At 36.0% G+C, this 72,089-nt stretch overlaps 2 protein-coding genes and 2 pseudogenes across 2 annotated transcripts; 2 read left to right on the plus strand and 2 right to left on the minus strand.

The window, feature by feature from the left end:
* Positions 1–26,209: 26,209 nt before the first annotated feature.
* Positions 26,210–31,088, minus strand: LOC141706251 (uncharacterized; annotated as a pseudogene).
* A 5,206-nt stretch (positions 31,089–36,294) lies between these two features.
* On the plus strand, positions 36,295–37,399 carry LOC141666827 (chlorophyll a-b binding protein CP24 10A, chloroplastic). Its single transcript, XM_074473042.1, has 2 exons — positions 36,295–36,578; positions 36,727–37,399. The coding sequence occupies exons 1-2, from the start codon at positions 36,352–36,354 to the stop codon at positions 37,274–37,276; spliced, it is 777 nt and encodes a 258-aa protein (XP_074329143.1). The 5' UTR covers positions 36,295–36,351; the 3' UTR covers positions 37,277–37,399.
* Positions 37,400–38,025: 626 nt separating this feature from the next.
* On the minus strand, positions 38,026–40,530 carry LOC141666835 (uncharacterized; annotated as a pseudogene).
* Positions 40,531–41,046: 516 nt separating this feature from the next.
* On the plus strand, positions 41,047–43,112 carry LOC141666820 (ubiquinol oxidase, mitochondrial-like). The gene is made up of 4 exons (XM_074473030.1): positions 41,047–41,472; positions 41,875–42,003; positions 42,226–42,714; positions 42,799–43,112. Exons 1-4 carry the CDS (start codon positions 41,113–41,115, stop codon positions 42,856–42,858), a joined length of 1,038 nt encoding a protein of 345 aa, XP_074329131.1. The 5' UTR covers positions 41,047–41,112; the 3' UTR covers positions 42,859–43,112.
* Positions 43,113–72,089: the final 28,977 nt, after the last annotated feature.

Raw genomic sequence — 72,089 nt, forward strand, 5'->3', positions numbered from 1 at the left:
GTCAATTTCTAGGAAACAAGCTTGTATCCTGGTTCATTAAAAAGCAAAATCCAGTTTCTACTTCTACAGCTGAAGCTGAATATATTGCTGCTGGTAGTTGTTGTGCACATATATTATGGATGAAAAATCAATTGCTAGACTATGGCTTGCAAGTTGAGAGGATTACTATTTTCTGTGATAACACAAGTGCAATTGTCATCACTGAAAATCCAGTACAACACTCAAGGACAAAGCACATAGATATCAATTACCATTTCATAAGGGAACATGTAATGAATGGTACTGTGGAGCTACATTTTGTTTCAAGTGAGAAGTAGCTTGCAGATATCTTTACCAAGCCACTGGATGAATCCATATTTTCAAGGTTGGTAAGTGAGTTAGGTATGCTTAATTACTCCTAAATCTATATGAGTTAATTTGCAAGTTGAAATGCAGCCAGAAATTTAATTGATTTCTCAGTCTAGGATGAAATTTTGGCCAAGTCAAAATTTACATCTCGACGGATGATCTTTATCCATCGAATTTGATCATCCGTCGGAATACTATTTGCTAATAAAAATCAATTATTTTTATGGAATATTTTATGACTCGACGGATAACCGTTTATCCTCATCCGTCGAATTGTCTTAATCTTAGCCATTAATTCCCTGTACATTATCCATCGAGTATACTTACAGTTTGTAAGCATAACACGACGGATAATGGGTGGAATTTTTACAGTTTATTTTTAAAACGGCTATTTTAGGCAATTTCTATTGGTTACTTTATTTTACTTTATTATTTTTAACAGTTATTTTTGAGATAGTATAAAAACATATTTCATTTCAATCGCTTTTCTTTTATCATTCTCAATTCAACTGCTCTAATTTCATTCTCTCTCAAAGCACTTACTCTCTTTCTCTTCAAGCTCTTATTCTCTAACAATGGCACCTGTAGTAAAGATTATGTCTCAAACTGGGTTCATTTATGAGAGGAACAATTTCACTGCACTAGTGAACAAGGGTATTCAGTAATCTGGTGACTATCACAAGATGATGGACTTTGTGAAGAATTGCAAGCTCAATTATGCCATGCTGGAATCACCCATAATCTTGTGTGAAGTTGTTGAAGAGATGTGGACCACTGCTACCTACAACTCAACATATAAGATAATCACACTCACCATTAAAGGTAAAGAGTTCTGTATTAATAGTGATGTTATAAAAGCATGTTTCAAAATTCCTGATAACACTGTGACCTCACCACACATTGACACTGATATAATCAATATGCTTAACTCCATGAACTATGCTCTTTCTACTTCTAAGTTAAGTGACATTAGGAGAATGGGTCTTAGGAAAGAATGGAGTTTTATGTGTGATGTTGTGACAAAGGTCTTTTCAGGTAATGTCAGTAATTTTGATTTAGTCAATATCTCAATGCTTAACATGCTATACATGCTAGTTATAGATAAATTCTATAATTTCAGTGATCTTGTCTTGTGTGAGTTAGGCTTTAAATTAGGAAAGTTAAATAAAAGAGGTAAAAACGTGTATTATGCTAGATTCTTTATGATGTTAGCTAGCCACCTCTGTGAAGAGATTGTGCTTGAGAAACCTAACAACAAACTAGATTATTGGGTTCAAGAGAGAAGGCTCATTGCAGATTTGAACAGGGCCAATCATCACAAGGATGTGCCATTGTTCTATTTTCCTGTAATGCAAGCACCTCAGGTAAGTGAGGTAAGTTCATATATCCCTACCACTGTTCCAACCTCCCTAATTTCTTTGAGTTCCAGTGTGGCTATGGCAACTGTGTCAATGACCAAATAGTTGCCTACCCAAGCTACAAAACTGGAAAAAAATTTCAAACCCAAATCAAAGAAAGCCCCCTCTGGCATCTCCCAAAAGATGCCAGTTGAAAAATCCACTAAAACCAAAGAGGGGAGTGTGAAGGAGGGCAAGATAGGTGAGGGAAGGGGTGAACATAAAAGAAACCCCAAGAATAAGGTTGGAGAGTTGAGTGGATCCCAGCCTAGCCACACTGCAGTTTCCCAACAAACTGCAGTGCTTAAAAAGGATAAAAGCTCATTTCTAGTTGCATCCTCCCAAAAGGATATAGTTATTAAACAAAGCTCTCAACCAAGAGCGCATGCCAAGAGGGTTAGGGACACAAGCTCACCCCAAACTTATGGAAGAAATCTAAAACCCTTGGGGATACACAGGGTACACACACAGTGCAAACTGGTACAACAGACACAGTCACTGCACCCTCACAAATTCAGTTTGATGTGGCTCTAATAAAGGTGGAGTCACAGCCACAATCTCTAGTCATAGAAGCACCTCAAACACCAAACTCACCAACAAATTCTCTGGATGTGGATATGATAAATACATCAATTCCTGATTCCCCTTCTTTAACTCTGTTGGGGAAGCCAAAATCTAGTGCAAGTGAGCATCATCTTTTAGATGATTTGTTGGCTCACTTGCCAATTCTTTCAGGAACTGTTGTATCATCTGTGCCCAAAATATTTTCAATCAGCACAGAGTCAACAATAGTTTCTATTCCCAGCTCATTCATTTCTACTCTCTCGACGGATATTGCTCATCCATCGAGTAGTGATTGTATCCCGACGGATAAGCTTGACAGTAATTATTCGTCGGATAGCAAATCCACTCACTCGATGGATATCACTCATCCGTCGAGTATCTCCGCACAGCTTCAAACTTTATTTATTTCAAGTGCAGAAGATTTAGTGGTTGTACAGTCACTCTTAGGATTGAGAGAGAAGAGTGTTTTGAGTGAGAGTCTGGGTTGCTCCCAGGAAAAAGGAGAGGAAATGAGTGAAACTATGCAATCCATTTCTTCAGGATTGGCAAAAGAGAGTGAGAGGAGTCCCACCTTAGTAGGTGAAGGTGAGGGTGTGAGGGTGGGAAGCCAGGGTGAGACCCTGATGCAACAAAAGAGAGAAAATGAGAGAAATGCATGTACTGGAGCTATAAGAATGGATGTCATTGCTAGTGAGTCAATGAATGTCCAGGATGCAGACAGGGAAGGACTATCTCAGCATCCTAAAGCTGTTATAGATTCCACTTCCCTTGATGCTGATGCATTTACTCACCCTGTTCCAGCTTATCAACTTCTAGCTGAACAGGGCAATGACAATGCAGAAAGGATGCTGAATTTGGTGCATACCACACAGTCTATGATGAGAGCTAAGGATGCCATCACAGCTTTGCCTTCTACAGCTAGTGATGTGGACTATGAGACTGGTGGTTCAGCTGATTTCTTTAGTGATGGGAGTGGGGATAGTGAAGATGAGGCAATGGACATAGGGGGAGAAGTAGGCTCAAGTTCAAGATCAGTTATGCCATCATGGGCATTCTCAAAGCACTGTGATGAGCACTACTTCAAGACCACCCTGATCCAACTAATCAATCAGATAAATACTGCTCTTCAAACCACCACTAATGCCAGCATCAAGAAGCTCCTTCAGGCACATCTAGCCTCCCTGCAACTTCAACAAATCCAGGGCTTCCAGCATGCTAGGGATGTAAGCACCATGAAGGGTGATATTGAGGAGATGAAGAAGGCCATTTCAGACAAGCTAGATTCTAAACTTCCAGAGGCTACAATGCTTGACATCAAGAGGCAATTAAGGAAAAATTCTGATCTGTCAACCAAGATAGATGCCTTGGACATAAGAATGTCAGCCATGAAACATCTTTAACAGCCATTCATCTTCATCAAGCTCAACAGATAGATCTACTTCAAAAATTGGTGGCTGCTCAAACCTCCTCCTCTACTCAACTTAATGATAACAAAAAAGGGGAGAAAGGACCAAGTGAGGGGGAGAGGCTTCAGATTCATATCAGTAAAGTAATTGTACCTTCAATTACTATCTCAAAGCCACCAGTTACAGACAGAATTGATCTGATCAATGCAGCAGCAGCCAACATAAGAACAGCTGATAAGGAGAAGTTGAATTTAGTTAACTGGGAGAAGATTGATGAGGAAATACAAAAGAAGTTTGAACTTATCAAGGAGCCAGTTAAGTCAGCCATCCATCACTCTCAAGTCAAGCAAATTAGTGTGAATGAGATGAGCATGAACTATCTGGAAAGAGGACAGCCTTTCTGCATCAAATCTCCAAAGGCTGAAACAATTCTGAAACCAAGGGTAAACTACTCAAAATCATCATTGAAGAACCCTTTGAATACTGTGTATGAGACACCTAAGCCTGATGAAAAGAAGCTTCTGTCAAGATCAATTATTTTCTATAAAGATCCAGCTGATTCAGCTTCAAAAAGAAGAATTGCTAAAATTTTCAGGAATGGGAAAGAAATTTGTGTGGTGGCTGGACATCCTCAATTTGCTCAAGCAAAGAGAGAAGAAAAGGCTAGATTGAAGCAGGAAAAGAAGCAAGCTGCTCTGGATGCTAAAAAGACTAAATAAAATAAAGAGCAAATTGCTATCTTGGCCAAGCTACATGCTGTAAATTCATCACAACAAATTCCTTCTCAGCCATCTGAAGTTATTGAATCAAAGAAGCAAGTTGAACAACAAAAGAAATCTCCAAGAATCAAGGAATTGGCTAAAAGAACGAAAAGGAAACTGGACATGGTTGATAAGGAATTGGAGGATCAGTTTCCCAAGGAATCCACTCCAACCACAACTCAAGCATCAAAACCCTCTGTGGTATTTAAAGATATCAAAGTGGTGGATCCCTACAGGAACATCCATGGTGAACCTATAGTGCCTAAAGATGAACCAGTAGAATGGGAGAACATACCAATTCCTGACTTCTATTTTCCAATCCTTAACAAGCCAAAGAGAACAAAGTCAAGAGCAGTCAAGAAAGTGAAGTTGTCACCTCTCAAATCCAAATCTCTAGTCAAAGCTCAATCTAAAGTCAGTAAGGGAGATTACATGTACTTGTGTGACATCAAAGAATTTTCTGATCTAAATCTCTATCTAGATGAACTAGATGAAGTGAGAGGAATTGATGCATACAGAAACCTACCTGAAAGGTTAGTGTTCAAGTATAAAGGAGGAAAGGAGATTCAGTGGCCACTTCACAGGATCCTTCAAGAAAGCCAAGTTATACTGATTAAAGTTTATTCATCCTTCAAGAAGAACTTTGGGTTCAATATTACTGCAAGAAGATTGGTACTGAAGAAGATTGAAGAACTAAGGAGTGTTAGAGCTAAAGATGCACTCCCAAAGACTCTAATTATCCCCTACACAGGGAGAAGAGTGCATCTAAGGCCCTACTGGCTGTTGGAGTTCATGGATGACAAAGGAGTGAGAAGATTTTTTAGATTAGAAGACCAATTGAGCATCTCCAGCAATGAGACTCTTTTGAAATGCAAGGAAAGTTAAATCTCTCATAATCTGATGAACTGGAATTCCACAAGCAGCTCCAAAATCAGATTAAGGAAAACAACAGAAAGCTTGGAAAAAGATCCAGACCTTCAAGGAACTAGATAAATCTGCTCAGGCTAGAGAAGCATCTTGAAAATGACTGTGAGCAAAAACTTTGTACATTTTGTTATTTGAAGCACTTTTCAGTATTATCTGTTGTTTGTTAAAATTTGTAGTTTTAAGGTGTTTTGTTATCATCAAGTGTCTCTTAATTTATGGCTACAATTCCAGTAGACATAAATTGGGGGAGATTGTTGTGTATATGTTGTGTACTTGATGATTACATGAACAAAACACCTTGGTAGACTTTACTTAGTGAAATTATGTAGCACTCGACGAATAAGGTTTATAGTCCCGACGAATGACTCAATATAGTCCCGACTGATGATGACTTATTATCAATCGAGTGAATAACTTATGTAACAATAAGTCTGTAGCACATTTTTGCATACACATTGTTTAGAATCTGTAGTAGTACTTAAGTCATGATGACTTTAGTTAAATATGCAGAATAGGTTGATTAATTGTACATAGATGATGTCTTGTAATTCTGCATAAGTGAAATAAAGTCAAATGTCTGATTGCTACCCGACGGATGAACAAACAATGAATTCGACGGATAAAGAATTCAAATATCTGTTGACAGTGACAACACAGTCACATGTGTCGAGTGGATGCAAATGGAATGTGGTAGCCTATTCAACTGGGTTTTCGAGAACAAAGAAGCATTGCCATTTCCATGCTATTATGAAGATATTCAAATATGCTAGAATAGAGTAATGAAGTAGCATTGTAATAGACTAGATAGTTTTGTTTTATTATCCTGTCTCATTACTTTATAATCTTGGTGATATATAAACCAAGTAGCAACTAAGGAATAAAAAAATCTGAGAAACAAGTAGAGAAACATTTGTAAGCAGAATCCTTAGCATTTCTCTGTATTCTTAGTTGTTCAATTGTTGTAAGCAGCTGTGAGCATTTTGCACACAAGGTTCTCTCGATATATAATATATATCTCTGGTGGAATCATTCAAATCCACCAGAAAGTTTTTAAAGACTCTTGTTCTTAATTACTTGTATTTTGATTCATTTAAGTAACTATTCCGCATTGTGCTAATCAATTCACACTTATATATATATATATTCGAGTTAGAACATTTTTATTTCAAGAAAAAGTTTCAAGAATTCCATTCAACCCCCCTTCTGTAATTCTTGTCATATTGTTAAGGGACTAACACCTTTGTTTTAAGAAAATACCAGAAGTTGATCTTGCAGCCTCAATCCCAAGAAAGTACTTTAAAGAACCAAGATCCTTAATCAGAAAATGCTTTGACAGATGAGTTTTAACAGTAGCAATAAGAAGAAGGTCATTACGAGTGACCAAGATGTCATCCACATAACAAGGATAGCAACCATAGAGGTCTTTATTCTTAGAATAAACAGACTATGATCAGAATGTGCTTGAAGAAAGCCAAACTGAACAAGAACATTGCAGAATTTCATAAACCACTTCATAGGAGCCTGTCTTAGATCATATAAAGATTTGATCAGTTTGCAGACTAGATTAGGAATGTGTTGCAGGTGAGTAGGAACAACAAACATAACCAGGGGGAATAGACATATAGACTTCCTCCTCAAGATCCCCATGGAGGAAGGCATTCGTTACATCCATTTGAGTAACACTCCAATCAAACACAGCAGCCAAAACCAGTAAAGACCTAACAATTGTCATTTTTGCTACTGGAGCAAAGGTCTCAAAATAATCTAATCCCTCAGTTTGAGTAAAACCCTTAGCTACTAGCCATGCTTTACACCTTTCTACAGTTCCATTAGCCTTATATTTTACCTTAAAAATCCATTTACAGCCTACAACATTCTTGTGAGAAGGTAAATGCACCAAGGTCCATGTATTATGTGCTTCAAGAGCAGCAAGTTCTTTGATCATAGCCTCACACCAAACAGAACTCTTATTGGCTTGTTTAAAAGAAGTGGGTTCTGGAACAGAATCAATATTGGCCAGAAAAGCTCTATAGACTGGTGGCAGTAAGTCATAGGAAAGTTGAAAGCTATAAGGTGAATTACAATGATTAGCATGAGGAATGATATGTCGGGGAAGACCAATATACTCAAGAAATTTAGTAGAAACTTTCTTATGTCTAACTGGTGATAACCAAGATGTCATCCACATAGACAAGGATAACAACCATAGAAGTCTTTATTCTCAGAATAAACAGACTATGATCAAAATGTGCTTGAAGAAAGCCAAACTGAATAAGAACATTGCAGAATTTAATAAACCACTTTCTAGGAGCCTGTCTTAGACCATATAAAGCTTTGATCAGTTTGCAGACTAGATTAGGAATGTGTTGCAGGTGAGTATGAACAACATAACTGAGGGGAATAGATATATAGACTTCCTCCTCAAGATCCCCATGGAGGAAGGCATTCATTACATCCATCTGAGTAACACTACAATCAAACACAACAGCCAAAGCCAGTAAAGACCTAACAATTGTCATTTTTGCTACTGGAGCAACGGTCTCAAAATAATCTAATCCCTCAGTTTGAGTAAAACTCTTAACTACTAGCTGTGCTTTATACCTTTCTACAGTTCCATCAGCCTTATATTTTATCTTAAAAATTCATTTACAGCCTACAACATTCTTGTGAGAAGGTAAAGGCACCAAGGTCCATGTATTATTGGCTTCAAGAGTATCAAGTTCTTTGGCCATAACCTCACACCAAACAGAACTCCTATTGGCTTGTTTAAAAGAAATGGGTTCTGGAACAGAATCAATATTGGCCAGAATAGCTCTATAGACTGGTTGTAGTAAGTCATAGGAAAGTTAAAAGCTATAAGGTGAATTACAATGATTAGCAGGAGGAATGATATGCCTGGGAAGACCAGTATACTCAAAAAATTTAGTAGGAACTTTCTTATGTCTAACTGGTGACAACTGGTATTATAGCAGTAGGACGGTTTTCTTGACTTGAAGATGGGGAATCATCATAAATAGACAAAGTAGGAACACTTTGCTGAGTTGTATTATGTGAAAGTACAATTGGAGTATCTTCAGAATCAGGAATGACAATACTGTCATTTTCAGAAGTAAACAAAGGAATAGCAGAGGAAGGTAGGTTGAGGTTCTGAAAAGGAAGAACATCTTCAACAAAGAATACATATCTGCTTGTAAAGACTCTTCTGGTAGATAAATCCATAATAGAGTATGCTTTTTTTCCAAAGGGATATCCCAAAAACAAACACTTAGATGATCTATTGATAAATTTATCCTTATTTGGACCCAGATTAGTGACATAACAAAGAGTTCCAAATATTCCCAAATGCTCATAGTATGGTTTTTCTTTAAAAAGTACCTCATAAGGTGAAGCACTATTAAGAAGAGTTATGGGAGTTCTATTGAGAAGATATGTCACAGTTAAAAGGCAATCACCCCAAAAGTTGATTGGTAAGAAAGCTTGAGACCTAATAGCTCTAGCAGTATTTAAGAGATATCTATGTTTTCTCTCAACCACCCCATTCTGTTGGGGTGTGTAAGGACTAGTAATTTGGTGAACAATGCCTAGTCTAGCCAATTCAGAGCTCATAGCTTTATCGACAAATTCTAACCCATTGTCAGACCTTAAGGTTTTAACTGTAGTTGTAAAATGATTCTGAACATAACTAAAGAAAGAACACATAAGATGAATCACCTGACATTTATCAACAAACAAATATGTCCATGTAGCTCTAGATTTTGCTTCCACAATAGTGAGAAAATAAGAACAGTTACCATGAGTCTTATGTTTATAAGGACCCCACACATTAACATGTATCAAATCAAAAAGATTAGAATATTCTGTTTGACTATCAGGAAAGACAGACCTTGTATGTCTAGCTACATGGCAGATATCATAATGTTGAGTCTGAAAACCAGAAGTGAACATTTGAGAAGGTAAAAATTGTATAAAAGACTGAGAGGGATGCCCGAGTCTGGAATGCCATGTAGAGAATTATTTACTCTTATGTGCAGTAGAGTTACATATAGAGGAGATTGAGATTGCGGGTACCAAATCTGACTTAAGTACAATCCACCATGATGTTTACCAATCTCTTTGAGTCTTCAAAACAAGGTCCTGTATATAACACTGATTTTGATCAAACATGACTGAACACTTATTTGTCTGTGTGAACTTTGTAATGGAGAGAAGATTGTAAGAAAAAAAGGAACACACAAGATGTTATCAAGTTGTAAATTGTTAGCCAAAGTAATATGACCAACATGAGTGACTTGAGCTGTTTGACCATTTGGGAGGTGCAAAGCAGAATTCACTGAATGTACATTACTGAGAAGATACATATATGGAGTGATATGATCAGTAGCACCAGAATCAATTATCCATAGTTGTGAGTCTGGTGTAGTGCTTGAGTGTAAATAACCAACAAAATGATTATGAATACCTGCCGTATAGGCAGTTTTGGCAGCAGACCATGAAGCAGAAGAGGAAGCCTGATTAAGTTCCTTAAAGCTAGCTTGAATCATCTGCATAAGTTGTTGACACTGAGAATCAGAAAAACCAGAGGAAGAGGAAGCTTCAGGTGATATATTTTGTTGTCCTGGAGACTGAGAGGACTGTTTAAATGACACTTTAGTAGGTGTCACATTGACAATTGTGACATTATGAGCTTGAAACTGTCCTTTAGCTTGTTGATTGCGAGGTTTAGGTTTCGGTTTACTAAACATCTTGTGCCATTCTGGATAACCGTGAAGACAGAAGCATTTGTCTTTGTTATGCCTAGAAGTTTGACAAAAGTCACAAAACAGGTTTGTATTATCTGTCTTTTTAACAGACTTGGAATTTCTATTACCATATTCATTGTACTGTTTAACAGCCATAGCTGCATTTTTCAGGAGGCATTACAGATAAGGTCCTATCTCTCTGTTATTCCTCTTGTAGAAGTATACCATAAGCTTCACTCAAAGAAGGTGGGGGTGTGAACATCAAGATATGTCCCCGAATCACCGTAAATTAGTCATTTAAACCCATCAAAAACTGAAACAACATGATAGTCTTTGTATAGTTCATCAGTTTGGTATTAATTCCACAGGTTCACTTAACACATACACACTTAGGCAATTCAGAAAGAGTTTCAAGTTAATCATACGGAGATATAAACTTTGTAAAGTAAGCAGTGACGGATAAAGTTCCTTGACTCAGATAGGAAATTTATTTGCACAAATTAAACAGTTTAGGCACATTAGTATGAGAGAATCGAGTAGCAAGATCCTTCTAAATCTCAAATGCAGATTCCATATACATAATACTCTTCCTAATCTCAGGTGAAACAGTGTTTAAGATCCATGAGGTAACAATATCATTACATCTATTCCAGTAAATCAATGAAGTAGATGTAGAGACAGGTTTAGGCAAGGTACCGTCAACAAATCCTAGCTCAAACTTTGATGATAAGGCAATTTTCATCGATTTACTCCATTGATTATAATTGTGATCGGACAAAGTAACAGTCACAAGAATCATACCTGGATGATCTTGTTAGGAATATATGTATTAGTTTGATGATAAGTTAAACAAAACACTTAAGTAGAAATCTAGTATTTGTAGCCTCAACGGATAAGACCACTTTAGCTATCCGTTGATGGAGTAGATTTACTTAGAAATAAGTTTAGTATTGTAGCACATTTCAGTCTCTGCATTTGAGCTATAATTCTTAGAAGTTGTGGGAAATTATATGTCATGTTGACTACTAGTGGATAGGCAAATAGGAGGGTTAATTGTAAATATTACATGCCTTGTAATTTTGTATAAATGAAGTAGTATCAACTGATAGATTAAAGGCCTTCAACGGATGATAAACAAAGCTTCAACGGATGTCTCTAAAGCTTCAATGGATAATATCCATCAATGGATGAGTGCATCAACGGATAAAACTTCAACTGTTAAAGCATCAACGGATAAAGCCATCAACGGATGAAAGCTTCAACGGATGCTCAGTTCCATAACAGTCGATAGTGACAATTCATAAGCTGACAGAGGCACATGGGTTGACAGAGACAATTGGAATGTGGTAGCCTCTTGGAGGAATCAAGAAAATGCAGCATTTCCATTCTGGTGCAAACAAGGAAGTATTCAAAGATTCACAGATTATCTTAGATTGCATTGGATAGAGAAATGAAGAAGAAACATGTGAAGAACTATTTTATAATTGTAATTTATCTTTGTCTTCACTTGTAAACTTGGTGATATATAAACCAAGTTGCAGCTAGTAATTAGATGTGAATTTTCCAGAGCTGTTTAGAAAAACATAGAAAGAAAATCATCTAGTTTGTACTAGGAAGCAGCTGTGAACAATTCTTTGTATCACAGATTTTCTGAAATACACATCTCTGGTGGAACAACAAATCCACCAGAAAAGTTTTTAAAGCCTTTGTGTTCTTTACATTTGTGTCTTGAATATACATCTGTCTGCACCGCTCAAAGCAATTCACACACATATGTTCATCATACACTTAGCTTTTGAAACTTCTCAAAACTTGAAAAGTTTTGAGATTTACATTCAACCCCCCTTCTGTAAATCTCATTGTTAGTTCCTTGGGAATAACAATTGGTATCAGAGCGAGCTCTTGACATACAACGAGTTTAAAGATCTATTCTACTAACATAATGAGTAAGAAGGATATTGGAGTGAAGATTCCAATCCTGGAAAGAGATAATTATCATCACTGGAAAATGAAGATGCATCTACATCTTCTCTCTCAAGATGAAAGCTACATCAACTGCATTGAGAATGGTCCTCACATCCCTCACAAAGTGGCCACAGCTGCCACTGCCACAGTTGCTGTTGGACAGTCTATTACCAAGACAAAAGCAGAATGGACTGATGAAGATATTGAAGAGGTTCACAAGGACAAGAAGGCCATGAACATTCTGTTTAATGGCCTAGACAAAGATATGTTTGATAATGTCATAAACAGCCAAACTGTTAAGGAAATTTGGGATACTGTACAACTTATCTGTGAAGGTACTGAAAAAGTTAGAGAAACAAAATGCAGCTTCTCATTCAACAATATGAATATTTTCATTCTAAAGAAGGAGAATCATTGAATGATACCTTCAATAGATTTCAGAAACTGTTGAATGGATTGAAGCTGTATGGCAGAGTGTACCAAGTCAAGGATTCCAACTTAAAATTTCTGAGGTCTCTACCAAAGGAATGGAAGCCTATGACTGTTTCATTAAGGAATTCTCAAGATTATAAGGACTTCACACTTGAAAGATTATATGGAATTTTGAAGACCTATGAACTTGAGATGGAGCAAGATGAGCTGTTGGAGAAGGGAAAGAGAAAAGGTGGATCAGTTGCACTTGTAGCTGAAAATGAGAGAACTGAAGCCAGGAATGAAGAAAAGACAATGCCAAGTCTCAAAATTGGCACAAGCAAATCAGAATCAAGCAAGGGAAAGGAGCAAGCAGCTGAGGTTGAAGACAATTCCAGTCAAGATGACTCTGATGATGTTGATGAACATCTGGCTTTTCTGTCCAGAAGGTTTGCAAAGATGAAATTCAAGAAAAATACTAGAGCCACTAAGCCAAACAAGAACATGGTGTACAAATCTAAGTTCAAGTGTTATAACTGTGGCACAAGTGGACACTTTGCAAGTGAGTGCAGAAAGCCAACTTCTGAAAAGAAGAAATTTGAGCAAGTGGATTACAAAAAGAAATATTTCGAATTGCTCAAACAAAAGGAAAGGGCTTTTTTGACTCAGGAAAATGACTGGGCAGCTGATGGAGCCAATGAAGATGATGATACGGAGTATGTCAACTTAGCCCTGATGGCTAATTCTGATGAAAATGAAACTAGTTCATCAAGCAACCAGGTAATCACTACTGACCTCTCTCAGCTTTCTAAAAATGAATGCAATAAAGCTATAAATGATATGTCCAATGAATTATATCATTTACGTGTTTCCCTTAAATCACTGGCTAAAGAGAACACGAGAATTAAAGAGAATAATCTGTTTTTAAGTGATAGGAATGCTGTGTTAGAGGGTAAGGTAATTGAGCTTGAAAAGATTAAAATCAAATGCTTATCTGTTGAGAGTGAACTAGAAGAGTCTGTTAAGAAAGTAGAAGTTCTTTCTAAACAACTAGAACGTGAGCAAGAGGTAATCAAGGCCTGGAAAACATCTAGGGATGTTAGTGCTCAAATTGTCAAGGTTCAAGGAATTAAATCACTTTGTAAGAATGCCTGGAAGAAAAACAAAAAGGAAATGGAATTAATTGATGGACTATCAACGGATGTGGAATCAACGGATGATGAGAGTCATCCGTTGAAGGAAGAAAAGGAGCATCCGTTGAAGGCTTATCAATTGAAAAAGGCAAATGATTCTAAAAGGGATAATTTGAAAAATATCAGTAAGAAGTTTGGTTCAACTTCCAAGAACTTTGTCAAAGAAGAAGCTAGCACATCCAAAGATGCCAGTAAGGTGAATATAGGACACATGACTTTAGATCAGTTGAAAAATAGGCTTAAGTTGGTTGAGGATAAAAAGGAAACTAAAAGAAAATCTAATAGAAATGGGAAGGTAGGGATTAACAAACACAACAACTACACACCTGATAAGTATGCTCCTAAAAAAAGTTGTGTGCATTCTAGTAGTGTTAATCATTTATCTGCTAACTGTAAATCTGTTAAGAATGCTTCCATGCCTTTAACTCCTTCCATGCCTAACATGTCTATGTCACCACTGTATGCTATGCATGTTATGTCTCAACAGAATCCACATGCACATTTTGCAAACATGCCATATGTTAATAATCCTTATTTTGCTGCATTTAGTATGCCTCAAATGCCATACAACATGCCTATGTGAAATAATATGTTTGCACAATCTATGCCTTATCAAATTCAACCAAATGTGCTAAATGATTCTGTGACTAACCCTATACTTCAACCAACTACATCCGAGACCAAGGTTGACTCAAAGTTACCTAAGTCAAAAGGTGCAGGAAGTATGAAGTCTAGGAAAAATACTAACAAGGCTGGACCCAAGGAAACTTGGGTACCAAAATCAACTTGATTTGATTTTGTTGTGTGCAGGAAAAAAGAAGGAATCTATGGTACTTGGACAGTGGTTGTTCAAGGCACATGACAGGAGATTTCACCCTGCTCACAGAGTTCAAGGAGAGAGTTGGCCCTAGCATAACCTTTGGAGATGACAGCAAAGGGTTCACTATGGGATATGGCTTGATTTCAAAGGAAAATATCATCATTGATGAAGTTGCATTAGTTGATGGTCTCAAATACAATTTATTGAGCATCAGTCAACTATGTGACAGAGGGAATATTGTTTCCTTCAATTCTGAAGCCTATGTTGTTACTAGTAAGAAGGACAACAAAGTGGTTCTAACTGGAGTTAGAAAAGGGAATGTGTACTTGGTTGACTTCAACTCTACAGATGCAGAATCAATTACTTGTCTTTTCAGCAAAGCAAGTCAAGATGAAAGTTGGCTATGGCACAAGAAGCTATCCCATTTGAATTTTAAGACAATGAATGATCTAGTTAAAAAGGACTTAGTTAGATGAATGCCTCTAGTAGAATTCTCAAGGGATGGACTGTGTGATGCTTGTCAGAAAGGAAAGCAAAAGAGAGCATCATTCAGTAAGAAGCTTGAATCATCAATTGATGAACCATTACAACTGCTACATATGGATCTTTTTGGACCAGTCAATGTATTGTCAATTTCAAGGAAAAGATATTGCCTAGTGATTGTAGATGATTTCTCAAAGTTTTCATGGACCTATTTTCTTGGATCAAAGGATGAAGCTAATGAAATCATTATCAATCATATCAAGCAAGTCAACAACCATCCAGATTTCAAAGTAAGGAACATCAGGAGTGACAATGGAACTGAGTTCAGGAATTCTACCATGAGGTTGTTCTGTGAAGAAAATGGGATCATGCATGAGTTCTCAGCTCCAAGGACTCCACAACAGAATGGTGTGGTGGAAAGGAAGAACTATTCACTAATTGAAGCTGCAAAACAATGCTTAAAGAGTCAAAACTCCCAACATATTTTTGGGCTGAGGCTGTTAACTGTGCATGTTACACTCAGAATATTTCTCTAATCAATCAGGCAAAAGGCATGACTCCCTATCAATTGTTCAAGAGAAGAAAACCAACCTTAAACTTCCTTCATGTCTTTGGTTGCAAATGCTACATTCTAAGGAACCAACCTGATCACAAAGGCAAGTTTGATGCAAAGGATGATGAAGGGATATTTGTTGTTTATTCTGGGGGAAAATCATATAGGGTCTACAATCTAAGAACCAACATTATTATGGAATCTGTGCATGTTGTGTTTGATGATAAAAAGATTGATGGACTAACAGATGAGGGACATCATGAAGGACTCAAATTTGACAACATTGAGAGATATTGTGATGATAGTGAAGATGAGAATGATGAAGAAGACACTTCAAAAAGGATTCAAAATTTGCCTTTGGATAATGCACAAAATGTTGCATCAGTTGAAAGTCATAACTCAGCATCCGTTGACAGAAGTAATGCAGCATCCGTTGAAAGATAAAGTGCATCATCCGTTGAAGTACATAATGGAGCATTCGTTGATCATAGTTCATCAACGGATAATCAAATTACATCATCAGTTGATAGAACTCCCAGTTCCTTGCAAAGGACCAACAACTCAGGGGGAGTTTCAACTAATCAACACTCTATCTCACATCATGATAACAATGAGGCCACCTCATCTAGAGCTAATCTACCACCTCAAAGGAAATGGACCAAGAATCATCCCTTTGAACTAATCATTGGTGATGCAACATCTAAGGTGCAAACTAGAAGGGCTGCTCAAGATGAATGTCTATACAGTAGTTTCCTATCACAGGAGGAACCTAAGAGAGTGGAAGAAGCTCTATTGGATCCAGATTGGATTTTAGCTATGCAAGAGGAGCTAAATCAATTTGAGAGAAACAAAGTATGGAAGCTGGTACCCAAACAAAAGAACAAGAGTTCTATTGACACAAAGTGGGTATTCAGAAATAAGATGGATAAAAATGGCATTGTCATAAGGAATAAAGCTAGATTGGTTGTCAAGGGCTACTCTCAACAAGAGGGAATAGATTTTGATGAGACATTTGCTCCTGTTGCAAGACTTGAAGCCATCAGAATTTTTCTAGCCTATGCAGCCCATGCCAATTTCAAAGTCTATCAAATGGATGTCAAGAGTGCATTTCTGAATGGAGAATTGGAGGAAGAAGTTTATGTGAGCCAACCTCCAAGGTTTGAAGATCCAAATTTTCCAGACCATGTGTATTATCTGTTGAAAGCACTCTATGGACTAAAGTAAGCACCTAGAGCCTGGTATGAGACCTTGTCAAAATTTCTCCTAGATAATTACTTCACAAGAGGTACTGTTGACAAAACTCTTTTCTTTAGAAATGTTAATGGCTCTACAATACTTGTTCAAATTTATGTAGATGATATTATATTTGGTTCTACAGATGATAAACTTTGTAAAAAGTTTGCTAAGTTAATGCAAAGTAAATATGAAATGAGCATGATGGGAGAGCTAACTTATTTTCTTGGCTTACAAGTTAAACAAGTTAGTGGTAGAATTTTCATTAGTCAAACTAAATATATTTATGATCTTTTAAAGAAGTTTGACTTAATGGAATGTTCATCTGCAAAAACTCCCATGGCCACTGCCACTAAGCTTGAATTAAACAAGGCTGAAAAGTCTGTGGACATTACAAGCTATAGAGGCATGGTTGGTTCACTTCTATATTTAACTGCCAGTAGACCTGATATAATGTTTTCTACATGTCTTTGTGCTAGATTTCAAGTTGATCCTAGAGAATCTCACTTAGTTGCTATTAAAAGAATTTTCAAATATCTCAAAGTGACTCCAAATCTAGGAATTTGGTACCCTAGAGAGTCTGGTTTTGATCTAATTGGCTACTCAGATGCAGATTATGCAGGTTGCAAAATAGACAGGAAAAGTACAACTGGCACCTGTCAATTTCTAGGGAATAAGCTTGTGTCATGGTTCAGTAAGAAGCAAAATTATGTTTCTACATCAACAGCTGAGGCCGAGTACATTGTTGCTGGTAGCTGCTGTGCACAGATATTATGGATGAGGAATCAACTATTTGACTATGGGCTAAATGTTGACAAAATTCCAATATTCTGTGACAACACAAGTGCCATTGCCATTACTGAAAATCCAGTGCAACATTCAAGAACCAAGCACATTGACATCAAGTACCACTTCATAAGGGAACATGTGATGAATGGTACAGTGGAACTTCATTTTGTTCCAATTAAAAAATAAATTGCAGACATATTTACCAAGCCACTTGATGAATCAACATTCACAAGATTGGTAAGTGAGCTAGGTATGCTTAATTATTCCTAAATTCATGTCCTAATTGTAATTTGTAATGTAGCTTGAAATTAATTTGTTGCAAGAATAAAGTTGGGTTTAAGTAAAGTTTATTCTATCAATGGATATTCTCTATCCGTTGAAAGTCAAAATTGTTCTATCAACAGATGTTCATTATCCGTTGAAAGACAAATATATTTCTGGTAATTTTATCCTTCAACGGATAAAACTGTGTTAATCTTCAATGGATAACTGTTTACCTCATCCGTTGAAGTGTCACATCAGTCGTTTTGAGTGAGTCACGGCCGTTGATTCTATATTCTTAACCGTTAATACATATATATATATACAGTTGTATGTATTTGTATTAAAGGCGGTTTTTAGAATACATACAGTTTTTCTTTTATTCTCAAACGGCTGTAATTCACTTAAAAATATTGTTTAATCATTCTTTTTATGTTTTAATTTGAGAAAGTATAAAAGCCCCTTTGAGTTCTTATTTTCACTTTACGCTTTCTTGCAATTTTCAAAAGCTTTTACTCTCTTTCTCTCCCAAAACTCTCAACTTTTCTCTGCAATTTCTACCCACAACAATGGCACCAGTAGTAAAGATAATGTCCCAATCTGGGTTTGTCTATGAGAAAAACAATTTCGTAGCTTTGGTGGAAAAGAATGAAGCCCACTCAGATTATAACAAGATGATGGACTTCATCAAAAATTGCAAATTGAGCTATGCAATGCTGGAAGCCCCAATGATTTACTGTGAGGTAGTTGAGGAAATTTGGACAACTGTTGAGTTCAACCCCACTGATATGACCATCTCTTTCTCTCTCAAAGGTAAGGATTATTGTATTAACTGTGATGATATACAGTCCTGTTTTAAATTACCTGAAAATAATGCCATGACACCACACACTGATAATGATGTATCTAGCATGTTAGATTCCATTGGTTATTCCTTTGATTTTACTAGTTTAGGTAGTATTAAGAGAAAAGGCCTTAGGAAAGAATGGAGTTTTCTCAGTGATGCCTTTATCAAGGTTTTCTCTGGGAAAATTAGTAATTTTGATGCAATAACTTCATCTCTTGTTAATATGCTCTATATGCTGGTTTCTGATAGGTACTACAATTTTAGCAACTATGTTATGCTAGAATTGGGTACTAGGTTAGGTAACAAGGCTAATAGACCTCATAACATCTACTATGCTAGATTCTTTATGTTATTGGCTAACCATGTTGCTGAAGGTTTGGTCATAAATAATGAGAGTAATAAACTCAAATGATGGGCACAAGAGAAGAGGGTCCTTGCAGACCTTTTAAGGATTAACCTCAACAGTAAGGTGCCATTGGTATACTTACCAATCATGGATGCACCTCAGGTAAGTGAGGTAAATACTTCTTCAACTCCTACTACTTCCAACCCCATCATTTCTTTGCCTTCAAGTGTGGCCATGGAATCTGTGTTAATACCCCAACAGGTTTCTACCAAGGCCACCAAACCTAAAGTTTCAAAATCCAAGTCAAAGAAAGCCACCTTTGTTGTATCTCAAAAGACAACAGTTGTAACACCTACCACAAACCTTGAGGGGAGTGAACAGGGTGTTAATGGTGAGGGGAGGGGTGAACATCAAGAAAAACCTCAGAATAAGGTAGGAGAGGTGAGTGGTACCCAAGCTAGCCAAGCCACAGTTTCTCAAAAGACTGTGGTGGTTGAAAAGGATTCAAACTCATCCCTAGTTGCATCCTCCCAAAAGGGTTCAGCTATTGAAAATAGTCCCCAACTAGGGACACTAAACAAAAGAGGGAGGGACACTGAAGCCACACACTCACCTGTAAAATCCTTCACAAGAAGAAAGAAGGTCAAAACCCTAATTTTAACACAGGGTGCACACACTGCACAGATACAACTACCTGTATATATGTCTTCTCAAATTCAGCTTGATGTGACTCCAACAAATGTGGAGTCACACCCCATTCTCTCAAAATTGACACACACCAACCACCAAATTCTCCATCACCATCTCTGGATGTGGACATGATTTTCACATCAATTCCTGATTCTCCCTCTTTACAACTCAGGGAGGAGCCCCACTCAAATACTGGTGATCATCATCTTTTAGATGATTTGTTGGATCATCAGCCAATTCTTTCAGACTTAGTTGAAGAATCTGTGTCACCTAAATTAAAATCAATCCACACAGATTCAACAATTATGTCACTTTTAATTTCTACTTCTTTTCCTTCTTCAACGGATATCCCTCATCCGTTGACAAATGGTTGTTCTTCAACGGATAAGCTTAACAGCAATTATCCGTTGATACCATCAGTTTCAACTTGAACGGATATTCCTTATCCGTTGATGGTCTCTACACAAACAACTGAATTAACTCCAAGTATAGAACACATGGTTATTGTACAATCACTTCTAGGGTTGAGGGAAGGGAGTGAAAACTTGAGTAAGAGGCTGGGTTGCTCCTAGGCAAAAGGAGAGCTTGAGAGTCTAAATATGCATGCTATTTCTTCCAGGATGACAAAAGAAAGTGAGAGGAGTACCACCTTAGTAGGTGAAGGTGAGAGTGTGAGGAGTGTGAGCCAGGGGGAGCCCCTGATGCAAGAAAAGAGAGAAATTGAGAGAAAAGCAGGTACAGGAGGTATAAGGGTGGATCCAGTCATTGCTAGTGAGTCAATGATTGTGGATGATGCTGAAAAGGAAAGACAATTTCAGCAATATTACAAAGCTGTAATTGATAATATTTCCTTGGATGCTGACACTTTTACTCATCCCGTGTCAGCCTATCAACTGTTGGCTACTCAGGGCAATGAGGAGGCAGAAAAGACTTTAAACCTAGTACATACTTCAGAATCTCTACAAAGGGATAAAGTTGCTGTCAATGTAGTGCCTTCTACAGCTGGTGAGCCATCTGAGGAATTTGGAGTAAATTCTTATGATGATGACTCTGCTTCTTTTGATGGAAGCATGAACTTAGGGGGAGATGAAGGCCCAAGTTCTATTCCAGAGTTACCTGAATGGGCATTGACAAAGGAGTCTACACCAGGGCATTTCAATGTATCCTTAGTCAAACAAGTCCTGGCTATCCAAAAGGCAATTCAGGAAACTTCAAATGCTGGTACCAAGGCTATTCTTCAATCCCACTTAGATTCTCTACATCTCATGAAGCTACAACAATTAAGACAGAATCTAAGTGTGGATGAACTCAAGAAGGATATAGCTGACTTGAAGTCCTACAATACTGAGAAGCTGGATTCAATCATGCCCTTTGGTACCAGGCAGGAACTGTTACTGAGACTGAGAAAAGAATCAAATGCTGAAAAGAAGATGGCCAAATTGGAGGAAAGAGTTCAAGTTATTGAAAACTCTATGGTCACCATTCTTCACAATCAACAGTCTCAGACTAGTCTTCTAATGCAACTGGCTAAAGCACAGGGCTTGACCCATCTCCTTGATGATAACAAAAAGGGGAGAATAAAGGGGAAGGGGAAGGGGAGCCATCTACACACATTCAAATATCTAAAGTGCTAGTTCCTGCCATCACTACTTCTCCAACACTTCAAATCAAAGGAAAGCTTGATGGAATTGATTTAATCCAGCTAGCAGCAGCTGAGATGAAGGTGAAAGAGCAAAGGAGAAAAAATGATGAAAGGATGCAACAAGTGTTTGGCTCTACAACTACAAAATCCTTATCTGTGAAGCATAGCACAAAAGTTGAGCCAATCATTATGGAGCACAAGCCAGTAAAGAGGAATTAGGTTGGAGAAACTTCTTTCAGGAACCTGAAGCCCATGGTACTCAAGCCAACCACTAGATTCAACAAGGACTCTACAAAGAATCCTCTAAGCTTTGCTCAACTAAAAGAAGTGGATTTTCCTCTTCCAAAGCCTGATGAAGACAAAGTTTTGGGTGGTAACATCATAAAGCACAAAGAGACCAAGGATGTAATGGAAAGAATGAATATGGCTATCATCTATAGAGGGGGAAAGAGCATCTGTGTGATACAAGGACACCTCAAATTCTCAATAGCCAAGAGGGAAGAGACCAAGAGGCTAAAGGAAGAAGCTAAAAAGCTGAAGGCTGACAAAAGAGCACAAGCAAAGCTTGAAAAATAGCTAAAGTCAAGTCAAATTGAAGAAAAGAAGAAGATTGAAGACAAGAGTGAAGGAGACAAGACTGAAAGCATAAATGTGGATATGGGGAATATGGTTGGTGAGAGTGTGGAGGAAAGAAGTGAGGAAAGAAAGGAATGGCAGAAAGGGAACAGGAAGAAGGCCAATGCAAAAAGGAAGAGTGGAGATGACACTGAGGAAACCCAATCAAAATCTAAATCACTACCTTCTATTCCTGAACCTGTTGTGGCTGATCCCAGTATAAATATCCATGGTGAAACAATCATCCCTAAAGAGGAACCTATTGATTGGGACACCATCAAATTGCCTACCTTCTTAACTACCTCTCCACTACCAAAGAAACTGAAAAGAAAATCCAAATCAACACCTCCTCTAACCTCAAGTAAATTCACTCAGAAACATAAACCTAAGCCTAAGCCACAAGCCTCAAAGGATGATTATGTTCACATTTGTGACATAAAAGAACATACAGATATTGAACTCTTCCTGGATGAGCTGGAGGAAGTAAGGGGAATAAATGCCTATAGACAGCTACCAGAAAGACTAGTGTTCAAGTATAAAGGAAGTGTGGAAAGGACTTGGCATCTTCAAAGAATTCTAAGTGAGGGCTATTCTACCTTGATTAGAGTCTACTCAGCTATCAAAAGGGATACTGGTTTTACCAGGACTGCCAAAACTGAGATTCTCAACAAGATTGCCAACATAAGGAAGAATTGGTGGGAGTCAAATTCCTTGCCTAGAACATTACTCATCCCTGCGCATGGAATTACAATTCATAAATCACCTCATTGGTTGATGGAGTTCAGAGACAATAAAGGAGTCAGAAGATTTTTCAGACTTGAAGACCATCTTAAAATTGCCAGTAATGAAATTCTCAAGGACATGCAATCTAAGTTGGATATCAGTGAAGAAGATGAAGCTGAATTCTACAGACAACTCCAACTCCAAGTAGAGGAAAATGACAGGAGGCTAGGGAAGAAAACAAGGGAACAAAGGAAAAGAAAATGATTTGCTCAGACTAAATGAGCACCCTTGGAAACACTGTAAATCTTCAATTCTATCTCAGTACATACACTTTTGCAATAATTTTGAATTTCTACTTGGTTTCAACTCATATATTTGTTAAGTGTTTTGTTATCATCAAGTTAACCCTGAATTTATGCCTATAATTCTAGTAGACATAAATAGGGGGAGATTGTTAGGAATATATGTATTAGTTTGATGATAAGTTAAACAAAACACTTAAGTAGAAATCTAGTGTTTGTAGCCTCAACGGATAAAATCACTTTAGCTATCCGTTGATGGAGTAGCTTACTTAGAAATAAGTTTAGTATTGTAGCACATTTTAGTCTCTGCATTTGAGTTATAATTCTTAGAAGTTGTGGGAAATTATAAGTCATGTTGACTATTAGTGGATATGCAAATAGGAGGGCTAATTGTAAATATTACATGCCTTGTAATTTTGTATAAATGAAGTAGTATCAACTGATAGATTAAAGGCCTTCAACGGATGAGAAACAAAGCTTCAACGGATGTCTCTAAAACTTCAACGGATAACATCCTTCAACGGATGAGTGCATCAACAAATAAAACTTCAACTGTTAAAGCATCAACGGATAAAGCCATCAACGGATGAAAGCTTCAACGGATGCTCAGTTCCATAGCAGTCGATAGTGACAATTCATAAGTTGACAGAGGCACATGGGTTGACAGAGACAATTGGAATGTGGTAGCCTCTTGGAGGAATCAAGAAAATGCAGCATTTCCATTTTGGTGCAAACAAGGAAGTATTCAAAGATTCACAGATTATCTTAGATTGCATTGGATAGAGAAATGAAGAAGAAACATGTGAAGAACTATTTTATAATTGTAATTTATCTTTGTCTTCACTTGTAAACTTGGTGATATATAAACCAAGTTGCAGCTAGTAATTAGATGTGAATTTTCCAGAGCTGTTTAGAAAAACATAGAAAGAAAATCATCTAGTTTGTACTAGGAAGCAGCTGTGAACAATTCTTTGTATCACATATTTTCTGAAATACACATCTCTGGTGGAACAACAAATCCACCAGAAAAGTTTTTAAAGCCTTTGTGTTCTTTACATTTGTGTCTTAAATATACATATGTTTGCACCTGCTCAAAGCAATTCACACACATCTGTTCATCATACACTTAGCTTTTGAAACTGCTCAAAACTTGAAAAAGTTTTGAGATTTACATTCAACCCCCCCCCCCTTCTGTAAATCTTATTGTTAGTTTCTTGGGAATAACAGATCTGATGAAGATAGATGATATGGATGGTTACAATCAATGACAACAGCACTTGAAGAACCAGTATTACTAGCAGCAGCATTAGCATAAGTCGTCATTTGCACAAATCGGTATCTCAACCCCTAGAAATTAGTCTTCAATCAAAACAATCTCTCAGAAATTAGCTTTATTTAAGTGAAATCTATTTATGTTATCAAGTAATTTATAAGCACAAAAAGAGAAATGTAAGTTTGAGGAGAGAGATGAGATTGAGAGAGATTTCAGATCGAAAGAGAGATTTGAGAATGAATCAATCAAAGAAGATGACGAAGATGCGGAAGATGTGGAAGAACATAAAGATGATTACGGATCGCTCTAATACCATGATAATTTCATATAGATTCATCTTCTAGATTGACATTAGAAGAAAATGATTGTAGTAAGCTAAAAGATGGTATCTATTTTACTCATAGTTTGTTACAGAAATCAGAATGTGTAAAATGAAAAACTAGATCTATATTCTCCTGAATTGAGACTATTTATATCACGAACTAGCACCACACAATACTAACTAATTTTCCCGCTCATTCTGAATCTGATGTGAACCTTTGCTGAGCTGTATTTTGCTGTATATTAACACAAATCTGTGTATATGATTCTGCATGCTGGCAGGATATAATATATACTGTGAGAACATATTTAGTAATGTAAATAATTGACTGAGTAATCATACAGGGTATTTGAATTATGTGAAGAGCTCTCTGCTACTGCTATTGCCAAGAATTTACGCTAGTTTATATGAGCTTCTGTAAAGTTTTACCTAATGCCAGTAGAAGTAAGCTCTTTATCTTCAAATTAAGTGAAAAATGCAACTCTTTCAACTTTATAATTCAAGTGATATATACATATCGCAAAATAAAATTATAATCTGAAATGATAAAAATTCATACCTGTAGGTTGCAATTAAAACACAAATCAACCAAAAGCGGGATGTTATTTGTGCGCTTCTGAAACATCACAGCACGGAAGCATGCGTATTCAAATTAAACAGATGAAATCTAAGCAAGTGCAGCAAGAAATCCAGGGCAATTTTAAATTCAGTACAGCCAATATCATGAAGGTAGTAATTGTATCTGCTGACAAGTCAAGGCAAAGCAAGTCATCTATGTTTGTGAACAACATAATAGAAGGATCCTGTTTTTCAAAGTATAGCAAGAACAACTTATGGAAAACAAGAATAGGACCCTGTTCTTACAAAAGCAAGTCCACTGACATGGCAGTAATGTATGTCACAGATTACAGCATAATCACCCATATGAAATAACTCTTGCAAAAATAAAATTGCAAGTTTTATGTGTCGGTGTCTAGCCTTGGAAGGGAATCTCATCAAGAAGATTTACTGTTATTCCCACTTTCAACTACGGCCTTTTATTCCATCTTTGACAAAGAAACTTAAGTATCCTGGTGTACAAATTAAGTCAAAACACTCCACAGAGTTGCTTCAGCCACTACTTGCACACTTCTCAAACTCCAGACAGTATTGTTGTTTTTTTTATATAGGCTGCTTGTTTTTTTATTAATTCCCATACCGCTGACAATTATCCAAAATTTAAACAATTTTCAATCTTCTAAGTTATATTATTTCATAGAACAAATTTTAAGTGCATTTCAAGACTAAAGTTTCAGTGCATTTGTAAACAATTCTCAATAACCAAAGAGAGGGTGAGCTTAGAGTTCTAATTTAGAGTTTTAACATCTAACAGAATAAAATTTAAATAACTTAGTAATTAAATAATAAACAATAATAAGAGAGAGGGAGAGCTTAGTTGTTTAGAAAAATGAAGAAGTGATCCAAAGTAGTACCAAATAATTACGCGAAACAAAATAGGCACCAAACTAAAGTTACGAACTTACAGGGTAAAAAAAGTGAGGTTTTAAACTCAACGTATCAAGTATCATGAAGGGGGTAAAAACAACTGCTTCAAAGACAGCAACCAAGAAAGTTTGTCTATGTTAATATCAAATAGACAATATACATATTGAGATTTTGACAATTGTAAATACACGTTTATTTAAAATTAAGTATCTAACCTCTAAATAACTATGTCAAGTACTTCTTTCACAAAGCAATAATAGAAGGATCCTGTTTTTCTGATGCAAGCAAGTCCCGTAACATGACGGTGGTAGATGCATCTTTTGAGAAGCAACGGGCGCGCATCTGATCAATGAGTACACTGGCTTCATTGTACTTCTTATTGTGAAAGCAACCACGGATAAGTGTGTTGTAGGTGACATCATCTGGCAGGCAATCATTGGCTTCCATTTTCACACAGAGTTCATTTGCTTCGTCGAGTAAGCCTTCTTGACAAAAACAGTGAATCATCATTGTGTATTTCTTAACATCACGTCGCAAATTTTTTGAAGGAAGGCTCTTAAAAATATTTTTTGCCTTTCCAAAATTTCCATTCTTGCACAATTCATCAATCAGGATACCGTAAGTGCGAATATATGAGGAGGAAGCCCCTTGGATTGCATCAGATGAAAAAATGACATTGCTTCATCCATGTCTCGTTCTTAAATAGTTCTAACATGGTATTGCATGTCACCAGATTTATTTTAAGACCCTTGTTCAGCATCATCTTCTCCTTATAAAAATTCCGTGCTTCCACATGTCTGCCCCTGATAAAATAACCTTGCAAAATAGTGTTGTATGTCGCAATAGTTGGTGTCAAACCTTCACGTGGCAATTGCTGGAAGAGATCTATTGCTCTGTCCACTTTCAGTTCTTGCAATAACCATTGATCAGGATATTATAGCTAAGAATATTAGGTAGTATACCCCTTGTCTTCAAGGTTTGGTCCACTGTCAAAGTGTCAATGCTTCGTCAACTTCTCCCCTCAAGCAGTATCCATCCATGAGTGAATTGTAAGTGATTACATCAGGATACTGGCCTCTTTGAATCATGAACTCGATCACATATTCTGCATCTGTAATCATTCCTTCTTTGCCATGTGCATCAACCAAAATGCAGATAATAAATAACTTGGTGTGTGATTAACCACAAACTAACACTGGAGCCGTGGACACTCATCTTTAGATGTGACTTTTGTAAGCTCCAATACAGCTCCTTCCAATTTCTTCCCCAAAATTCTGATATGCAAGACGGTAGATATACGTTTTATAAGCCGAAAACAATGGAAACTTGAATGAGATAATCCGTCACTGCTGGATCAAAGTCCTCGTGTCCACGTCACCATACTTTTTTAAATAAGTCTCCACAGGACAGTTGCTCCAAAGAAGCAACTCCATATCATTCTCATGATTCAGTCGCCTGCAAAATGTTAAAAATAAGAACCAATCCACCGATTCCCTCATTTCTCCGAGCAGATTCATTTAGAGTGGAGCTGGCATATGAAGGCGATTGATGTCGAAGGGCCTACAAGCAGAAGAGAGAAATTAGATATCAGAGGAGATGACATCTACAATACAAACCAATATAGAGGTGGCTCTATTGCTTGTTCAATAGTATTTTTCCGGGAAAGGTTTGTCAAATACACTTCTGGCTTTCACAAAGGTTCTGTTGTGCTGGCCTTTACAAGCATACAGTTAAGGTAGCAGCATCATATCATTACATAATTAATAAATGTTAACAAGTCACCTAACAACCATGTTTGTTTCAACAGCATCAGAAAGAAGCTCAAAATTAATAAATGTTAACAAGTCACCTAACAACCATGCGTATAGGTAGTCATTTCAGCAAGAAGCTCAAAAGCATCATCAACTAGCTTATCCACCCTATGCGGTTAAAAATGACTCATTACGATAATATAATTTTTTTTGTGCTTTAACTTTTTCTCGCTTATTGATGCAAAACCTAGTAATAAAAATCTTTAGTAGCATGCTTCCACAATTGTCCATCGTCATAAATTATTAATAAGTATTATATAATTTTTTTTTCTAAAGGCCAAGATATATAATATTGATCAGAACAGGTACAAGCTCAGAGAGCTTTCCCTAGAACTGGGACAAAAGGAGCCATAAGGCTCTTCCTGTCTAAGACTATAACTAGTAGTAAGAACGACGAAGACTAGCTGGACAAACAAAAAGATAACTAGAAATTACAACGGACTTCATGCTTCTAAAAAACATTTCCTGCAAAATGAAGCTTGGTGACCAGATCCCAGAATGTATTCCTAGATCCCAGAATGTATTCTTCCATGGCTGCCTCATGAATTGGTATCACGCACGACGGGGCCATCGGAAGGACTGGTGTGCACTGCATAGTGTCATGTCACAGAATAAAATTAAGTACCTTCGTACTTGGAAGTTCACAAAACTGTTTGATCCAAAGTAGTACAAAATGACCTAGATTCCATATAACAAAATAGTCACTAGACTTAAGTAACGATATCAAGAACTTTCCAGGTAAAGAGAAAGTGGTTTAAAATTAAATGCATCAATAATTATGAAAGTGGTAAATATATCTGCTAAGAAGACATCTTGCAAGTTGTCTTTGTAAATTTTAAAAATACAATTAACAGTTCGAGGCTTTGACAATAAACTCTCACGGGGCAATTGTTGAAAAAGATCTACTGCTCTATCCACTCTCAGCTTCTTAGAAAAACCATTAATCAAGATTTTATGGCTATGAGCATCCGTTCTCAAAGATATAATATATATAGAAACAGATGCAGAACATAAATCTTTTTATATAATTCTGAATGTTGCAGGATATGATATATTATAGAAATAGATGTGCACTGCTAGTCTGCTACACATTAAAAGAGCAAGTTTTCAGTTAAGTAAATATATGGCTGAGTAGCCAAACTGGGTAGTCAAATAATGAAAAGAGCCCTCTGAATCAGCTATTGACAATCATACATGCTAACTTATTTTATCTTCTGTAAGTTTTTACCTAATGCAAGTAGAAGTTAACTCTTTATTTTCAAATTAAGGTGGAAGCATAAAACCCCTTTTGATATCATAATTCAAGTGATAAATACATATCGTAAAAAAACCTTATAATCTGACAGGATGAAAATTCTTACCCGTAGACTGTAATCAAAACACATAACAATAAAAGCGGTATGTTGATTGTGTGCTCATACAACATTAAAGCAGGGAAGCATGCGTCTTCAAATTAAACAAATGAACTCTAAATAACTACGAAAAGAAATCCAGGGCAATTTGAATTCAGTACATCATATATCATGAAGGTGGTAAATGTATCCCAGTGTACACATCGAGTGAAGAGTCAAGAGACTCCAAAGAGTAGCTTCAGCCATCATGTGCAGTTCTCCAACTATAGGAAGTATTTTTTTATATAGGCTATACATGCTGCTTGTTTCATGGATTCCCATACTGGTGTTATTTTTGTTTATAATTTATACAATATTCATCTTTTAAATTATATCATCTCATAAATAAAATTTCAGGACATTGATAATCTATTCTCCTGAGACTTTAACCATAACAAAAAGAGGGTGAGCTTAGTATTTTCCAAAAATTGAATAAATTGATCAAAAATAGCCATTGTACTAAAGTAACTATATTAAGAACTTTCAAAAATGCAGAATTGATCCAAATTAGTACAAAATGATTACGTATAACAGAAAAGCCACTGAACAAGAGTAAATAGATACTTAATTAAATTCAACATCTAACCTCCAAATAACTATGTCAAGTACTTCTTACGCAAAACAATAATAGCAGGATCCTGTTTTTCTAATGCAAGCAAGCCCAGTAACTACGCGGTGGTAGATGCATCTGCTTTGAAGCGACGGGCACACATCTGATCTAAGAGTACACTGGATTCATTGTACTTCTTACTGCGAAAGCAACCACGGATAAGTGCGTTGGGTAACATCATCTGGCAAACAATCATTGCCTTCCATTTTCACAAATAGTTCATTTGCTTCATCGAGTAAACCTTATTGACAAAATCCTTGGATCATCATATTGTATTTCCTGACATTAGGTCGCAAATCTTTTGAAGGAAGGCTCTCAAAAATATTTTTTGCCTTCTCAAAATTTCCATTCTTGCACAATCCATTAATCAGGATATTGTAAGTGTGAATATGGGGTGGTAGCCCATTGCATTGCGTCAGACGAAAAAATGACATTGCTTCATCCTTGTATCGATGCTTAAAAAGTCCATCTAACATGATATTGCATGTCACCATGTCTAATTTAAGACCCTTGTTTAGCATCATCTTCTCCTTAAAAAAATTCCGTGCTTCCACATGTCTGCCCGTGATAAAATAACCTTGCAATATAGTATTGTAAGTCTCGATAGTGGGTGGCAAACCTTCATGGGGCAATTGTTGAAAGAGATCTATTGCTCTGTCCACTTTCAACTTCTTGCAATAACCATTGATTAGAATATTATAGGTACAGATATTGGGAACTACTCCCCTGGTCTTCATGGTTTGGAGCACTGCTAAAGCCTCATCAACTTCGGTAAACAAATCAGGAAGAAAACCGCGCTTGATGATTGCAGCCAACAAAGAAAAGGCATAATCGACACGATTCAAATGACAAAAACAGTTAATGACAGTATTAAAGGTAACAACATTAAGGGGAATGGTTTCAAGACACATAACCCTAAAGACGGAGAGTGCTACGGAGTGGTGTTTCATTCTAAGCAGGGCAGCTAAAAGCTGATTAAAGTCAATAGCATTAGGCAGAGGTTTTGTGTGGAGCATTTGATCAAACACAACAAGAGCATCGTTGAGCTTGTCGAAACCAACCTTGGATTTGTGGAGGAGTAAACGTTGAAGTTTGGCATGAGCTGGATTGGAGGAATAAGGAAAATCATCATTTCCAATTTCTTCGTCTCTCTTCTCGAGTTATTTGTATTTTTTCTCAAACTAAATACTTCCCGAGCGCTTGACTTTAACTTTTGTGTCACGTACTTTCAAATTATTTTTTTTAAGATATAGAAAAATTATTTTTTCTTAAATTATTCTTTTCTGAACTAATATTTAATATATATTTTTAATTTGGAAAAAGAAAATTTCAAAAATAATAATTTTTACTATATTTTTAAAACTCCTAAAAATTGTTAAGCGCAACAGGAGTTAAAAATTACCAATCAATAACTCTGGGAATGACTTGTTTATTCCTTCTGAAGTACAGTACATAAATAGAGAGAAAACAACTAGAATTTAGGAACCACTACGACTAGAATAAAGGAAACAAACTACTGGACTATCTCCACTAAGAATTAATACTAAAGAACATGACTCTTATTTGACTAAGTCTTATCATTCCCTTCCTTGAACTAGACTGCATTTGCAGCTAGTTAATTTCCGAAAGATCACAAACCCCAAGCTTCTTTCTCAGCTCCCGAAATTACTCCAATTTCAGCGGTTTGGTTAGGATGTCTGCTAACTGATGCCTTGTACCACAAAACTGAAGCTGCACAATTCCATCATTAACAAGCTCCCTTAAGAAATGGTAGCGCACATCAATGTGTTTGTTCCTGCCATGCATCACCGGGTTCTTCGACAACTTAATTGTTGAGCTATTGTCACAAAATATGACAGTAGTTTCATTGCCTCTGTAGCCTAGCTTTCTCAGCACCCTTTGCATCCATATTGCCTGACAACTACTTCCTGCAGCTGCTACAAATTCGGCTTCCGTTGTGCTCAAAGTTACTATTGGTTGTTTTCGAGATGACCAAGCTACTGCAGCCCCACTTAACATAAAAACATAACCTGACGTACTTCTTCTGTCCTCCACCGATCCAGCATAATCACTGCTCAATAAGCTGACCGCATACATAATGTCCGGCCTCGTAACGGTCAGGTACATTAAGCTTCCAATCAGCTGCTGGAAAAATGAGTCATCCATCTCAATACCATTTTCATCTTTAGAGATTTTAAAGCCTGGAACCATTGGATTTTCAACAAAATTGTTATACTCCATCCCAAATCTTCTCAATACTTCCATCACATACTTTGTTTGACTAATGAATATACCACCATTAAGTTGAACTACCTCAATCCCAAGAAAGTACCTCATCTTACCCAAGTCTGACATATCAAATTCCTTCATCATAGATTCTTTGAATTTAACCATCATTTTTTCATCATTTCCGGTAAATATCAAATCATCAACATACAAACTAATTATCAAGTATTTACCTTGTTCGACTTTGGTAAACAAAGTTTGCTCACTGTCCTCCTTCTCAAAGCCTTCCTTTCTGAAGTATGATTCAATTCGGCTGAACCATGCCCGCGGCGCCTGTTTGAGTCCGTACAAAACTTTGTTAAGCTTATATACCTTATGTTCCTCATTCTTTATTTCGTAACCCCTTGGCTGCTCCACATACACACTCTCAGCTAACTTTTCATGAAGAAAGGCTGACTTCACGTCCAACTGAAATACTGACCAACCTCTTTGTACAGCAAGTGCCAAAATCATTCGAACCGTGTCCATACGAGCTACAGGAGCGTATACTTCTTTGTATTCAATTCCGTATTCCTGAGCATACCCTTTGGCGACCAGACGAGCCTTACATTTTTCTACTTCTCCAAGCTCATTCAATTTAGTTTTGTACACCCATTTGACTCCTATTTTTTTCGCTCCTTTCGGCAATTCCATGAGATCCCACATTCTATTCTTCTCAATTGATTTTATTTCTACATCCATGGATGTCCTCCATTTCTCTTCTGTTACTGCTTCGTCAAATGAAGTAGGATCAGAATGAACAACATGAGCAAACAAAACTAAGTGAGTTTGTTCCTCTTCCTCTTCATCAGAAAGACATTCACCGGGAATATAATCATTCATCCACCTTGATGCTCTTCTATTTCGGGGTTCTATTTCCGGAGAAGTTTCTTCACTACCATCATCTGCATTTTCCTCTCCTGTGTCATTACTGGAATCATCCCTCTCTTCACTTTTCTCATCTTCCCAGTCCAAATCAAACATGTTATCTTCTTTAGAGCTCTTTTCCCAAATCCATTGCCCATCTTCTTCAAAGACAACATCCCGACTGATAATAATCTTCTTGGAGGTGGGATCATATAGTCGGTGTGCCTTTGTCTCTTCACTTGCACCAAAAAAGACACAACAACGACTCTTTGCTTCAAGCTTTGTCCGTCGAGCATCTAGTACATGAGCATGTGTTAAATAGCCAAAGACTCTCAAGCGCTCGACCGAAGGCTTCACCCCACACCAAGCTTCTTCTGGCGTCATTTATTTCACTGATGATGTAGGACATCTATTAAGAATATAGATTGCCCAGTTTACCGCTTCTGCCCAGAACTTTCTTGGAACATTTTTCTCAATCAATAAGCTCCTCACCATATTCATTACAGTTCTATTCTTCCGCTCGGCAACTCCGTTCTGCTGCGGTGTGTATGCAGCAGTTAATTGTCTCTTGATCCCATTCATTTCACAATATTCCTTGAACTCATCTGATGTAAATTCACCTCCACGATCTGTTCTTAGACATTTAATAGGCAAGTTCTTTTCTTTTTCAACAAGAGCTTTAAACAGCTTGAATATAGTGAAAACATCTGACTTATAAGCAAGAAAATACACCCATGCCTTCCTACTATAGTCATCAATGAAACAAATGAAATACCTCTTGTTGCCTTCCGAAGATGGAGAAATTGGGCCGCAAATATCAGTATGAACCAGTTCCAACTTTGTCGACGCTCTCCATGTACTTCTTTTTGGATTATATCTCAATGATGCTTCCCTTTCAAACAATCAGTGCACACAATTTCACCTCAGAGAAACTGGGCAAACCAATCACCATGTCTTTTGTTTGCAAAGTCTTCAACCCTTTGTAACTGAGATGACCGAATCTTCGGTGCCAGAGGTGAGCCGCGTCTTCAGTGGTTGTTTGGAAACACTCTTCCTTATTTTCTTCTTTGATTGGTTGAGTTTTTGAGACCAACACAAACATTCAGTTCGCCGTCATTTTGGTTTGAAATACCAAACCCTTTATGTGGTGATAAATCCGACACTCATTTGACTGCATTAGTACAGCCAAACCCTTTTCTTGCAGCTGTCCAACACTAAGAAGATTATTCTTCAAGCCGGGCACATAATACACATCCCGTACAAGATGATTCACTCCCTTGATAGTCAATCGAACACTTCCTTTTCCAACAACGTTCATACTTGCATAATTCCCCAATCTAACCACCTTGTTAAACCCTTCTTCCAACTCACAGAAAAGTGATGAATCGCCACACATGTGGTTGCTACATCCAGAGTCAATATACCATACAACATCCCGGTCGCTTCCACGCGTGTCCACATACGCCATTAGTACCATCTCTTCGGATTCCTCTAAACCAGCATAATTTTCTTGACACTCATATTGAAAGTGTCCAAGCTTATGACACTTGTAACATTCGACTATCTCCAAGGTTGACGACCCCTGCCTCTGCCTTGTCCTCGACCTCCTCGAAAAGCAGCTCTTCTCTGTCCTCTTCCACGATAGTTCTCTTCATGAGTTATCTTCAAGGCATGTTCATCTTCTCCACCTGTTTTGAATTTTTGCTCATGAACCGGCAGAGAACTTTGCAAGGCATCCACAGATAGCTGATCTATGTCCTTGGCTTCCTCAATGGAACAAACAATATAATTCCACTTATCCACAGATAGCTGATCTATGTCCTTGGCTTCCTCAATGGAACAAACAATATAATTCCACTTATCAGTAAGTGTCCTTACAATCTTCTCGACGATCTTGACATCACCCATATCTTTCCCATAATTCCTCATGTCATTTGCAACCGTCATTACTCGACCGAAGTAATCAGTGATCGATTCTCCCTGCTTCATTGCTAAGACCTCAAAATCACGGCGTAGACGATTAAGTTGATCCCTCTTTACTCGAGCATTGCCTTGACACTTCAACTTCATGGAATCCCATAGTTGTTTGGATGTCTCCTTCTGCGTGATCGTCTTCAGAATTGACTTGTCAATTGACTGAAACAAGTCATTCTTAGCCTTCAAACCCTTTAGCTTCATCTCCTCCAGGCTCGTTATTTGCGCTGTCGTCATCCCTTCCCTACTCTTCGGCTCTGTGTAGCCTAATTCCACAGCAACCCAGTACTCTTTGGAGCGAAGGAGATTCTGCATGACCATGCTCCAATGATCGTAGTCGCCGTCAAACTTCGGAATGGAGGCTGCTGCAAAGTTTGCTTCCGAACCCATCTTTCAAGTGTTTCCTCACTTTTCAAATCTCTCACGTCATTCGCTCTGATACCAGATGTTACGTGCAACATGAGTTAACAAATAGCAAATAATAACTCTGGGAATGACTTGTTTATTCCTTCTGAAGTACAGTACATAAATAGAGAGAAAACAACTAGAATTTAGGAACCACTACGACTAGAATAAAGGAAACAAACTACTGAACTATCTCCACTAACAAACAATACTAAAGACCAAGACTCTTATTTGACTAAGTCTTATAAAAAATACATAAAAAAAAAAATCAAACAACTTGTATAATGGACTTAATTTAAAAAAAATAAGATTGGATCTTAAATTTTTACAAAAACAATTCTTTTATAAATATTAAAAAAGTTTAAAAATTAAGTTACTCGATAAGTGATACTAATAAATAACTTTCCTAAATGGCTCTCTTTTTCAACCAACTTGTATTTTTTTACAAAGTATTTTTTCATGAAATGTGTGTAATGTTTTTATTTCAGGGTTTTTTAAAAAATTAATTATTATCTCATACAACCCCACTCAGCGCCACGTGGCATCCATGTCCCTGCCAACACACTCGGTAAAACTAATTTTTAGTTTGACTTTGGCAAACGGACTAAATTCCTAGCATAGTTGGCGATTATGAGTCAAATTTGCAATAACTAACTAATTTGAGTGCAGCAACAAAAATAATATTCGGGAAACAAGAGCGAAACTTGGGTAATACAGGTGTATGGTGACATACTGTGTTGTGAAAGATGAATGAGATGCTATGATTGGTCCAGAATCTATCCATGAGAGTGGTTTTTATCTGTTTTCTAGATTTCACTTACCCCACCTGCCTCCTCTAAAATCAATCCTTTTGATTTCATCTCTTATCTTCTCAGATATAAACTCCTCTAGTGTGTTTTGTAGTTGAGACTCAGAGGGAGAAAAATAAGAGGAATGGCTGCTACATCTGCTGCTGCTGCTTTACTAAATGGTTTGGGTTCATCTTTCTTGAGTGGTGGCAAGAGGAGCCAGAGTTTATTGGCTGCAACCACTGGTGCTAGAGTTGGTGTTTCTGTGGCTCCTAAAAGCCTAACTGTGGCTGCTGCTGCTGCTAAGAAGTCTTGGATCCCTGCTGTTAAAGGTGGCGGCAACTTGGTTGACCCTGAGTGGCTCGATGGCTCGTAAGCTCTCTCCATCATTTCTCTTTCTTTATCCAAAAAACTTAAACTTGTGTTATTTTTGGTGGAATCTAAATTGTTACATGATGATATTATGAATGCATATGGCAGAAACTTCAATGATTGAGTTTGTAAATGTTATGAACTACAGGCTCCCGGGTGACTTTGGCTTTGACCCACTTGGACTTGGTAAGGATCCAGCATTCTTGAAGTGGTACAGAGAAGCTGAGCTAATCCACGGGCGATGGGCGATGGCAGCAGTTCTTGGAATCTTTGTTGGCCAGGCTTACAGTGGCATCCCATGGTTTGAAGCTGGTGCAGACCCTGGTGCCATTGCACCTTTCTCTTTTGGCACACTTCTTGGCACCCAACTCATTCTCATGGGATGGGTTGAGAGCAAAAGATGGGTCGATTTCTTCAACCCTGAATCACAGTCTGTAGAATGGGCAACTCCATGGTCCAAGACTGCTGAGAACTTTGCAAATGCTACAGGTGAACAAGGATACCCTGGTGGCAAATTCTTTGACCCTTTGGGATTTGCGGGAACAATTCAAAATGGTGTTTACATTCCTGACACTGAAAAACTCGAAAGATTGAAGCTTGCAGAGATTAAGCATTCTAGACTTGCTATGTTGGCTATGTTAATTTTCTATTTTGAGGCAGGTCAAGGAAAGACACCCCTCGGAGCTCTTGGATTGTAAGGGATCTTACTATAAAAACAATATGTAAAAATTAAGTGGATTTAGAGAAACCTACAAAGCTGAATCCATAGTTGTCAAGCTTTGATTCGGCGTACAATTAAATTCAAATTCTTTAGGTGTCAATTTTTATGCTGTCTCTTAATAAATCACTGCCAGGGAAATGGAACACATGCAAAGCTTATTTTGATGAGCTATAGAGGTCAGTTGGTCACTGATATCTTTCTTGTGCCAACGAGGAAACCAAACCCCTGAAACGATTAAACAATTCATGTTAAGCAAGTTCAATGCAATGCTATCTTTGGTGCTATTGCTATATTATAGCACCAAATGCAAAAAAACTCAACTCCAAAGATGTGTCATAGATGTTATGCATATATGCATCCTTGTCACGTCATCTATTACTACAAATTGAGGGTAAAAGTTAAATAATTATTGTCTTGTACATCTTAAAATATCAAAACAATATTAAATTAAGTAAAAGTTAAAAGATTTATGGAAATTTGAAACTACTTATGCAACTAGAATCGAAGAGCAAGTTTTATTTTAAAACCAAAATGCACTTTTTGATGCTATATTATAGCAATAATTATAACTATTTTGCATCTAGCATTGGACTTACTTATGATTTAAAATGTAGTCATTGCATCCACATAAATACCAGCAGTAGAAGTTTATTTGCAGACACCAATTGCTTCGCAGATATTCGAAACATCCAGGCATTAAACCAGGACATTTATATTGTCTTAGTGGTTTTGTACAGTTACTGAGCGTGAGCACCCTTAACAACAAAATATGAATTGCAATATAAGATAATTAACAACCCCTTACATGGCTTGTAATGTTGCTCTAGTATCGAAACACAGGCACATGTTTTGTCTACAGGGATAATAATTCAGGAATCAAATAGTGCTAAGGAAATTGGATCATTCATTTCAACTATTGTCACAAGGACAGTTGTTTACTAACCCATTGCCATCAAGAATTCACCTTCACATACAACTTCACCTCCTAAATATGCCTTTCCCTCCATCTTTGCTATGCCAAAGCGCTTTTGCAGCTTAATGAGTGTCATATTTATAACCAAGGTGTATCCTGCAATTACTGGCTTCTGAAACCTCACTTTGTCGATTCCAGCAATGAAGAAATTTTCACAAGAGCCTTCTACTTCTGGTTGCAACATAACCACACCACCAACTTAGGCCAAAGCCTAGAAAAACAGCAACTTGCAGTTTTCGCGATTATCTATAGGGGATCAAATCAAATGCTTGCATATAAGAAACCATGAGTCAGAACTTTTTTTTAGTACCATAACTTGTGTAAAATTTGTAAGTACGGTCAACAAAAGAAACTGATTCATCTAAAATATGTCCACTATATCCAGAATACTCTAAATTGAATATGTCTATCAAGGAACCATATGCTGCTTTTTTTTTGGTTGGTAATACTGTCTCCAGGTAAACAAATTAAATGTTCCCACTCCCGAGTTTCCTAATTTACCAGCCATTTCTTTCATTTCTTAGCATTGAGATGAATATATAGAGAACAGTAGCAACCATCAAACTGATGAAAGGATAACTGCAAGATAAAAATACCAGAAGATCTGTTTACAGGTACCATTTAGATATTTAATGAGACAATTAGTAAATCCTAAAACACAATGAGAAAGAATAATATAAACCTTTTAGTACCCAGATGATATTTAATCAATAGTTACATATCATATCAGCATTGCAAGAGATAGAAAGGTATAATCTTGAAAAGGCAGTTCAATTAACATGAACAGCTAATCAACCCAACCATCCATTTGCATAACCCCAAGAAACAAGAAATGCAATAAATCTGTAGAATGTACACACATTTATAATTAAACAGGATATGGCTTCATATACGTACACTAATGCACATTTCAACGCCTATACAACGAGCTATCACTTGTAAACTGCATGGTTACCTCAACCATGAGGACACCGGGCATAATTGGTCTTTCTGGAAAATGGCCAGAAAAAATGTTAATAATTTATTGTCACAGTCTTGATGGCAACAGCAGAAGCTTCGGGATTATATTCTATCACTCTATCCACCAGAAGAAATGGATATCTATTTATATACTTATTTAGAATCAATTTTTTTTTTAATGAAAGATCACTGAATGATGGTCAACATAATTAACTTAGCTTCAAAACTTATAAAAAATGTACTAAAAGGAAGGTTGAAAAATCACTGACCAGTGAGGTAAAATCTCACGAATCTGGTTGATATCCTTGACAGTTGGAAATGCTTGGTACCCTGATAAACAAAATGAAGTCAACAAGATAAATAAGTGATTAGCTCTGGATAAGCAACAGCATGAATTAAAAATCAGTGAAATAATGGCTTCTAACAGGGAAAGATATCTAGAGGTCGAGTCAGAACACATACTCCAGCAAATAAACTTAAAAAAGTTAAAAATAAAGAAACAAGTTGAAATGCAGACTCAATGCAGTGAACTGAAAACAATTACAACTTTATTTAACTGTTAAGATAGATAATTGAAGAGGTTTCATCTAAATTCATACTCAAGCAGATGAATTATCCAAAAAAATTAAAAAACAAGAAATTACAACTCTTTAAATGTAGTAATTGATAGAATTTAGGTCGAAATGCAGACTCTACACAGCGAACTGAAAAAGATACAACTTTGAACTCTTAAGAAACAAATTAGTTAAGGAGTTGAGTAAAATTGCACAATCAACAAGGTGAATCGAAAAAGATCAAAACTTTTAACATCTTTTAACAAATGAAAGTGTCAGACATCAAAATCACCGAGCACATTATATTGAAAAACATTACAACTTTTAACTCTTAACAGTATGTAATCCAAGGGTTTGAACCAAAATGCAAAGACAGCAAAGTGCATTGTAAAAAAGATTACAACTTTCAGCTATAAAGTATCAGATAAGTGGTTGAGTTAAAATCACTGAACTCATTGAACTGAAGAAAGATGACCACTTATAACTCTTAAACAGTAAATAATTAAAAGGTTTGAACCAAAATGCAAAACCAACAAAGTGCATTGTAAAAAGATTACAACTTTCAACAATTAAGCATCAAATAATTGAAGGGGTTGATTAAATAACATACTTAATTCAATGGGAACATTAGCATTATCTTCTTGCTTTCCAGTTGAAGTACAATTTGTAATAAAATTTTGATGGGTCATTTTTGATTGGGTAGATAATGAAGGAGATGTAGAAATGATACTCTTACATTGAAATGATACATTGTTGATGGTGAGATGAGAAAGAGATGTAGAAGAAGCGGCCATTGAAATTAATAAACTTGTAAATAAGGCAGTGGTGTTAATATTAATATTATAATAAGAAAAGTTGAAGAAAACTATAATTAAAATTAGTGCACGTGTGGTAAAGAGAATTATGTTTAAATGATTAAATTACATTTTTAATATATTCCACATAATTACTGTGGAAAGATACAATATTTCTGATAAAAGAAAATGTACCTTGACACAATGCACAAGCATTTCCAAGTTCCAGCTGATCTCTGCATGTCCTAAATAAGAATTTAAGTGGACTTTGATCAGCTTTTGATTGGATAAGAATCCTAAAATACATTAAGCGAAGATAACTGACAACCATCAGATTATATTTTATCTTGACCTGGTTCAGCCATGCATAAGTTCCTAGATTAACGAATGGTATATCACATTCAGACAAATTGTATGCTTCAAATCTGTTTCAATTTACATGCATGAATTTGCATAAGTCCTCTGTCATTCTTTAGTCGGAATACTGACATTATATCTTTTCAATCGTAATCTTCTATTTAAAAAAGAAAAAATGAATCACATAGTAGCTACCTCTGTTATCCGAAGGCTGATCAACAGCCAAAAGTGTAACCAGTTGCACCTATCATCCTGGCCTATATGTGCATTCCGGCTTTATGATGATATGGCAATAAAGAGGAGCCAGAGGAGAGGAATCATTGGCAGAGGAGCTCATGTTTTTGGGACAAGAATGATGAGTGGAGCAGGGGAAAAGAACGCAGTGAAGGGGAAAGGTAAGAATGTAAATAATGATTTGAAGGAGAATAACAAGGATGGAATCGGCTCCCAGGTCAGTGTTGCGAGTTATTGGGGAGTTACACGGCCTAGAGTTAAGAGGGAGGATGGAAGTGACTGGCCATGGAACTGTTTCATGGTAAGAAATAATCTGGTTTGAGTACCTCATGAGACTCAAATGATCAACATTTCTTGTTACAAAGAGAAAATGATGTCTCATGAAACTCAAACTTCTATGCCTCTTCTTGCAAAGAATCATGAGACATCTTTCTTGGTAACAAGATATTGATGATTCGCGTCTCATGAGCTTGAAATATGACTTATAAAATTATGTAACCAGTTACTTAACTCGTGCCCTACTTAATTAGCGTTCTGAAATTGTTAGGGAAATACTGCAATACATCATTAATGTTGTTCTGATATATACTCAGTTTCTAGTTTATAATTTATACTTTATAACTAATGTTAATCTTTTGGTATTATAGTTGTTCTTGTTAATGCATGTTCCGATTAATACTTATACTCTGTTTCTTTTTGGAAGCCCTGGGAAACTTATCAAGCAGACGTGTCCATAGATCTAAACAAACACCATAAACCAAAGGTACTTCTTGATAAGGTGGCTTTCAGGACTGTGAAACTTCTGAGACTTCCGACGGATATTCTGTTCAAGGTATATAAATTTGTATAAATGATTTATCTTAAAGAAATTATAAAATTACCAAATTATATCAAGCATTTGCATTTATACAACCTGTTTAACACACAATTGATAAAACATCAAGCTTTTCCAAAAACTTATAGGTATTACCTATTATGTTAGAGCTATCCCCGGTGTATTGGGAGCTTGCTTAAAATCAATTATTTCCTAAAATTGTGTGAAACAATGTCACAGAGACGATATGGTTGTCGAGCTATGATGCTAGAAACTGTGGCAGCTGTCCCTGGCATGGTTGGAGGGATGCTTTTACACCTAAAGTCTCTAAGAAAATTTCAGCATAGTGGAGGTTGGATCAAGGCATTGCTGGAAGAAGCAGAAAACGAAAGGATGCATTTAATGACAATGGTGGAGCTTGTGCAGCCTAAATGGCACGAGAGGCTTCTGGTTTTAGCTGTGCAGGGAGTTTTCTTCAATGCGTTTTTTGTCCTTTATATAATGTCGCCAAAGCTGGCGCATAGAATTGTTGGATACTTGGAAGAAGAGGCAATACATTCGTATACAGAGTACTTGAAAGATATAGATAGAGGTCTAATAAAAAATGTTCCAGCTCCAGCTATATCCATTGATTACTGGAAATTACCTAAAGATGCTAAACTTAGAGATGTCATCCTAGTTATCCGCGCAGACGAGGCTCATCATCGAGATGTAAACCATTTTGCATCTGTAAGTTTAGATCTGCCCTTTCATATTGATTTCTTCTTATGTAGTCTTCTCCTGATTATAACTTTTCTTTTTTCCTAATAACAGGATATTCATGTTCAAGGAAAGGAACTGAGGGATGCACCAGCTCCTCTTGGCTACCACTAAGGAAATTAACTAGATATATACAACAGCAAACTTACTGCATATAATACTGTATACATCAATTTTTTTTATTAAAGATTTGTATAGAACTTGGAATTCACCTTTGGTACAAGGCATTATAAGAACTCCTCTGTACAAGACTGGATTTTATGTAATAGGTTTGAATGATTCACAGTACTACCGCCCTTGAAAGCATTAAACTCTCCCCACAGTACCATATCATCGTCGCCACTAAATTAATCTAAATTCGTCGTGCACAAAACCTAAAGCTTTCCTTATCTCCTTTGGAATATCAAGGAACCATTTATATGGCCTTGAACAATATTACCATCTAACAAAAGTGTGTCAAATTGGATAACCCTCTCCAACCAGATTCTAAAGCATATTCTAGAAAAAATGACAAAAATATCTTTTTTTTTTAAACTTTGTGACAAGAATATTATTTTTTTAAATTTTTGGCCAAAAATATTTATCTAATACGCATTTTAAGATTTGGTATTATTAATACGCATTTTATAATTGGGTAACTTGTGTAAAAAAATTACAAAGAAAATTTTTTTAAAAAAATTTGGATACACACGGGAGATGCGTATCATGACTTTTCAATACATGATACGCATGTAGGAATGCTTATCATGATTCTGCTCTTTTTTTTTCTTTTTTTAAATAATACTCATTTGTTAAATGTGTAATAGTCTTACCCATTTTTCAAATGCGTATTAGAAATGTATTTTTGACCATATTTTTCAAAAACGGGTATTCTGGTTACATTTTCTAAAAAAAATAAATTTTGGCCGTCACCCTTTTTGGATCTATTTTTAAGACTTTTTTGTAACCGCTGATAGAGTATTATACAAACCCTTTGCTGAATAAGCTAAACATGTATTCTGTAATTTGTATAGGTATAACGCCATAACCTAAACATATGGTGTAATCTGTATTCTCAATATCAATAAAAAAATTCTCTTCTGCCTATTTGTGTCTTTTCTTTACGTTTATTATAATATTTCTTACTTCCGTTATAATAAATAAACTAGTATCAAGAGTTCAGTTCTTATTCTAAAGTTTAAATTTTGGTACGGGAAAAAAGATATTTGGAGCTGTCATGGCTGCTGGGGGCGCGCCCGGAGTTTCGGAGACGCGATCTTCGGAGCTCGTCCTTCTTATTTCTAGATGATGATCCGACTCATTTTGTTAGGTCACACACACTGTAGAAGGGGGTTGAATATAGTGTTTATCACAATCAAATCGAATTAAAAAACACAAGTAACAGAAAACAAGCTTTATTAAACTCTGTTACAATATGGAACTGTACTCTCTCAGTGATGAACAAATTATCACGAGAGCTGTTAGGGTTACAATAAAATAATAACTTCGATTATGATAACACATATAGTGTAAACCCTATGTCTGTGTTTATATACTACACAGTTACAAGATAATCGCTAATTGATATGGAATATAATTCTGCTTCCTAAAATATATCAACTAGTTATCTTTTCTTTCAAGTATTCTATTCTTCATAGAATTCCTTCTTCATGCATATCTCTTCTTGCGTTTGTCTTGATCTTCTTTCCTTTCAATCAGCCGCCTTCCTTATCTGAAAGTCTCCTTAAGTCCTGATATTATCTCCTGATAAATATCTCCTGATAACTTAAGTTCTGACTTCAGTATAAGTGCTGGTTTCCAGTTAAGTATTGATTTGTCCTGTTTAAGTAAGATCTGAAAACTAAACACAAATCATATTAGACATGACATTATCAAATATATCTAACAATCTCCCCCAACTTGTAAATTAGCATAATATACAAGTTTAACTGATATTTGATGATGTCAAAAACATTAAGTACAAATGCATGAGAATTTGACTAGATAACTACAACTTACAGTCTTTGTAGCTTTACCATCTTTAACTTCTGATAACAGCTTCAGTCTGTATACACATCAGAATTTGAGCAGTTGTAGATCTTGACTTGGCTTCAATTACTGATCTCTTTGATAATGACTTCACAAAAAGTTGGAACCGTTAAAATTCCACTATTTGATAAAGAAAATTATATTATGTGGAAGAAGAAGATGCTCTTATTTTTACAAGTTGCAAAACCCAAATATCTGAACTTCTTAAAGAAGGGTCCAAAAACTCCGATGGTTATTGAACCAGAGGTGATAGTAGATGATGTTGTGATTACCAAAGCTAGAACCTATCCAAAAGAGCCTGAGGATTTTTCTCCTGCTGAAAAAGAAGAAGCCTCCTTGCATGCCAGCCTTCAGTTAATTTTAGTTGATTCCCTCGATCCCTTGATGAACAGACATGTGATGAACTATAAAAATTCCAAACACATCTGGAAAACTATTGAGGTGATTAATGAAGGTACAGAGGAAGTTAGAGAGAACAAGTTGGAGATCCTAACCTCTAAGTATGAAAATTTTAAATCCAATCCAGGAGAATTAGGCATAAACTCCCCTCCTCGTGTCTGTGCTAAAGGTAGGAATCCCAAGCTTAAGTACAAGTCCAACTACAACAAATTCCAGAAAGGTGGATCTTCATCCTCTAACACCAGCAGTGGTGGATACAAAACAGGGATGGTTGATCGGAGCACCATTAGATGCTATAACTGCAATGAGTTGGGACACTTTGCCACGGAATGCAGGAAGCCAAAGCAAGTAAGGAAGAACTCTTATGATTCAAATCAGAAGAGTAACTCTGAAAGGGCTTACCTGGCAAAGGGAAGAAGCTGGGATGATACTGATAGTGAAGATGAAGAAGATGAGAATCTTGCTCTTATGGCTATTGATGGAAAAGCTTCATCGTCAAGAAAAGAGGTAAAATTTACCGATGCTGAATTAGTTTATCATCTAGGAGGTTCCTTAGATTGTGCTCGTCGTGATAATGAACTGTTAAGTCAGCAGATCAAAGACCTTGAGAAAGAGGTCAATGAATTAAGACTTGTGCACATTAATCAAGACAAGTTAAAAGAACAAGTATCTTTTCTAGAAAATAGAGTTAACTGTTATAGACAACTCGAAACTATTCTCAAAGACAAGATCACCGGTCTTGAGACTAAGGTTAGAGCCTACTTCAATTCTTGTTCGAAGGCTAAAGAGTTCTACAGTAAGCAAGCTGTTAATCAAACATCTGGAGTAGGTTATGATTATAATGCTGCTATTGGAGAATTAGGCATAAACTCCCCTCCTCATGTCTGTGCTAAAGGTAGGGAAGTACCACATGTGCTTAAGGGTGTTGATGAACCCCTCTATAAAAGATCAATTGCTGAACCATTTGATACGACCTCCTCTATTATTCAAGAAGAAATGCGTGCTGAAGATCTTGCTAATGAGAAGGTTGTTTCCAAGGCAAGTGTGTCGAAAGTTCCAGTCAAAGTTGTGAAAGCAACTGAGACTAACTCAGACACACATGAGTTGGATAACAAAACTGCCATATCTACCATGCATAATTTGCTTGTTGTTAATCCCTCTCATAAAGCATGTAGTGTTGCTAATTGTATGTCTTGTGCTTTTAATTTGATGTATGCTTATTTTAATGGTAAGCATGTTTCTAGTGATAAGACTACTCCTCGTCAGCATGTGAATAATAGGAAGCATGATAGGTCTAAGACTGCTAGTCCTTCTAAGGCTAGAAAGGAGATATTTGTGCCTAAGCCTAAACAGAAATTTGTTAAGGCTGTTTACAGGGTCAAATGTTCAGTCATTGAGAAAGTTGAGACCATAAAGTTAAGAATGTTGTTTTGCCTGACAAAGGTCAATTCTACAAGTATGCCGGGCCCAACCAAGTTTGGATTCCGAAGAAGGTCTAATCCATTTGAAGTGCAGGGCAGTAAACAGGTGGAACTGGTAGTGTGGATTCTTGACAGTGGATCGTCAAGACATATGACCGGAGATAGAGCCCTGCTATCAAATGTGGTTGAGAAAGCTGGCCCACTGGTTACCTTTGGAGATAACAACAAAGGTTTATATGAGGGATATGGCTGTTTGCAAGGTGGAAATGTTATCATTGTAAATTTGTATACTGTCTAGGTTATTATCAGGAAGCAGTATCTAACATATAGCACCAGTGACGAGACTTGAGAATATTACGACATATCAGGCACCTGATGCACATTACACTTGGAATTGGACTCTAGTAAGATGTGTACAAGTGTACTCCTGGTTGGTGAGTCAAAAGAGGAAGTCAATGCACCACAGTTCATGGACTTTGCAGTTGCAGATCTATTGGACTATGCAATCTCTTCTTCACAATCTCACTTCACGTTGGTATAAACTAGTGTACTACTCAAGTAATCGTCAAGAACATGGTATGGCACTCTAACTGAAGTTACAGTTTAATATGAACTAGTAGAGTCGTCATATTAATAACTCTCTGTTAGGTCCCAATGTGTTTGTAGAAGGGGGGTTGAATACAAACGTTACCAAATAATCGAATAAAATGCGGAATAAAAAATGTGAAACAAAATTCAAGTTAAATAAAAATATTATTAAACTTGAAATGTGTTACAACAACTGTATCGATTACAAGGTATTAATCTCAAATCAATTATCACAAATCTAGAATAAATTCGACATGAACTTTTTCTATTTTTGCAATAATTAGAATCAAATGCTAAACGCGATTTGAGATTAAGTTCTAGGGATTTTAATCCGCTAGATTGATACACAAGAACAAGATAAATAATTCTAGTGGTTTGGATTTAACATTAACAAACTAGAAATTGATCTTGAATTTCTGCAGATGAAGAATGTTATATTTCAAAGGCGGCTGCTTTCTTTTGTTCTTGACTTGTGTGTATTTTGATTGAGTTAAAAATGATATGCTGCTTCTCTGCTTCTATTTAATCAATCAGCTGATTCAATTGAATTGGAATGACAATCCTTTAAGCTTGCAAGACTTTCGGTAGGACAATTGAATGAACTAGCAAGACAATCTGAATGAACTAGCATGACAATCAGAATGAACTAGCAAGACAATTATCCTCCTAGAGTAACTTTCGGTATGACAATGGAAAATGGCCTAGCATGACAATCGGTATGACAATCCTGATTGTCATGCTAGTTCATTTTCAATTGTCTTGCTGATTTAATGCTTGAATTTAATCCAATTAAGCTTCTGAAAATTCCTAAAATTCCTAGAATTAATTCAGAATTAATTAATCAATTAATTCAATTAATAAATAAATTATTCTTCGCAGATATAATTTATTTTCTTAATTAAATTAGATGACTTAATTAATTAATAGAGAATTAATTCTAGTCTTGAGCAGCAACCATTCTTCTGCAAATCTTCTGAAAATCACTGAAAATTATGAATCAATTCCACCACTTCAACGTTGACACTCGATGTACTGTCTGGTTCATGAGTGACTAACTTCCGTGACGTTTCTTCATGTCTTGACTCTGACACTTTGATTTTCTTCAGATTAAATCCTTGTAATTTATTGATACCCTGACGAGATCTCTGTCACTTGATTAAATCCATGATCTTGACTTATATCACTGAGGCATGATCAATTTCTTGAACTTCTTCCAGTGAATTAATTCCTCAAGTCTGTAGATGAACCTTGTTTCTGAATCCTTTGACAGATATTATTTTGCGAGATCTCTCTGACGGTCAATCCACTATTTACTTATTACATTCTTATTTGAGTTGAGTTGAATCCTCGAATATACAAATAGGCTATGACATATGACTTACAATCTCCCCCTATTTGTTTGTTAGACAATAACACACAAATACCTAGAGGATAACTCGACTAACAAATAAGAAAAAGATATAAACATACATGCAAAGTAAATAGCAGAAAAGTTCTGGATGAGATTTAACATTTTCCAGATTCCAAGTAGATGTTCCTCTAGACTGAACATATCTTCAAGTAGTTCCATCTTCATTTATACAACCACATTTCCTGTTGAGAAGCCCATATCTCTTGCTTCTCCCCCTATGAGAATCAACTGATTAAAGAAGATCACCTTCGTTTTACCACCTCTCCCGTACAATAGGATCCGCAGATAAAAACCAATGGTACTCCCCTAACAGCTTCTTCCCTTACTAGGAAATCACCTTGTGTTTACCACCTCTCCCGTACAATAGGATCCGTAGTTAGAAACAACAATGGTGTGGAGTAGTGTACATATGATCTTTTTCTTCCTCCCTGCTATTTCTCCCCCTTAGTTGAGGAATCCTCCAAACTATTACTTAAGCTTTTATCTCCCCCTTAAAGAAGGAATGTATGCCGTCGTTTGAAGGAGTTCTCATATTTCACTTGGTTGGAAAAGAAATAACAAGTAGTTTCTTTTTCTTCCTCACTGTGAGTGTGTGATTGTGTTTTAGTGTACCTCACATGTGTTTCACTCTTCTCTCCACTCGTGTTTACACTCATTCTCACAAGTGTATCACTCTTCTCTCATAGCTCCATAATCCAGCTGTACCTGCAAGGAAAATCACCTTAGCCATCCTTAAGGAGGTCACAGGTGGTGCAATGGGAGTTCACAAATCCCCATCCTTGTTAAACTCGTCAGATGAATCTGAGTCATAATCTACAAGTTGCTAGTTTCCCTTTTAGGATTCCAGATTTGAATTCTGGGAAGGTAAACAATGATCCAACAAATTTAGCATAAGGATCAAAGTTCCCTTCTAATGTCTGTGAAGACATTTCCTTGTGACTTATCAGGTAATATCTGAATCATTGTCAACAAGTTGCCGATCTGCACCTATGTCAGATCCACTATCCGCAGATGCATCCAGGGGATTTAAGCCTGGGGAGGTAGACACTGACCACTGACATATGGCTTTTGGATCAGTATCCTCTCCTAACACCTGTAAAGGCAATTGGTCCACTAACGAACCTTGAACAATCGAATCTGACCTTAAAATGGTCGAAACTCTTGTTTCCGTCAACTCATCCTTTGTGTGTGTAACCTCTCCTTGTGCATCAAGAATTGTTTATGTTTGAAGTGGTGACACTACATCGGATACCTTGGCCGACAGGCAAAATTCAATAGACTCACCCTGTTGAGAGAATGAATCTAGTAACTGTTTTTGTGCCTTTTCAACCATTACATCTTTTTGAGAAGATGTATGGGGGTTAGCAGTTGTCTCGGTTTAAATACTACTCATCTATGTAGGAGACAGAGCTACTGGGTTGACTACAGAACCTTCCTTATGTGGTGCACTAGGCACTATCTCCCTCACGCTCATTCATACTACTTTTAGTGGTAAAAGAGTGTTGGTTGGTTCTGTTTTTGTGTTTGTCTTTACAGTCTGGGATAGACGTTGTGGGTTTTCAACCTCATGACTGTTAATGAAAGAAAGTCATTGGAGACTGAACCTGTAACACAGAATATATGGTAATAGAGAGAAAATGATTTACAATAGTGATTTCAAAAGATTTTACATGAAATAAGAAACCACTAATATAGAAAGAAGTTTAATTTTGTTTTTCAATATGAATGAGTTTTTGGATAAAACATTGATCACTTAGGGTAAAGTCTAAGTAATTCTCATTCATGTCAAAAGCTTACAAATATCTGCAACATAATGTTAACAACATATCATTGAATGATACTTGTCAAGTACTTTAGATACTAATTGTTATGTTGCATTAACAATATACCACTGCACATATAAAACAATATGTTTGTGCTTAGTGATAAGATAGTTATTAATATGACGACTCTACTAGTTCATATAAAATTACAACTTCTGTTAGAGTGCCATACCATGTTCTTGACGATTGCTTGAGCAGTATACTAGTTCATACCAACCTGAAGTGAGATTGTGAAGAAGAGATTGCATAGTCCAATAGATCTGCAGCTGCAAAGTCCATGAACTGTGGTGCATTGACTTCCTCTTTTGACTCACCAACCAGGAGTACACTTGTACACATCTTACTAGAGTACAATTCCAAGTGTAATGTGCAGCAGGTGCCTGATATGTCGTAATATTCTCAAGTCTCGTCACTGGTGCTATATGTTAGATACTGCTTCCTGATAATAACCTAGCACAATATACAAAATTACAATGATAACATTCCCAGCTTGCAAACAGCCATATCCCTCAGATAAACCTTTGCTGTTATCTCCAAAGGTAATCAGGGGGCCAGCTTTCTCAATCCTCATTTGATAGCAGGGCTCTATCTCCGGTCATATGTCTTGATGATCCACTGTCAAGAATCCACACTACCGGTTACACCTGTTTAATGCCCTGCACTTCAAATGGATTAGACCTTCTTCGGAACCCAAACTTGGTTGGGCCCGGCATACTTGTAGAACTGTCCTTTGTCAGACAAAACAACATTTTTAATTTTAACGATCTCAACATTCTCAATGACTGAACATTTGACCTTGTAAACAGCCTTAACAAATTTCTGTTTAAGCTTAGGCACAAATGTCTCCTTTCTAGCCTTAGAAGGACTAGCAGTCTTAGACCTATCATGCTTCTTGTTATTCACATGCTGACGAGGAGTAGTCTTATCATTAGACACATACTTACCATTAAAATAAGCATACATCATATTAAAAGCACAAGACATACAATTAGCAACACCACATGCTTTATGAGAGTGATTAACAGCAGGCAATTTATGCATGGTAGACATGGCATTATTGTTATCCAACTCATGTGTGTCTGAGTTAGTCTCAGTTGCTTTCACAACTTTGACTGGAACTTTCGACTCACTTGACTTGGAAACAATCTTCTCATAAGCATGATCCTCAGCACGTATTTCTTCTTGAATAACAGAAGAGGTCGCATCAAATGGTTCAGCAATTGATGCTTTATAGAGGGGTTCATCAACACCCTTAAGCACATGTGGTACTTCCCTCCCTTTAGCACAGACATGGGGAGGGGAGTTTATGCCTAATTCTCCAATAGCAGCATTGTAATCATAACCTATTCCAGATGTTTGATTAACAGCTTGCTTACTGTAGAACTCTTTAGCCTTCGAACAAGAATTGAAGTAGGCTCTAACCTTAGTCTCAAGACCGGTGATCTTGTCTTTGAGAATAGTTTCGAGTTTTCTATAACAGTCAACTCTATTCTCTAGAAAAGATACCTGTTCTTTTAATTTGTCTTGATTAATGTGCACAAGTCTTAATTCATTGACCTCTTTCTCAAGGTCTGTGATCTTTAAACTTAACAGTTCATTATCACGACGTGCACAATCTAAGTTACCTCTTAGATGATAAACCATTTCAGCATCAGAAAGTTTTACCTCTATTCTTGACGATGAAGCTTTTCCATCAATAGCCATAAGAGCAAGATTTCCTTCATCTTCATCTTCACTGTCAGTATCATCCCAGCTTCTTCCCTTTGCCAGATAAGCCCTTTCAGAGTTCTTTCTTACTTGCTTTGGCTTCCTACATTCTGTGGCAAAGTGTCCCAACTCATTGCAGTTATAGCATCTAATGGTGCCCCGATCAACCATCCCTGTTTGGTATCCACCACTGCTGGTGTTAGAGGATGAAGATCCACCTTTCTGGAATTTGTTGTAGTTGGACTTGTACTTCAGCTTGGGATTCCTCTTGAATCTGACATGGGAGAATCTCTTGACAATTTGGGCCATTGACTCGTCTTCCAATTGCTCCAGCTCTTCCAAGGAATAAAAATCATCACTTGATTGATTTGTAGTAGGAGGATCATATTCTGCTACTAACATATTTTCCTCAGCCTTGGAATACTGTACCATTCTCTCCAATTGTTGAGATTGCTGTTGTTGTTGACCTTCAGCTACAAGTGCAGTAGATGTGCTGACCATTCTATCCTTCCCGTAGACTTCCTTCTGTTGAATCTGCTCCAACTCATAAGTTTTTAACACTCCATAGAGCCTGTCCAAAGAAATCTCACTCAGATCTCTAGCTTCTCTAATGGCAGTGATTCTATGTTCAAGATGAGCTGGCAGTGTTAAAAGGAACTTTTTGTTGACCTCCCTGATTGAATAATACTTTCCATTGATGTTCAGGTTGTTGATCAACGCATTGTACCTCTCAAACACTTCAGTAATTCCTTCTCCTGGATTTGATTTGAAATGTTCATATTCAGAGGTTAGGATTTCCAACTTGTTCTCCCTAACTTCCTCTGTGCCTTCATTAATCACCTCAATAGTTTCCCACATGTGTTTGGAATTTTTACAGTTCATCACATGTCTGTTCATCAAGGGATCAAGGGAATCAATTAATATTAATTGAAGGCTGGCATCCAAGGAGGCTTCTTCCTTCTCAGCAGGAGTAAAATCTTCAGGCTCTTTTGGATAGGTTCTAGCTTCAGTAGTCACCACACCATCTATTATTACCTCCGGTTCAATAACCATCGGAGTTTTTATACCCTTCTTTAACAAGTTTGAATATTTGGGATTTGCAACTTGTAAAAATAATAGCATCTTCTTCTTCCACATGATATAATTCTCTTTATCAAATTGTGGAATTTTAACGGTTCCAACTTTATGTGAAGTCATTATGAATTTTTGAATAAATAAAAATTCAAGGAGTTGAAAAATCACAAAAGTCTAGGATCTTGATTTGTTCGTTAATCAGAAGGCTCTGATACCAATTGTTAGGTCCCAATGTGTTTGTAGAAGGGGGGTTGAATACAAACGTTACCAAATAATCGAATAAAATGCGGAATAAAAAATGTGAAACAAAATTCAAGTTAAATAAAAATATTATTAAACTTGAAATGTGTTACAACAACTGTATCGATTACAAGGTATTAATCTCAAATCAATTATCACAAATCTAGAATAAATTCGACATGAACTTTTTCTATTTTTGCAATAATTAGAATCAAATGCTAAACGCGATTTGAGATTAAGTTCTAGGGATTTTAATCCGCTAGATTGATACACAAGAACAAGATAAATAATTCTAGTGGTTTGGATTTAACATTAACAAACTAGAAATTGATCTTGAATTTCTGCAGATGAAGAATGTTATATTTCAAAGGCGGCTGCTTTCTTTTGTTCTTGACTTGTGTGTATTTTGATTGAGTTAAAAATGATATGCTGCTTCTCTGCTTCTATTTAATCAATCAGCTGATTCAATTGAATTGGAATGACAATCCTTTAAGCTTGCAAGACTTTCGGTAGGACAATTGAATGAACTAGCAAGACAATCTGAATGAACTAGCATGACAATCAGAATGAACTAGCAAGACAATTATCCTCCTAGAGTAACTTTCGGTATGACAATGGAAAATGGCCTAGCATGACAATCGGTATGACAATCCTGATTGTCATGCTAGTTCATTTTCAATTGTCTTGCTGATTTAATGCTTGAATTTAATCCAATTAAGCTTCTGAAAATTCCTAAAATTCCTAGAATTAATTCAGAATTAATTAATCAATTAATTCAATTAATAAATAAATTATTCTTCGCAGATATAATTTATTTTCTTAATTAAATTAGATGACTTAATTAATTAATAGAGAATTAATTCTAGTCTTGAGCAGCAACCATTCTTCTGCAAATCTTCTGAAAATCACTGAAAATTATGAATCAATTCCACCACTTCAACGTTGACACTCGATGTACTGTCTGGTTCATGAGTGACTAACTTCCATGACGTTTCTTCATGTCTTGACTCTGACACTTTGATTTTCTTCAGATTAAATCCTTGTAATTTATTGATACCCTGACGAGATCTCTGTCACTTGATTAAATCCATGATCTTGACTTATATCACTGAGGCATGATCAATTTCTTGAACTTCTTCCAGTGAATTAATTCCTCAAGTCTGTAGATGAACCTTGTTTCTGAATCCTTTGACAGATATTATTTTGCGAGATCTCTCTGACGGTCAATCCACTATTTACTTATTACATTCTTATTTGAGTTGAGTTGAATCCTCGAATATACAAATAGGCTATGACATATGACTTACACTCTCTTATTACTAGGCACAAACATATTATTTTATATGTGCAGTGAGTTTTAGGAGAAACTCAAACTTCTTTCAACATTAGTGATTTCTTATTTCATGTAAAATCTTTTGAAATTACTATTGTACATCATTTCTCTCAAAAGATTAAATATATAATTTTCATTCATTATAGATCTTAAGTACATTTTATCTCTATAGTTCCATATGTTCTGTGATACAGGTTCAGTCTCCAATGACTTTCTTTCATTGACAGTCATGAGGTTGAAAACCCACAACATCTATCCCAGACTATAAAGACAAATACAAAAACAGAACCAACCAACACTCTCTTACCACTAAAATGAAGTATGAATGAGTGTGAGGGAGATAGTGCCTTAGTGCACCACATAAGAAAGGTTATGAAGTCAACCCAGTAGCTCTATCTCCTACATAGATGAGTAGTATTTAAACCGAGACAACTGCTAGCCCCCATACATCTTCTCAAAAAGATGTAATGGCTGAAAAGGCACAAAAACAGTTACTAGATTCATCCTCTCAACAGGGTGCGTCTATTGAAATTTGCCTGTCGGCCAGGGTATCCGATGTAGTGTCACCACTTCACACATAAACAATTCTTGATGCACAAGGAAAGGTTTCACACGCAAAGGAAGAGTTGACGGAAACAAGAGTTTCGACCATTTTAAGGTCAGATTTGATTGTTCAAGGTTCTTTAATGGACCAATTGCCTTTACAGGTGTTAGGAGAGGATACTGATCCAAAAGCCATATGTCAGTGGTCAGTGTCTACCTCCCCAGGCTTAAATCCCCTGGATGCATCTGCGGATAGTGGATCTGACATAGGCGCAGATCGGCAACTTGTTGACAATGATTCAGATATTACCTGATGAGTCACAAGAAAATGTCTTCACATACATAGAAGGGAACTTTGATCTTTATGCTAAATTCTTTTGATCATTGTTTACCTTCCTAGAATTCAAATCTGGAACCCTAAAAGGGAAACTAGCAACTTGTAGATTATGACTCAGATTCATCTGACGAGTCTAACGAGGATGGGGATTTGCGAACTCCCATTGCACCACCTGTGACCTCCTTAAGGATGGCTAAGGTGATTTTCCTTGCAGGTACAGCTGAATGTTGGAGCTATGAGAAGAGTGATACACTTGTGAGAATGAGTGTAAACACGAGTGGAGAGAAGAGTGAAACACATGTGAGGTACACTAAACAGAATCACACACTCACAGTGAGGAAGAAATATGAAACTACTTGTTATTTCTTTTCCAACCAAGTGATATATGAGAACTCCTTCAGACAACGGCATACATTCCTTCTCTAAGGGGGAGATAAAAGCTTAAGTAATAGTTTGGAGGATTCCTCAACTAAGGGGGAGAAATAGCAGGGAGGAAGAAAAAGATCCTACATATGTACACTACACCACACCATTGTTGTTTGTAACTATGGATCCTATTGTACGGGAGAGGTGGTAAACACAATGTGATTTCCTAATAAGGGAAGAAGCTGTTTTCTAAAAGGGGAGTACCATTGGTTTTTATCTGCGGATCCTATTGTACGGGAGATGTGGTAAATGAAGGTGATCTTATTTAAGCAGTTAATTCTCATAGGGGGAGCAGCAAGAGAGATATGCGCTTCTCAACAGGAAATGTGGTTGTACAAAAGAAGATGAAACTACTTGAAGATATGTTCAGTCTAGAGGAACATCTATTTGGAATCTGGAAAACGTTAAATGTTATCCAGAACTTTTCTGCTATTTACTTTGTATTTCTGTTTATATCTTTTTCTTATTTGTTAGTTGAGTTATCCTCTAGGTATTTGTTGTTATTGACTAACAAAAAATAGGGAGAGATTGAAAGGCATATGTCATAGCCTATTTGTTTATTCGAGGATTTAACTCAACTCAAATAAGAATGTAATAAGTAAATAGTGAATCTACCGTCAAAGAGATCTCACAAAGTAACATCTGTCAAAGGATTCAAAAACAAGGTTCATCTACAGACTTGAGGAATTACTTCACTCGAAGAAGTTCAAGAAATTGATTAAGCCTCAGTGATACAAATCAAGATTGTGGATTTAATCAAGTGACAGAGATCTCGTCAGGGTATCAGAGAATTACAAGGATTTAATCTGAAGAAAATCAAAGTGTCAAAGTCAAGACATGAAGAAACGTCACAGAAGTTAGTCACTCATGAACCAGACAGTACATCGAGTGTCAACATTGAAGTGGTGGAATTGATTCATAATTCTCAGTGATTTTCAGGAAGATTTTCAGAAGAGTGGTTGCTGCTCAAGATTAGTATTAATTCTCTATTAATTAATTAAGTCATATAATTTAATTAAGAAAATAAATTATATCTACAAAGATTAATTTATTGATTAATTGAATTAATTGATTAATTAATTCTGAATTAATATTAGGACTTTTCAGAATTGATTTTAAATTTATATTCAATATTAATTCAGCATGACAATCAATTGAACTGGTATGACAATCAGATTGTCATACCGAAAGTCATGCCAGTTCAAAAGGATTGTCATACTGAAAGTTCTACCAGCCTTGGAATTGTCTTGCTAGTTCAACAGATTGTTATGCCGATTTTCATGCTAGTACCAAAGATAGTCATACCGAAAGTTCTACTAATTCAACAGATTGTCATGCTAGTTCAATCAATTATCTTGCCGATAGTCTTGCCAGTTCAAGTGGATTCTGTTGATTTATTTAAAGACAGAAGCAGCAGACATTTAGATTATCACAAAACATAACAAGTCAACAAACTCAAGAACAAAAAGAAGCAGACGCCCAAAAACATTTTATCTATCTCTGCTGAATTCAAGATCACAATTTATAGTTATTAAAGTTAAATTCAAACCACTAGAAATCATTATCTTGTTATTGTGTAACTATCTAGTGGATCAAAATCCCTAGAACTTAATCTCAAATTGCGTTTAGCATTTGATTCTTTTTATTGCAAAAATAGAAAAAGTTCATGTTGAATTTATTTTAGATTTGTGATAATTAATTTGAGATTAATCCCTTGTAATCGATACCGTTGTTGTAACACCTTTCAAGTTTAATAATATTTTTATTTAACTTGAATTTTGTTTCAATTTTTTTATTCCGCACTAAATTTGATTATTCGGTATTTTTTGTATTCAACCCCCCCTTCTACAAACACATTGGGACCTAACACATCTTGTCTCCAAAGCATCACATATCTCCTTTGCAGTCTTGCAGTTGATTGCCCTGTTTGACATTACATTATCAATAGCACTATGCAGCAAGTGTCATACCTTAGCATCCTTAGCAATTGATGAGGTATCTTCAGCAGTATAATCACTCTTCTTCTTTGGTACAGACTTTGCTGGTTCACCTGCAACTACAACAGAGAGTTTGGTTGGCTTGTGTGGTCCTTCATTGATTCTGTCAAGGTATTCTAGATCAGTAGCTTCCAGAAACATAGACATCCTCACCTTCCATATGGAATATTCAGATGGTTTCAGTATGGGAACTCTAATAGTCTCATATCGACTATGGATTTGAGTCTTTGGAGGTTCTTCAGTTTTGGTGGGCTTAGTTGGAGTTTTGTTCTTCTTCAGACATGATTGTTTTCGGATCTTAAACTGTTTGCGTGTTAACAGATCTGCTCTGATACCACTTGTTAGGTCACACACACTGTAGAAGGGGGTTGAATACAGTATTTATCACAATCAAATCGAATTAAAAAACACAAGTAACAGAAAATAAGCTTTATTAAACTCTGTTACAATATGAAACTTTCCTCTCTCAATGATGAACAAATTATCACGAGAGCTGCTAGGGTTACAATAAAATAATAACTTCGATTATGATAACACATATAATGTAAACCCTATGTCTGTGTTTATATACTACACATTTACAAGATAATCGCTAATTGATATGGAATGTAATTCTGCTTCCTAAAATATATCAACTAGTTATCTTTTCTTCCAAGTATTCTATTCTTCATAGAAATCCTTCTTCATGCATATCTCTTCTTGCGTTTGTCTTGATCTTCTTTCCTTTCAATCAGTCGCCTTCCTTATCTAAAAGTCTCCTTAAGTCCGGATATTATCTCCTGATAAATATCTCCTGATAACTTAAGTTCTGACAACTTAAGTTCTGACTTCAGTATAAGTGATGATTTTCAGTTAAGTACTGATTTGTCCTGTTTAAGTAAGATCTGAAAACTAAACACAAATCATATTAGACATGACATTATCAAATATATCTAACACATTTCATCGAAGATCAAATAAAATATCCATGACGATTTTATGATATAAATACAACTTAACCTTTTAACTTCTACAAAAAAACACCCTGAAAACATGAAAGATTTTTTTTTAAAAAAAGTGCATTATACGTTAGTGGGAATATCAAGAAACTCCGGAACAACCTTGAACTTTCTATATCAGCGAGCAATAGTGTACAACATATTTCAATAATGATACAAGCAATGTGCACATCTATGCTCGCAGACAGGACCGACCCTTAGATAAGGCGACCAAAGCGGCACCAGGCTCCCGAGAGACACCAAAATTTTAATATATGTATATAGCATAAATAGAAAGAAAAAAATCATGAATATACTATCTCGTGGAAATGATGAAAACACCAAATCTAACCATAGATTTCAACAAAAAAAGGCTTATTCTATATTTTAGATATCATTCGTCTTGTCTTCTATATTTATTGAATCTGTAGGTGTTAGCTATATCTTCCACGTCAGATTTAATTCATGTTTAAACCTAATTCTACACATTACTAGGTACACATACACATTAATACATGCATATATTTATATAATATTTAATACATAAATATTAAAATTATTATTTTATATATAATATTTTTAATTTATATAATATTAAGTGTGAAAATATTGTTCTCTTATTAACAAAATTTATTAATTATTTTTAACAAACAATATATATATATATAATACAATATATATTAGTAACTTTTTATTAAAAATATTTTTGTAATATTTATATGTTATTATATTTTCAGTTGTAATAATTATTAACTTACAATTATATATTTTATTCATGTATTTAATTAAGTATTAACTAAATATATTTTATTATTTAAAGTTTATATATATACATATAAATCTGAAAAATAAGAATAAAACAATATTTTTGAATATAGCTAATGATTATAGCTAATACCACTGAAGTGCATGACCTCATAGGTTCAATAAAATTTTACATAATCCCCGTTTGGCTAACCATTTTAGTTATGATGGTTGGAGATGCTCTGTATTGTTTCCTTGCAGTCCAATCGGGTGGAATTTTTATATTTTAGCATATGTATTTTGTACTCTAGCCTCTAGGTTCATGCTTTCACTTTTACTACTATTTTTTATTGTTTTCATTGATATGTACTCTAAACTATATTATAATAGGGTCCCTATCCACAGCCATAGTTGGATAGGGACCCTATCCAACCAACAAATCAGGACCATTGAAGTAAAAAACGAATGGCTAGGATCCGCTATTGCCGCTATGTTTCATTGCGAGGGCGCAATGAAATATTGCGGGAGTGGCCCACATACTCCATTCCCCTTTTTACCCTTTTCCTATGTTAATTCATTTATCAATGCTTTTTTAACTACATAAATATTAATTTAATAAGATATTATTCTTAATATTTCTGATTAAAAATATAATATTTAAAAAATATTATAAAATATTTTATAATAATATTAAATATTATATTTAATATTTAATATTCAATATTTTAAAAGTATTGAAACATTAAAATAAAATTAATATATTTAAATATTTAATAATATATATTAAAATAATAAAGGAAAATATTTTTGATATTTAAATATTTTAATTATTCAATATTTTTAAAAATAAATGAAAATATTTGAATATTTGAAAATATTAATAATGTTAAACATTAATAATGTCAAATAAACACAAATATTATACCTCCACAATATTTCATTGCGGGCCCGCAATGTTTCATTGCGGTAGTCGTTTTCCCTTACACACAAACACAGAAACTCAGACACAGATACTCGCATATATACGCAGAAACTCAAAAACAGACACTCAAACACGACCATCAGCGACATTGAAGCGATTTGAGACAATTTCAATCACAACCACTCCACTGACCTTCTTGTTCATCAGGTATACAAACGATTTATAGCTATGCACACACTTATACACACGATTACACCAACACACACACGATTATACAATGAGTTTGAGTTTGAGTGCGATTTTATTCGATTACTATTCGATTTTTTTATGTGAATGTGATATTTGTTCGAAATTATGTTGATTATGTGATAATTAGGGTTCGAATTGGGGGTAAATTAGTTAATAATTAGGTTAAATTAGGTTTCGAATTAGGGGTAATTTAGATGGGTTTTGTGTGTATTTTGTAGTTTTTTTTGATTTTAAGCTAATTTTTTATTAATGCCAATGAAGTGTTTGATGAAAGTCCTCTGAGAATTAGTTTGTTTTTTACATTAGTAAGTAGCTGAAGAGTATCATTCTTAAGCTTGAGATTTTTTACATCAGTTGTCTAAACTGTTAAGGTGTGAAGTACAATATTTTAAGATCATTGTTTGAATTCAAGTACAATTTATCTGACAGTAAACTTTGTTTTTTGTTGCATTCTGGATAGAGTTTTTATGTCCACAAATTGTGATAATGCAACTCTACAAGATGGCATTCCACTCATTAGAATGTCATTTATTTATAAGAACATAGTAAGAATTCTTAAACTTGTCATTACCTATATCTTCTGCAGTTGTTGAGACACCAGATTGATACAAAAATATTGTGAATATCTTATTCTAGTATTCTTTGCCATTCCTCACTAATTTCTTTCTTCATGTATATCTAATAAGAGAATCTTTAAAACAAATGTATAACCAGTATTTTAACCAAGAATTGTGGAATCATGCTACATTATCTAATCTTATATCTACTACTCAAGTCATAAGAGTCCATATAAATAATATTATCATTCAGAAGGTGTGGGATTGGTGTTGTTAGTGACAGCATTGAAATTTCTACTCAAGATTCTCAATGCTGGTTCCATGGCTAAAGAAAGAGCCACAGTTTTAGTCCAACTAAAATCAGAATTTTGACATATCGAAAACTGGAGTTTCAAAACACAGAAGTAGCTGAAGAGTATCATTCTTAAGCTGAAAGAATGTTTGTTTTCTTTTTCGTAATTACTGTTTGTTTGGAGTTGTACTGATGTGCTTTCTGGTTTAAAATATTGCAGATACTATGGACATAGAGTGTGGACCTTTTGATCGATCCTTGCTGACTATGCAGGACCGCCATATTAGCAGTCTGATCTGGGAGGGCGGGGACAGGAATACCGTAGATGTTAGACAGCTGACAGCGAGGATGGGTGAGTGGCATATACTTCCAGATCAGCAGGCTCTGTTGGATGCATATGGTTTTGGGGCGTTCGGCAACCCCCGAGTGGTTCGGCAGAATGACATCAGACTCATTACGGCCTTGATTGAGAGGTGGAGGCCAGAGACTAACACATTCCATCTGCTGTGTGGGGAGATGACTATTACTTTGGAGGATGTTTATATGATTCTGGGATTACCGGTTACTGGCCGTCCTCTCACCCAGGGCGAGCTTGAGCACCCGAAGGCGTGGTTCATGAAGAACTGGGAGGATCCGTCTATCTCAGAGCAGGAGCGCAGGGAGTTCTATAAGGATGGGCTGCATTTTAACCAGCTGAGGAACCGGTACGGGGCGAGAGCTGATACCAGAGATATGGATGCTGCTCAGATTGAGGTGCAGTGCAGAGTGCATACACGAGCCTATATGTTATTTATTATTGGAGGCGTGCTTTTCCCTACATCTTCGCGGGATGTGGTGCATCCTCGGTATATGCAGCTGCTGATGGAGGAGTCAGAGATTCGTGATTATGCATGGGGTGCAGCTGTTTTGGCACACTTGTACAGATCACTGACTTTGTCGGCTGATAGGTCTGTTCGCACCTTTAACGGGTGTAGTCTGCTATTAATGTTGTGGGCTTACGAGAGATTGGCACCCGGGAGGCCGGATATTGCGCCTCAGCAGGAGATTCGGTGGCCGAGGGCGTGCGCGTGGGCCGAGCCAGTGAAGGTTAGTAGAGTAAACCCCCACCACCATACAGGTAACTATCGGGGTGATTTGGACAGTTTACAGCTACACTGGGTGACATGGCAGCCGTATGCCAGACTTTACGAGAGAGAGGCTGATCCTGATGATGTTGATGCTACTCATTTCCCGGTGTGCCGTCATATGGCTCTTGGTCGTATCCCGCTGGTAGCATTTGAGATCATTGAGTACCAGTATTCTGATAGGGTACCGAGACAGTTTGGGATGTGCCAGCATATACCAGATGATCCGGTTGGACCACGCTGTTCGGAGGTTGGAGAGACATTCTTCTTTTCAGCGGCCTCACCGTCTTGCTATGCATCAGCAGTATGTTGCCGAGTGGGAGAGTTATGTGGCTACGGGTGGGCTGGAGATTGTTGAGGGCGGGTTTGTATCTTTCGCCGAGTATATGCAGTGGTATAGACGGGTAAGTAAGATGAGGATCGCTCGTTGTGTACCCCCTGAGGGCGATATCATACAGCCCCGTGACTGATACCCTCAACAGATGATGGGTGATGCGGTATGGTATTCTTCACTTGTTTCCAATTGTAGTCTTTACCTGTTTTCCTACAACTATTTAGGTTATTTTCCTGTGAATTATCTTTAATTCCCTATAACTACTTGTAAAATGGATTAAAAATGAAAATAAGGACTTATTTAGGTTATTTTCCCGTGAATTATCGTTAATTCCCTACAACTACTTGTAAAATGGATTAAAAATGAAAATAAGGACTTATTTAGGTTATTTTCCCGTGAATTATCGTTAATTCCCTACAACTACTTGTAAAATGGATTAAAAATGAAAATAAGGACTTATTTAGGTTAAGTTCCCGTGAATTATCGTTAATTCCCTACAACTACTTGTAAAATGGATTAAAAATGAAAATAAGGACTTATTTAGGTTATTTTCCCGTGAATTATCGTTAATTCCCTACAACTACTTGTAAAATGGATTAAAAATGAAAATAAGGACTTATTTAGGTTAAGTTCCCGTGAATTATCGTTAATTCCCTACACCTACTTGTAAAATGGATTAAAAATGAAAATAAGGACTTATTTAGGTTAATTTCCCGTGAATTATCGTTAATTCCCTACAGCTACTTGTAAAATGGATTAAAAATGAAAATAAGGACTTATTTAGGTTAATTTCCCGTGAATTATCGTTAATTCCCTACAACTACTTGTAAAATGGATTAAAAATGAAAATAAGGACTTATTTAGGTTATTTCCGTGAATTATCGTTAATTCCCTACAACTTCTTGTAAAATGGATTAAAAATAAAAATAAGGACTTATTTAGGTTAATTTCCCGTGAATTATCGTTAATTCCCTACAACTACTTGTAAAATGGATTAGAAATGAAAATAAGGACTTATTTAGGTTAATTTCTCGTGGATTATCGTTAATTCCCTACAACTTCTTGTAAAATGGATTAAAAATGAAAATAAGGACTTATTTAGGTTAATTTCCCGTGAATTATCGTTAATTCCCTACAACTACTTGTAAAATGGATTAAAAATGAAAATAAGGACTTATTTAGGTTATTTTCCCGTGAATTATCGTTAATTCCCTACAACTACTTGTAAAATGGATTAAAAATGAAAATAAGGACTTATTTAGGTTATTTTCCCGTGAATTATCGTTAATTCCCTACAACTACTTGTAAAATGGATTTAAAATGAAAATAAGGACTTATTTAGGTTATTTTCCCGTGAATTATCGTTAATTCCCTACAACTACTTGTAAAATGGATTAAAAATGAAAATAAGGACTTATTTAGGTTATTTTCTTGTGAATTATCTTTAATTCCCTATAACTACTTGTAAAATGGATTAAAAATGAAAATAAGGACTTATTTAGGTTATTTTCCCGTGAATTATCGTTAATTCCCTACAACTACTTGTAAAATGGATTAAAAATGAAAATAAGGACTTATTTAGGTTATTTTCCCGTGAATTATCGTTAATTCCCTACAACTACTTGTAAAATGGATTAAAAATGAAAATAAGGACTTATTTAGGTTAAGTTCCCGTGAATTATCGTTAATTCCCTACACCTACTTGTAAAATGGATTAAAAATGAAAATAAGGACTTATTTAGGTTATTTTCCCGTGAATTATCGTTAATTCCCTACAACTTCTTGTAAAATGGATTAAAAATGAAAATAAGGACTTATTTAGGTTAATTTCCCTTGAATTATCGTTAATTCCCTACAACTACTTGTAAAATGGATTAAAAATGAAAATAAGGACTTATTTAGGTTAATTTCCCGTGAATTATCGTTAATTCCCTACAACTACTTGTAAAATGGATTAAAAATGAAAATAAGGACTGTTAGGTCCCAATTTGTTTGTAGAAGGGGGGGTTGAATGCAAACAATACCGTTTCGTCTAATAAAATGCGGAATAAAATTGTGAAACAAAATTCAAGTTAAATAAAACTTTTATTAAACTTGAAAGGTGTTACAACTACGGTATCGATTACAAGGGATTAATCTCAAATCAATTATTACAAATTTAGAATAAATTCGACATGAACTTTTTCTATTTTTGTAATTAAAAGATCAAATGCTAAAAGCGATTTGAGATTAAGTTCTAGGGATTTTAATCCGCTAGATTGATATACAGGAACAAGATAAGTAATTCTAGTGGTTTGGATTTAACATTAACAAACTAGAATATTTGATCTTGAATAAGCAGATGGATGATGAAATATTTTTCTTTTGTTCTCTGCTTTTTTCTTGTTCTGTATGTTGCTGCTCTATTTTTGGATGATGTGATCTTCTGCTTCTTTTGCTCTTTTTAAGTAAACAGCCGAATGCAAATGAACTGCAATGACAATCCTTTGAACCAGCATGACTTTCGGTATGACAATTGATTGTCATACCGATTGTTACATAAGTACAATTCAGATTGTCTTGCAAAGATTAATAACAGATTTTTAAACTAATAAAAATTCTAACAAGACAATCAAATGAATTAGCATGACTTTCGGTATGACTATTGATTGTCATACCGATTGTCATACTAATACAATCAGTTTGCCTTGTTCCAATTTAAATAGATTTTAAACCAATTAAAATTCTGTAATTCCTTAATATTAATTCTAAATTAATTAATCAATTTAATTCAATTAATTAATAAATTAATCCTTGCAGATATAATTTATTTTCTTAATTAAATTATATGACTTAATTAATTAATGGAGAATTAATACTAACCCTGAGCAGCAACCATTCTTCTGACAATCTTCTGAAAGTCACTGAGACTTATGAATCAATTCCGTCACTTCAATGCTGACACTCGATGTACTGTCTGGTTCATGAGTGACTAACTTTCGTGACGTTTCTTCATGTCTTGACTTTGTTGTTCTGATTGAATCCTTGTAATAAATGATACCTTGACGAGATCTCTGTCACTTGATTAAATCCACGATCTTGATTTATATCACTGAGGCATGATCAAATTCTTGAACTTCTTCCAGTGAATCTTCAAGTCTGCAGATGAACAATGTTTCTTTATTCTTTGACAGATGTTACTTTGTGAGATCTCTCTGATGCTTGATCCACTATTTACTTATTACATTCTTATTTGAGTTGAGTTAAATACTCGAATAAACGAGTAGGCTATGACATATGCCTTTCAATCTCCCCCTATTTGCTTGTTAGACAATAACAACAAATACCTAGAGGATAACTCAACTAATCAAATAAGAAAAAGATATAAACAATAATGTAAAGTAAATAGCAGAAAAGTTCTGGATTATATTTAACATTTTCCAGATTCCAAATGAAATTTACAAGTGAATACAAGATAGATGTTCCTCTAGCCTGAACATATAACTACATTAGACTATCTTGATTCATAACGCTCTAATCATATTACATTGAGTTTTGAGCTAATTGACTTTAGTTGTCTTCTCTTCTGACTTCACCTTCTTCTAAATCTTGAAGCAATTCCTTGTCAAAAACACGATCCTTTTCTGAAGTGAAGCTTGCAGGTCTGACTGGTTGAACTCCAACTGTCTTCAACTTATTCTTGAGTTGATTGTACCTTTTAACATTCTTCTCACAATAAGCTTGAATCAAGTCAGCAGCTTGAGTCTTCAACATGGATGAATATCCAGCAGTTCTCAAATGATGTTCCATCCAGACCAGATGCTTAGCTGAGTAGTCTTTAAGAGATTGTACATCTAGCTGACAGATTTGAAGACAATCAGACTTAAAGAATCTCACTTGATGAGGATTGTTGACCACTTGAGGACTAGCCCTGCTGGCAAACTCTTTAAGTCTTTCCCGAAGAACTTCATTCAACTCTGAGCTTCTTTTCACTTTGTTTAAAAGAACCCAAATCTCTGACAACGAACGATTCTCGAATAGATGAAGTGACACCTTGAATGATCCTTCACTCTGACAATATACAAAAATGCTCATCTCATTTAGGGATCTATCAAAAGCAGCTGTGATCCTTGAGACTTCAGTCTTGATAGCATTCATGTACATGTCATTGTTAGGATTTGATATTTCCAGCTTGTCAAGAAGATGTAAGAACTGCCTATCATTGTTAGTGCATAGCTGAGGCATATCGAGTACTCTCCTAGCTTCATCCCACTTTACACCCATCTTCAGTCTGACATCTCTTCTCCTTTCTTGAGCTTTAATGTCATGAAGACGTTGCTTCTGAAGAGTTTCTGTCCTTTGTATGTCTTTTCTCCTATCAATGATCTGTGAGACCTTCTTGAGTTCAGCTTCTTTTCTTTGCATTTCTGACTGTTCTTTGTGAAATTCTTTCTCAAACCTAGGATCCACTGTATCTTCTTCTTCCCAATCTTCAAAATCACTTTCTTCTTCAGCTTCAAATAACCCATCTTTATCTTCCTGAACTGGTTCAGTGGGGATGTCAAAAATATCGAAGTCATCCTGTTCTCCACTGTAGTAGGCATCATCAGCCTTTCCTTTATCTCCAGCAGAAGTATCTTTTTCTTTCCCTTTGGAACTACTCCCTCCTTTCTTCTCCCCCTTAGTTGAGGGATCCTCTACAGACTTTCCTTTGAAACCTCCACCACTTCCAGAGCCTGATCCTCCACCAGACGGTCCTTCAAAATAAGCTTTTTGTTCTTCATTAGGGCAATGAGAATTCTTGATCATGTAATATAAGTGCTTCATGCCTTCATTTAGATGTTCCATGCCCGTCTCTATCTTTACAAATCTTGAGTTGTCCAGTGAATGATTCATCTCAACGAGGTCTTCAAGAGAAGTCATTCTTGTATGTAGGGAGCAGAAGTTGGATATGTCATCAGTTGATAAGTTTGGAGTGTCCTGAATAGAATTGAGCTTTGGTATTACAGCAGTCTTTAAATCTGAGATGTCATTCCTTATGATCGCAAGCTGATTGTCGACAGAGGTGGAAGAAGAAGACCGTTCAACCACTTGTGCTTTGAATGCTTGAGCTTCAGCTTGACTTTTGGCAAGTTCTTCTTTCAGGGCAGCAATCTGAGCTAACAGGTTGACAGTATCAGTGTCTGTGTGTGCTCTCACCTGAAGTTCACTCGTATTTGGTTCACTCATCTCACGTGCATGTGTTTCTCTCAATATGATTGCTCGTGAGGAGTCTTCCAATTGCTGTTCTTGTGTACCTGCATAAAAAATCACCCTAGCCTCTTCAAGAGAGGTCAGTGGTGGTGCAATGGGAATTCGCGAGTCCCGATCCTCAGTCAATGCTATCAAATCTTTTGGAATAGATGTCTGAATTGCTTCAGGGATAGATTGACCGAGTTGCCCTCCACTTTCTCCAGATAAATCTGCGAGTGGAGAATCCCATAAGGGAGCCAGAGTTGTTGGATCTGGGAGGGGAGAAAATGACTCTATTAAAGATGGCGGAGAGTCAGATTTTCCCTCTGAAGCATGTGACTGCTCTTCTGCCGTAACTATGGCAGGCACTGTAACCGACTCTACGTGCACTCCTCGCTGGGTGTCCTGAGTTTTATCTGGGGAAGTGTATGGTTCCATTGTGAGTAATGGAATTGTGCTTGACTCAGTACAAGATGCCATGGCCCGATGGCGAATTTCAATAGATGCATCCTGTTGAGAGAATGCCTCTAGTAACTGTTCATTGGCCATTTCAAAGTCCATGTCCTGTTGGGAGGACAAGGATGGGCTTTCAGATGCCTCAGAATAGGTTTTTCTTTTCTTAGGAGGAGGCAGAGCTGAGGGTTCACTCATATTTAACATTGTACTACTTCCTAGTAATCTTCTGGGTAACATTTTAGACAGTGGGGGAGAGGGTGAGATAGAATGAGACTCTGTGTTTGGCTCTATGACCTGGGATTGAAGCTGTGGTTCTACAACTTCATGGTCAGCCCTATCAACCACTGAGGGTCTGTTAACAGAAGTAGGAAGAGAGTGAGAGTGAGAGTGAGAGTGAGGAGTTACTACCTGTAATGGAAGAGCCTGGGTGGCTTGAACCACTGGAGGTTGAGGTTGCTGTTCATGGCCGGGAAGATTAAAAATAGGCAAGGGAATATAATTGGCCATGAAAGCAGATACAAGTACTGGTACTTGCATAAATTTGAAGGTTGTGTCTTGGCGAGTGTAAATCTTTTTGCTAACTGGTGGGGGTTCAGTTACAGCAGAGTTAGCAAAAAGTGCTTTGTGTTCAGGGGTGAGTAGATGATCTGCTATGAGCATAAGAAAACGAGCATAGTAACATGATACCCTACGATTTGTAGAATGATCACGTAAAGCAGAAGTTAGACGTCTCAAGAGAATGGGAAAAAGTAGTTTGCCAAAATTGATCCTTTGATTGAAAACAACCGCAAGACCAATATACTGCAGGGTGGAAGTAATGTTATGAAAATTAGATTTTGTGCAGTTGGCAAACACTTTGGAAAGGGTATCGAAGAATATATCCCATTCAGACACCAAATTTGATTTAGAAAGTTTGGTTAAATTGATCACCCCCTGATAGTGAATGGCATTGAAAAAATTTGTGATATCATTTTCAGAGGGTAAATTACAGAAATTGTCTAGTGGAAAATTTAAAGCACGATTGACGACTGTTTCATCAACTACATACTGTGTGTTTGCGATGGTGAATGAAAAAGATTTTGAATCAACAGCCACAGTAGAAGTTGTGCAAATTAGTCTAAGTAGATCGACGTTTAAAATCACATTTGATTTAATAGCAGAGCTAACAATCGAATGATCATTTAAAAATCTAATCCAAGGCTTAAATTTTTCAACATCACATCTTTCCGGATTGAAATAACCAACTTGATTATGCGCGACAATTTGGAAATTGAGAGCCATTTTTTTAAAGAATAATAATAAGACACAAGCTTATCAGAATTTTAAGAATAATATTAAGAAAATTCGAATTAATTAAATTAATTTAATAATTCGAATTAAATTAATTATAATCAAAAAATTTAGACCGAAATGTATCTCGTTAAAATTCTTAACTCACAAGCACAATTTTGATAAACCAAAAGACACAAATCTGAAATTAAAATTAAAAAGGAATTTGAAGGGGCAAACTTATTTATAATAATTTTTATTTATTTAAGAAAATTTCAGCAGCACTTCTTTATGTATATACTTGTATGTATATATCACAAAGTGATGATTAAGTGTGCTGAGTAAAAACTCGAGCAAAGAAATGAATCAGATTTTTGGTTTGGTTTTGATCTTGTTCGAGGAGAGAGAAGAGAGTAAAAGAGAGTAAAAAAAAACTGTTCAAATTTTTTTAAAGAAATGAAACTGCTGTGATGGTTTAAAACAATACACAACACACGCTTATATATGACAGCTGGTATGACAATCCGGGATTGTCATACCGATTGTCATACCAGGCAAAAAGAAGGAAATGAAACAAATAAAATAAGTATTAAAAATATAACTGGTATGACAATCTGATAGTCATACCGATTGTCATACCAGTACAAAATAATTCTGATATTAATTTTATTACTGGCATGACAATCAATAGTCCTACCGATTGTCTTGCCAGTTATAAAATTAATCTGATATTTTAAAATAAGCAATCATTATATACTAAAATGATTTTCAGCAAGACAATTTCAATTGTCTTGCCGATAGTCTTTCTAGTATTAATATAAAATAACTATTAACATATTTATATTTACAAGAATACTGAAATGATTTTCAGCAAGACAATTTTAATTGTCTTGCCGATAGTCTTTGCAGTATTAAAACAGAATGAATATGTACAGACAACTATTAATGTACTGAAACTTCATTTCAAAAATAGTAAAACTGAAATAGTAAAACTTATAATTTTTACAGAAACAAAGATAATATATCAGAATTAATTATTTTTATAAAAAATAGATTTCTGTTGAATTTTAGCAAATAAAATTCATAGAAAAATATTTTTTAGAGGAAATAAAATATTCTGAGATATTTTCAATTAACAAGTAGAGTAAATAACCATAGATAAGATAATATATATTACATAGAAATAAGCAAGAAATATGATAAAATGATAAAATAAATTTGCAAATGAATTTTTCATTTATGAAAAAATTTATTTGTAAATTCATTCAAGAACAGATTCCAGATATTAATTAAGTTAATCACTAAAACTATTTAACATGCCCAATTTACCAACTAATCTTTGATTTACTTGTAATCCAAGAAAGAACTTCAGCTCTCCCATCATGCTCATTTCAAACTTGCTGTGCATTAACTTAGCAAATCTCTTACAGAGATTATCATTAGTAGACCCAAATATTATATCATCCACATAGACTTGGACTAATATAGTATCATTCTTATGTTTCTTAGAAAAGAGAGTTTTGTCTATGACACCTCTAATAAAGCTATTTTCAATAAGAAATTCAGAGAGAGTGTCATACCATTTTCTTGGTGACTGTTTTAGCCCATAGATAGCCTTGAAAAGAAAGAAGACAAAATCCATATGATCTGGATCTTCAAAACCAGGAGGTTGCTCTACATATACCTCTTCATCCAACTTTCCATTCAGAAAGGCGCTCTTGACATCCATTTGATAAACTTTAAAGTTTGAAAATGCTGCGAATGCCAGAAATATCCTGATGGCCTCAAGTCTAGCCACTGGAGCATAGGTTTCATCATAATCAATACCTTCAGCTTGAGAATACCCTTTAGCTACCAGTCTTGCCTTGTTCCTTGTAACCACA

Source organism: Apium graveolens, chromosome 1 (assembly GCF_009905375.1).
Source record: "Apium graveolens cultivar Ventura chromosome 1, ASM990537v1, whole genome shotgun sequence".
Lineage (NCBI taxonomy): Eukaryota > Viridiplantae > Streptophyta > Magnoliopsida > Apiales > Apiaceae > Apium > Apium graveolens.

Bases quoted from the DNA above. Each gene is read 5' to 3' on its own strand.
- LOC141666827 (XM_074473042.1), top strand. From the start codon at position 36,352: ATGGCTGCTACATCTGCTGCTGCTGCTTTACTAAATGGTTTGGGTTCA. The intron at 36,579-36,726 runs GTAAGCTCTCTC...TATGAACTACAG, and splicing joins CCTGAGTGGCTCGATGGCTC to GCTCCCGGGTGACTTTGGCT.
- LOC141666820 (XM_074473030.1), top strand. From the start codon at position 41,113: ATGAATCACATAGTAGCTACCTCTGTTATCCGAAGGCTGATCAACAGC. The intron at 41,473-41,874 runs GTAAGAAATAAT...TCTTTTTGGAAG, and splicing joins GGCCATGGAACTGTTTCATG to CCCTGGGAAACTTATCAAGC. The intron at 42,715-42,798 runs GTAAGTTTAGAT...TCCTAATAACAG, and splicing joins ATGTAAACCATTTTGCATCT to GATATTCATGTTCAAGGAAA.